The sequence below is a fragment of the Apium graveolens genome, chromosome 4, assembly GCF_009905375.1.
Source record: "Apium graveolens cultivar Ventura chromosome 4, ASM990537v1, whole genome shotgun sequence".
NCBI lineage: Eukaryota > Viridiplantae > Streptophyta > Magnoliopsida > Apiales > Apiaceae > Apium > Apium graveolens.
The window spans coordinates 236768071-236840159 of NC_133650.1; the positions used below are offsets into that span (position 1 = coordinate 236768071).

Genomic DNA, 72089 nt, shown 5'->3' on the forward strand with positions numbered 1-72089 from the left:
AGGGAAGGTATTGTTGGTTGATTTCAAGCCACACAAATTTTACCATGGTTACAAGGTAATTAACAAAACAAAAGGATATCAACCAAGCCTTTTATGCACAAAGATCAATAAAACAAAGCAAGCTTCTCTCCCCCCTTTTCATCTTCTTCATTTCGAATTTTTCACCAAAATGGTGAATTAGAAATTCAAAACACAAGCTATACTCCATGGAAAATTATAAGGTTTGTTTCTTTGGATCCTATATTTCATAACTAAGAAGAGCAAGTAGTTTGAGTGCTTGAATCAAAGGTTTTCTATCTCAAACAAATCATTTTAGTTTAGGGTGAATAGTAACTTTCAAGAAAAAATTTTTGATTCTTGATTTTATTTGCAAGGTCAAGGTAGCTTAAGCATATATTAAGGCTTCCATGGACATTCCAAGGATCTTTCTTTGATTAAAAGCTTCAAGGAAGGTATAACTCTTCATGATATTAGTATTAAGATTGTTTGATATAAATGATTATGATGATGGAATGATAGATTAAGTGTAGTAGTTGTTTCGTCATGTTGAGATCTTAGTGGTTAAGTGCTTTTGTTGATTTTGGAGTTAAAAAGTAGCACTAATTGTTCTTGATGATTCATGGTATGATTTGAGATTGGTTTAAATGGTTTAAAGTGGTTGATGAGTGATATGGTCATATGGTTGTATTGGGATTGATTGGTGATGGTTTGGTGTTGAATTGGTTGGTAAAATTTTGGGAAATCGCGTAAACATAGCCGTCGTAATGTCCGATTTACTTTAGGCTGTTTTTGTTCTTAACATTAGGACCCGTGAACTCAATGCTAGGTTTTGACCATTGCCATAATTAGATAGTTCATGTTACGAGCTTCGTTTTGATATGTAGTTCGTTTGATTCCGATGTACGGTTTAGGAGAAACGACCGTTTTAATTAACGGCGTTTCACGACCGAACCATTACCCCTCGCCTTACTTTGAAACCTTGGTTAAGGACCTTAAATGACTAATTGAGGTAAGAAACAATTATGTAAAGTGGATTAGGCAGTTGGTAAGGTACTCGCGAAAGAATCGCCTTAAAACCCTTAATGGTTAATTTATTAAAAATGGTGGAGCCGAGGGTACTCGAGCGACTTAAGTAAATCGTTAAGCGCGAAAGCGAACGTTAGGACTCTAAATGGTTAAAGTCTAGTTTCTTAAGCGACCGGGGTTTAATTCCGACTTATGTTGTTGTTCATAGGTTATCGGACCCACTCTAAGCTTAAGTCTATCCGGGAGCACTCAGGCAAGTTTTCTACCCGTTATACTGTTGTTGTGATGTAAATATATGTATATGCATTATCTTGTGATAAGTGCATGGTTGTTATTAGCAAATTTTGCGATATATTGGAGCATGCTGATATGGTATATATGCATGTCTGTTTCGTAATCTTGATATATATCTGTTGATTCAATTGCTTATAAGTTGCATAATACCTATGTTAGAGATAAGCAGTAGTTGCGTATACCCTTAGTATAGGGGACCCAAAGGTGAACATTTTCTAAAACCGGGAGTCGATGTTCCCGAGTATATTATATATATATTTTTATATATATATATATATATTGATATAGTTTTCAAAACTATTAATCGAATAAGGTTTATTCGATAACTTTTATTTTATTTAATGAATATTATTACGAATATTCATTCGAGGGCTTATGACTCCTGTTATTTTATTTAATGAATATTATTACGAATATTCATTCGAGGGCTTATGACTCCTTTTATTTTATTTAATGAATATTATTACGAATATTCATTCGAGGGCTTATGACTCCTTTTATTTTATATAATGAATATTATTACGAATATTCATTCGAGGGCTTATGACTCCTTTTATTTTATTTAATGAATATTATTACGAATATTCATTCGAGGGCTTATGACTCCTTTTATTTTATTTATTGAATATTATTTGAATATTCATTCGAGGGCTTATGACTCAGTTTATATTATTTAATGAATATTATTTGAATATTCATTTGAGGATCTATGACTCCGATTATTTGCTGAGATATATTCTTTATTTTATTAAAGAATAAGGTGTCGATAATCAAACTTATCTTGATTATTCAAATAAAGATAGTACTTTCGTATAAGTATATCTTTGGTTATTTAATACTCATTTTAAGTATAAATTTTACAACTTCTACCTCAATTATTTGTATAAAGATTATTCTTTATGGGAATATTATTTGAGTATTAATATTCAGATATTTTCTAATATATTGGGACTGATTTACTTTATTAAATCAGCATTACTCCAAACACTCTTTAAAGTAATTTCGAGTCTTTAAAATGATTTTTAAAAGTTAGAGCGGATCCCAAAACTCATTTTTATATATTTAAGATCTTCCTTTTAAAGGAGATTTAAATACTCGCTCAAAACCAGAGGGATCCGGCTCTGTGGTGTATTTTATATTCGCAACGAGGTTGCTGTTTTGATAAATGAATTGATTACTTACCCAAGGTTCGGGAAGTAAGTCCATCTATTGAGTCGGCATAAGCAACATGGGCTCAGTGGGCGTCCATGAAAGTGTAAGTGGCTCAGTGGGAGTCCATCAAATGCGTAAGTGGCTGAGTGGCAGTCCAGCATAAGGTCCTATTGCGGCCAGGGTGATGACCAGTGGGGAATTCGTCCATCTACTAGTAGAAAAGGTTACTTATTGGTATCTTTGCCTGATCAGCAAGATATCAGGTTTATGCCAAGGTTTTCTCCTTTCCAAATTCATTGGATATTGCAACTCTGTTTATAATTTTCATAACAGAGGTTTTCAAGGAGTGTATGAAATGTATATATATAGGTGTATATATATATCAGGACTTAATGAAGTATCTCGTAACTTTATTATTTATAATGATGTTCAAAGATTGAATCTATTCAAATCTTGTCTTGTAGTCTCATCTATGTAATGAACTTTTGAAACTAATTATAACTTGAACGGTGGTAGTTCAAGTAGTATTTGGAAAAGATATAAGTATATTGGAGTATCTTGTAACTTCATCTTTTAAACTTATATCTAGCAAATGATTATCTTATGCATGTCAAAGATTTCAGAAAAACGTTGAGACAAGGTTAGATATATGAGATCACCTTGCAACGATAGTTTTATACAATTATAAACTGGAACTCTGTGTATATTATGCACGGAAGAGGACTTCCAAGATTTTGAAAAGTATATATGTATATATACTGAATATTTTGCGACTTCATCGCATTAAGATATCAAACTTGGTCCATTTCTTTTGACCAAGACTTTCATGAGTACTATGAGAAGGCTCATATATAGTTAATCATTATACATATTATTTTGGTGGGCTTGCTGCTCACCCTTGCTTTCTTCTTTCATCACACAACAACAGATAGAAAAGATGAACAGGACCAAGCTTCCAATTCGCGAGCGGATAGGAAACGTTCCGCAGTTTCCTATAGGCGTTGATGTCGCTGTAGATGAGGTAAGAACTACCAATAGGCTAGGCTTTCAACTTTTGATGTACCAGACTTATGTATCTTTATCAATTGTAATAATGGCAAAGAAATGTAAATCTATTCAGAAACCCTTTTAAGGTGTAATGGCATATAATTTTGGAATAAAATAATTCGTGTTACTTTTGGATATTCATCTCTGAGACTATACTTGTGGTGTGTGTGTTTATTGTGGGGTCACAGTACAGAGTAGTTGATTGTTTATTAAGATTGGGTGTTATTAAGGGAAATGGAACTCGTGACAACCCAGATTCCCGACCCTGGATTTGGGGGTGTTACAAAGTAGACCTAAAAAACAAAAAAAATCTCCCTCTGTCCCTCCCATTTGTTTACACTTTCCTTTTTGGGATGTCCCTTCCAATTGTTTACATTTCAAAATTTTCCAAAAATAGTAAAGTTTTTATAATTTTTTTTTGACACAAGTTTTTATAATTTTTAAAATAACTACATCCACTACTTATCTTCACTATACCCACTTTATATATATAATATTAATCGGTCCCACTACTTTACTCACTTTTTTAACTTCCTTCCACTACTTAATCATTTTTCTTAAACTCTGTGCCCAACCCAAATGTAAACATTTGGGAGGGACGGAGGGAGTATTACTTTTGTTGCCTGCACGACCAACTTGTCTGTCCTGTTAGCCGTTGTAGTCCATTAACTTGCTAAGCAGTCCAGTAGTGATGTGTGATGGAGCCTAGTTAATTAACTAAAAAACATAAAAGAAAAAATTATAAAAAAACTTACGCAGGTTGTAGTACAGTTTTGTAAAATCAACTATCTGTACTAGTGACTTGTTTTCCCGTGGTTGTTAGTTCCTATTAATTGTGTTAATTTATTTTCTTTTATTTTTAGTTTTTCTTTTTCTTTTATTTCTATTTTATCTTTAATTCTTTTACGTGCAAATATTAAAGAAAAGAAAATGAAATAAAAATATTTTTGTAATTTAACTTGTTTTATTGAGAATTTTCAGGTACTTTTTTGTGGCTTAGGTTAATTTTTCGCGGAATTAATTTCTAAGAACAAGTCCAACAGTATCTTAGTTGGAAGAGGACATGAAGCAAGTTGGAAGAGCTTATCATGAGATAGTGTTAATTAATGGAGAGCCAGAAATGAATCTTTTAAAAGATAGTGAACCTATTATCAGCACTAACAGTGAAGGGGAACTAGTCTTTCAGATTAATAAAGCAAAGATTAAGATCAATGATTTCAGAACAAGCGGGTCAGAAGCAATTCATCAAGTCTTAATGGATGTCAAACTCTACACATGTAAGAAGGACACGATTGCTTTGATCCCAATCATAAGGATACTTGATGAGGTGGTGGAAGAAGAATCAATCAACGACACCAAGAGAGTACAGGGACATCCTAAAAGGATAACAGTCTTCGTAATGTCAAAGAAATCTTCAATGTTGTTTGATCTTGTTCCAAAGTGCTCCAAAGTCAGATATCTTCAGATGATGCTTAATGAGCTAAATAATCCACTCACATATATCTTCCTTATATATCTTATAAAGTAATAACTCTTAATAAATTAAGACATTGTTTTGTATTTAAACTACAACAATGATCCTTATATACATTTCTTATCATTATTATAATAATATATTTATAAAGAATTGGAAAAAAAAGAAGGAAGAGAGAGAAAAAAAGTCCAAAAAGAGGGAGAATTAAATTTTTTATCGATAAAAATAAAATAAGGGATGGTTAGGGGATCCTTATTGATAAGGTATGAGATGTTGCTCTTAACTTTTTAAATGATTACAAAGAGGCTGTTGGAGTACTATTTTTACTCAAAATCCTTATAATCTTAGTTAAGAGCTCATAAGTAATCTGTTGGACTTGCTCAAGCTAATTCGTGCACACTTTTTCTTCCCCTAGTTATTAACATAAATACAAAAATCCAAAAATATTAGTTTAAATTATTTGACAATAAAAATTATGTGCCACATCATGCATTTCATGTACACCTAGAGTACATCTTGTTTAGGATTTTTATTTTGCTTTTTGTATCTTTTTTATATAACTTGTGGTGATTGCTGGAAGACCCAAAGGTACGTGCCACACTGGTATAAGCATCTTTTGTATATATTTATTAACTCTTGGGTGTTGCATTTTCATCTAATTAATTTTAAGGGCAAAACCACAATATCAAGATAAGGTGAGGGATTTCATCACCTTTTCTTGGCCCACCAACCATTATTCCGCCATCTTGCATTCCCTTCCACTCTCTTAAAATTTAATTAGACGTTGGCCCCTAGAAATTTCGAGCTCAATTAGGAAGGTACCTATAAAAGAAAATAAATTTGGAATTATTGGAACTTTTGGTGATAAGGCAAGTGTATCCAATTTGGATTGGTGACTAGGCTAGCGGTTCTCTAATTCAGCGCCTTGTACAAGGAAGTGCCCTGGCTTACCTGACCAATCAGTTTGAATAAATCTAGATTTATGGACTTTTTGGTGGTCCAAAAGTTAGGAGCTGTCTAAACATTTTTAATCTAACCTAAAATTATATTTTTTTTTCTATTTTCAATTATATATATATATTTATGTGCTAGTAATTGTTAGTTAATTTAGGAATCTTCCAAGTGTACACTTAGGAAGGGAAATACTAGCAGTCATTTAACTTGTCCAACCGCTAGACTTTAACACACACTTTTATACACCAACATGGAAGAAGCTTCAACTCATTTTACCACTCTCCACCAAATCTTGTATCCCCAAAAACCCCAAATTGATGTAGGAGCAAACATCGACTCTCTTCGCGAAGATGAGTTAATTAATGAACAAGATACAAATGAAGAATTTAGGGACTTATTTAGGGATATGTCATCAATAGAAATGCTTGAGGGGATAAATATCATTACTGCAAAGTGGGAGACCCAATGTGAGGAGATTTATCTCAAGCCTAGGATCATTGAAAAGCCTTCCATGATAAAACCTAGTCGAATTTCACTTTTTCCTCCCATTTATAAATTTAGTTTCCTAACAGTCCATGACACCGATTTTTCCTTTATTGTTCACGGCCAAGATACACATTATAGTAATCAGTTTCAACAACATAAGAAAACACCTACTTGGTTTAGAATATCTAATAGGGGAGAATGTCTTCTTGAGGTTTACAACCTTGAATTAGACAATCAAGGTCAAGTTTTTGATGACTACTTACCTAATCTATAACACTTTTTGGTTAGGTGTAAGCATAAATTTTGGGATAGACTTCATGGCCTAGTTAGACAAGGTGTTGGATAGTAGTCAAAACTTGATATGGGGGAGACATGTATATTTTGTATAATTTGTTTTGTACAATTTTTCCCTTATTTTTAAACAGGATTGATAGTGTACTCCAATTTTTATCATCCTTCACCATGGTAAAAAAATGGTACACCTCTATCTCTTTTGTGTATCCTTTTCTTTTACATTGATGATAATGTAGATTTTTGATATGGGGGGAGTTAGTTGTAAATAGTTTTGATCATGTTATTTTGTTCAAAAAAATTGAAAATAAAAAAAAATAATGAAAAACAAAAATACAAAAGAATTAGGAAGTTAGCTAGGTTGTCTTCTCTTGACCTTAGTTACTAGTTGGTGTTAACTGCTTTTCAAAAATCTTATATCTATAGTGTCTATAGACGATTTGAATTTTATCAAGTATAGCGATCTTCACAAACTTGCGTCACACTTAGGTTTTGCCTTGAATTCCCCACATACTATTCACAAGTTCTTTGTTGGGAAGATGGGTGAGATAATTTTTGATACCCGAGAGAGAACTCACGTGTTAGAATAATGTCGAATCATGCCTTTGTTAAAATGAAAAAAGAAGAAGAAATGATTGTAAGTAGTAAATTGACTACTCTTATTTTGTGGCCTTTGTTACTCGAGTAATTAAGTCCTTAGGGGTGTCTCAACACCTAATGCCCTATGAACATCTGGTTTGAGATTCATTGATCCAAAACTCGTTACATGGGTAATATAGAAATCCTAAGAAAACGGACATTGCACGACCAATTAAAAAACAACAAAAAAAAGAAGGAAAAAAGAAAAAGACGAATTTCGCTAGACACTTGTTTTGATAGAGATTGAGTCAGTTCAATACTGGTTGAAAAAGAGAAAATGATTTATCTAATTCTAAACAACATTGACCGATTTCAAACATACCTTGAAAGTATTGGCAACGTTTAAGTGGGGCAAGTGGGCTTGTATTATGATAAGAGTCTTTGGCACATATTTTTTTTAAAAATAGCTGAGTTAACACCAGTGAATAATAAGAGATAGAGTTACGATCCAGTTAATGTAATAAAGATTTTATGGGTATATCTTCTGTAAACCCTTAGGAGACAACATTGCTCTTGTGGAGATCGTCTACGATTTTAACGGGTTGGTACACTTAAAAGTACCCGTGATTCCTACGACAGTGAGTTAGATTTTTTTTTTAATCTCGAGGACGAGCTTGGTTTTGATATGGGGGAATTTGATTGCACATTTTTATTGTATAATATTAGTGTAATATATTAATTAGTTAGTACGTTATTTTTTCTTATTATGCTTGGTTTTGCGGTGTTTCTGATTGTGCAGGTATTGAAGAAGATTTTTCGGGATTTGCCGTTAAATGGAATGAATTAAACCACAAGTCAGAATATTGTGATATGTCATCACGAGTTAGCAGGATCATGGTGAACCAAGCGAGAAATCATTTAAAGAGGGAAATATGAGCAAACACGTGATCACGAAAATCGTTGTAAATCAATTAAGAGATCTTTGTAATTAATGCTAACGTGCAGGTTTTTAGTATAAATAGACCCCCTAGCCTCATTGTAAAAACATCTTACATCTCATCTCACACATCTCTTAATTCTCTCTTGTTTTCTTTCATTTTTCTTTCTTGTATCTGAGATTTTATTATTAATCAAAGTTTCAAGTTCGTCTCGATTCTAGATATGAGTTTATTATTTTCTTATACAATGATGGTCTCTATGATGTTCAACTCAGCCCTCTCTAAAGGGTGGATATAGTTGGCTAAAGAGAACCGATATTATGGTATATGCACTTTAATTGTTACTCACTCCGTCCCCCTCAATTCTTTACATTGGGGGACGTGGCGCGACACACACTTTAATGTTCTTGTTAAATGTAGTTGCATAATTTTTTATTTTTTTTCTAAATAAAAATATAATGTTCAAATTTTTATACAAAAAAAAATTAAAAAATAAATTACGGAACTATACTTTATAGTTGCTTTAAAATACGTGTCAAGCATGTGAAAAAAATGTAAAAAAATGAGGGGACGGAGGTTGTACATGTTTGTTTACTGATTATCTCCAATATCATGTTTACGTGAGTATTTTCATATGTTCCACACAAGTAAAGTTGAGAGTTCGTATAGTTATGATTCATATGATTTTGTGAATTGATTTAATTGAGAAAATAAATGCGAAATATTTTTATAGTTTTGAATGAAACTTGATTTGGAGTCATTGGACGTCTTTATTCTAAATACCTATGAGTTTATTTGCTGTTAAAAATGCATTTTAATGCCAAGATATTTGTGTTTAGCCGATAAAATCCGTTCCTTAGATTTAGTAAAAGTGATATTTTTAAGTGCTAGTATAATTGTTTTGTTAGTTTCATAAATTAAAAACTTAATTCACGTTCTCTGTGGTTTGACCCGTACTTATCCCAGTACTCGCGTACGTCCTAGCGGTTTTTTATTAGTTTCGGAATTTTTCCTAAAAAGGTAGATGCAGAAAGGAGACAGGATAAAAATAACTTAAATGCAGGAAGGAAAAATAATATCTTATCATTAAATGGCCTATTCTGCCGGTGCAAAGGCAGGTAGTGCGAATCAAAACAGATTGTGTTTGGAAATTTTTAACGAGGCGACTAAATATTGTTATCGAACTTGACCTAAACACCGACATAACTAATGAACTAAATCTGAATCTCTTTCTTTTCCGAAAGATGGTATCTATCCTAATAATAGTAACTTACATACTACAGCATTAAAGTGATCTTTAATATAGAACTTCAGTAAGGTGAGCACTGAGCAAGTTTGAAATCATAATGATGGATTTCATGCTCTTCTCTTCTGTACCTTGTTACACAATCACAATCATGGCTAAATTTAAGCTCAAAATGCAAGTATACTATATACAAAGACATGTTGCAGAGGAAGCAACAGTGTGTTTGTGTGGTTTCATGAATTTACATACATGTACAACAGTACAAGTAAAAAAAGATGAGGATATGTATCTCCTTACAATTAGAAAAATGATTAGATGTCTGCTCTAGAACCACCAGCTTCTTGGAGAACTAATATTTTCAAGTGTTGTAGCAATTGATCAAAATCATCTTGAGTCTTGATGAGACTAAGGCGCACGTATCGACTACTAGCACCGAATCTAGTACCAACACGACCAAGTATGCCACCGTCTTCAAGGACTTTGTAACATAGTTCATCTTCTTCCCTCTCACATTTCAACCATGCATAAGCTGTTGCACCAACTTTTTTAGTAACAATAATTTTTTATCATGTAAAGCTTGTTTCATTGCAACAAATGTGAAATAGCTATAATAGAAATGATGGTAACATATCTCCTGCATATGAAGTATTAACATAGACAAGCTTAGTTAAAGAAAAGTATTAACATAAGCAACAAAGCATAATAAACATATGTTGGAAAATATGGGTATAAGTCCCATATTGGTAAGTCATATTTTTGAGCATTATGACTAAAAGATGTGTGAGATATGATGATATTCTCTTAATAATGGAAATTATTATTTTCCATTAGAATTTGGCTCAAATATTATGGCATAAATTAATTTGATTTTGTTTCAGATTAATTGATATGGTGTATGTCTTGATATATTTAATCTGATTCTGTTTCAGATTATTAATGGAATAGAGTAGCTTGCAAGTATTACACCGATTCCATAATTAATGATATTTAATTATGGAAAAGAGTAGCGCACAAGTCTATCTACACCTATATAAACACCTCTAAGGCGTTAGGGTTAGACACACCAAAAACATATTCGCCTCTAAACACAAATCTCTCTCTCTCGGTGATAGTTTCGTGCCCGTTCAAGCTCGCTGAAGGTGCTCGTTATCCGTAACGCCGCCGCTAACTCGTTTTATCCTGGGAGGCTATCGACTCGCACATACGGTGAGAGGCGAAATAGCTTTAAGGAGACAGTTCAACTAGACTCGAGGATCTCTCTTCTGTTTATATCTTTTCTTCCTCCGTTTGATTTCGTTTACTCACGCACACACTTGTTTGATTATTTGTATTAATCGCAGATTGTTTTCACAATCTTAAAGCTATTTATTTTATATACATCTGTGACTGATACATCTGTATCTGCTTGTTTTGTTGAGTAACAGATCGATGGAGAACCAAACTGTGAACGATTCGATGAACATGACGGCTGATCCCAACGCACAGATCACTGGATCTGATGGGGTTCACCAGCAGCCGATTAACCCTAACGCACGGATCGTACGATCTGATGGGGGTCAAACGCCTGTTGGACATGTGCCTTCGGGACATGTGCCTTCGGGACATGTGCCTGTGGGACACACTGTCATTGGACAGTTTAGTGTTCCTCTTGGACAGATATCGGCAGGATTCACTCCTCCGATCATACCTGCGGTGCCTACTGGTGTGCATACACCTGTAGTACAGACGCACGTACCATCTGTTCCACCCGTGGTGCCTGCTGCACCTGTTATGCCAACTGTGCCTGCTGCACATGCTGAAAAACCTGAGAAGTTCAACGGAACGAACTTCAAACGTTGGCAACAAAAGATGCACTTTTATCTGACCACATTGCATATGGATCGCTTCCTTAAGGAAGAACCACCGTTGCTCACTGCTGAGAGTAACATGCAGACTGTGTATGCTGCTGATGCTTGGAAGCACTCCGACTACATCTGTCGGAACTATGTGTTAAATTGTTTGTCTGACTCATTGTATAACGTATACAGCGCAAAGCCAACAGCTAAGGTCTTATGGGAGTCACTTGACCATAAGTATAAAACCGAGGACGCTGGGGCAAAGAAGTGGATTGTTGGCCGTTTTCTTGATTATAAGATGGCAGACTCTAAGACTGTGGTCAGTCAGGTGCAGGAACTGCAGGTGATCATTCATGACATTCATGCTGAGGGAATGGTCATAAGTGAGTCTTTCCAAGTTGCTGCTGTTATTGAAAAGCTTCCACCTGGATGGAAAGATTTCAAGAACTACCTTAAGCACAAGCGAAAGGAGATGTCTATGGAGGATCTTATTGTTAGACTTCGTATTGAAGAAGACAATAGAGAGTCCGAGAAGAAAGTTAACGTTGCCACTGAGAAGGCAAACATGGTGGAGCATGCTCAAAGCTCCAAGCCCAAGAAGGCTAATTCTGGTAAAGGGGCAAAGCTGGCACCCAAGGGAGGGATTTCGAAGTCGAAATTTCAAGGGAAGTGCTACAACTGTGATAAAGTTGGTCATAGGTCTTCTGACTGCAAGAAGCCCAAGAAGCCCAACAAGAAGAAAGAAGCAAACATGGTAGAGAATATCTCCAAGGAGATGGGTGACATAGACCTCTGTGCTACGGTCTCTGAAGTGAACCTGGTCGGTTCTAATCCACGTGAATGGTGGATTGATACTGGTGCTACTAGGCATGTTTGCTCAGACAAGGCGGTTTTCTCTAGCCTCAAAGCTTCCGATGCTGGTGAGAAGCTCTACATGGGGAATTCAGCAACTTCTACCATTGAGGGTGAAGGCACGGTGATCCTGAAGATGACCTCTGGGAAGAATCTGATTTTGAAGAATGTACTTTATGTGTCTGATATTCGCAAGAACCTTGTGTCTGGTTCTCTGTTGAATAAGCATGGCTTTCGCATTGTAATAGAGTCAGATAAAGTTATTTTGTCTAAGAGTGGTATGTTTGTAGGCAAGGGTTATTTAACTGATGGGCTTTTTAAGCTCAATGTAAAGTCCGTTAAGGACGATAATGAAATGAAGAATTCTTCTGCTTACTTGCTTGAGTCTCCTAATTTATGGCATGCTAGATTAGATAATGTAAATTATGACACTTTACGACGTTTAAGTGCAAAAGAATACATACCTAAACTTACTATCGATCCAAAACATAAGTGTGAGACTTGTGTTGAGGCAAAATTAACGAGATCATCATTTAAACATGTGGAAAGGAACACCAAAGTGCTAGACCTAATACATAGCGACATATGTCATTTAAAATTCGCTCCAACAAGAGGAGGAAACAAGTATTTTATTACATTCATTGATGATTGTACAAAATACTGCTATGTATATTTGTTGAAAAGCAAAGACGAAGCTATAGATAAATTTAAAATCTATAAGGAAGAAGTTGAGACACAACAAACTGAGAAAATCAAAACGATACGAAGTGATCGTGGAGGTGAATATGTTGAACCGTTTGGGGAATTCTGTTCACAACATGGTAGAATCCATGAGGTCACTGCACCATACTCCCCTCAGTCAAATGGTGTGGCTGAAAGGAAGAATCGCACTCTGAAAGAGATGATGAATGCGATGTTGTTAAGCTCTGGGCTCCCACAATCGATGTGGGGAGAAGCCATCTTAAGCGCAAATAATATTTTAAATATTACGATGCGCAAGAATAAGGATGTAAGTCCTTATGAAATGTGGAAGAAAAAGAAACCAAGTTATCAACACCTGAAAGTGTGGGGGTGCCTTGCAAAGGTACTGATCCCTACACCGAAGAAGGTGAAGATAGGTCCTAAGACTGTGGATTGTGTCTTCAACGGATATCCTCCACACAGCAATGCATATCGGTTTCTTGTTCATGAATCCAAGATTCCTGATATTCAAAAGAATACCATTATGGAATCAAGAAATGCCTCATTTTTTGAGACGATGTTTCCCTGTAATCCAGGAAACCAACAACCTACGACGTCTAAACGATCTCATGAGTCTGTAGATGACGATAATGAGAGTGACGAAAGTGAAGACGAAAATGTGGGGGTAGTGAGAAGGAGCAAAAGACAACGAACGGAGAAATCCTATGGGTCTGATTTTATGACCTATTTGCTCGAAGAAGGTGACCCAAAAACTTATAAGGAGGCGGTTACCTCACCTGATGGGCCTATGTGGAAAGAGGCCATCAAGAATGAAGTTGATTCAATTATGCAAAATCATAGTTGGGAATTAGTGGACTTGCCAACTGGTTGCAAACCATTAGGTAGCAAGTGGGTTTTCAAGAAGAAGTTGAAAACTGATGGCACTATTGATAAGTATAAGGCCAGACTTGTAATTAAAGGATACAAGCAACAAAAAGGCCTTGATTACTTTGATATATATTCTCCTGTAACGAGAATAACGTCCATAAGGATGATGTTTGCTATTGCTGCAATGCGTAATCTAACTGTACATCAAATGGATGTGAAAACAGCTTTCCTAAATGGAGACATAGATGAAGAAATCTATATGGAACAACCTGAAGGGTTTGTTATCCCAGGACAAGAAAGGAAAGTGTGTAGATTTGTGAAATCATTGTATGGTTTGAAACAAGCGCCTATGAAATGGCATGAAAAATTTGATGAGGTCGTGCTGGACAATGGTTTCAAAATCAATGAATGTGATAGCTGTGCCTATTACAAGGATAACGAGAACAGCTATGTCAAGGAGAATGACAATGGCTATGTCATGATGACACTATATGTAGATGATCTACTTATTGCTGGAAGCAATGATAAAGTTATCAAATCTACAAAGGACATGTTGAAATCAAGGTTCGACATGAAAGATATGGGACTAGCAAATATAATTCTGGGAATTCAAATTTCTAGAACATCAGAGGGTCTCGCATTAAGTCAACCACATTATGTTGACAAGATCCTTGAGAAGTTTCTTAAGGATGACTTTGAGAAAGCTAGGACACCTGTGGATATGACTTTGCACCTATCCAAGAACAAAGGTGTAGCTGTTTCCCAATTGGAATAATCGAGGATAATTGGTAGTCTGATGTACCTCATGAGTTGTACAAGACCAAACATTGCATACTCAATTAGCAAGTTGAGTAGGTTTACGAGTAATCCGGGAGCTGATCACTGGAAAGCGATTATAAGGGTACTAAGGTACTTGAGGGGAACTCGAGACTATGGACTGCACTATGGCAGATACCCAGCAGTATTAGAAGGATATACTGACGCAAATTGGATATCTAGCAAGAAAGCACTTAAGTCTACGAGTGGCTATGTGTTTACATTAGCTGGAGCGGCAATATCATGGAAATCCTCAAAATAAACGGTGATAACTCATTCCACGATGGAAGCTGAGTTTGTGGCACTAGATAAATGCGCCGAAGAGGCTGAATATCTACGTCAGTTTCTGGAGGATATTCCAAGATGGCCAAAGCCTGTAACTGCAATAGGGATTCACTGTGATAGTCAATCCGCTATTGGCAGAGCACAGAGCACGATGTATAATGGAAAGTCTCGTCATATACGACGACGACACAGTTCCATTAGACAATTGATCTCAACCGGAATTATCACTATTGACTATATACCGTCAAAGGATAATATCGCGGATCCACTAACCAAAGGGTTATCAAGAGAAGTGGTTGAGAAATCATCGAGAGGGATGGGCCTTAAGCCTATTGCTTAACGGCATCATGGTGGACACCCAACCATTGCTGACTGGAGATCCCAAGAACTTGGTTCAATGAGACAACTAAATCATGATGACCAAATCACTGTGGGGGTAACCCCTGGCCTGTTCCTATGATGAGGAAACAGTGAGACCCGTAAGGTACGAGGTTAAGCTTTGAGCCTTTAATGATCTTTGATGAATACATGGAGCTCAGGAGTGAACGCATGGAATTCAGTTGAGTAAACGCGGGTTACTCTATAAGATAAAGATCACCTATGTGGGAGAGAAGTGGGGCCGCTTCAAAGGAGAATTGCGAGGCACAATTCTTTAGAAACTTCTGCAGAACCAGGACGATGTTCCATGGCCAAAATGGACATACTCATGAGAGCTGAACGAGTCAGAAACGATATAGTGATAAGTATATCATCGTTTACATAAACGGTCGAACAGTTCAAGGACAAGCACGTCTACTGTCTACCAGTAAAGTCGGTATGCTTACTCGAGCGAAGGTTCAAGGAGCATTCTCTACCTATCGTATGCTATATCTGATCGAAGAAACTATCACCAAGTCAAACTCCGTGTCTGTCTGTCTGTCTGTCTGGTGTGTGCTACTAAGATCACCAATCTCACCCATGTGGGGGATTGTTGGAAAATATGGGTATAAGTCCCATATTGGTAAGTCATATTTTTGAGCATTATGACTAAAAGATGTGTGAGATATGATGATATTCTCTTAATAATGGAAATTATTATTTTCCATTAGAATTTGGCTCAAATATTATGGCATAAATTAATTTGATTTTGTTTCAGATTAATTGATATGGTGTATGTCTTGATATATTTAATCTGATTCTGTTTCAGATTATTTATGGAATAGAGTAGCTTGCAAGTATTACACCGATTCCATAATTAATGATATTTAATTATGGAAAAGAGTAGCGCACAAGTCTATCTACACCTATATAAACACCTCTAAGGCGTTAGGGTTAGACACACCAAAAACATATTCGCCTCTAAACACAAATCTCTCTCTCTCGGTGATAGTTTCGTGTCCGTTCAAACTCGCTGAAGGTGCTCGTTATCCGTAACGCCGCCGCTACCTCGTTTTATACTGGGAGGCTATCGACTCGCACATACGGTGATAGGCGAAATAGTTTTAAGGAGACAGTTTCAACTAGACTCGAGGATTTCTCTTCTGTTTATATCTTTTCTTCCTCCGTTTGATTTCGTTTACTCACGCACACACTTGTTTGATTATTTGTATTAATCGCAGATTGTTTTCACAACATATGAATCCCTTCCCACCGACACTTTAGGATTCGAGAAATTCTGGTTACTTAACATGATATAAATTGAAGTTCTTTGACAGTTTGAGTTTGAATCCTCGGAACCCAGTATTCTAATAAAAAAAATACTCATTTTCGATACAAAGTTCACTAATTAGTACCCCCAGAGACTTAAGTCCACTATTCAAATACCAAAGATGGGTTTTGGACTGAGAAACATTAATCACAAATGTTCTGCATTTTGTTTCAAGTAAACAATTAGATAAGCATAATGATTAATTACCTGGAGAAGGTCCTCTGACATTCTGAAAATAATTACAGAAGCGAGGTGCAATTTCTTGGACAGTGAAGCGTGTGGACAATGATACAGTTTGGCTCAAGCTTTCCCAACGATTTCTCATGGTTTCATGAGCATATTTGAATAAAGATCTTCCATCTCCTTCCAGAGCTACATTTAACAGCTTCAAGGCTCTTAGCTGAGTGTCCTTGGAGACCCCAAATGTATTTTCGCCTGTGTAGATTAACATTTTCTCATATACAGTCTTATCTTTAACCAATGCCCACCTGAAAATATTCAAGTATTAACAATGTTACAAACCATTTATTAGGGATTCAGCACTATAGTAAAATGTGACGATTAACAATGTTACAAACCATTTATTAACAATTTAGCGCAAGTTTCCTCCCCTGTACTCAAACTGCGTATACATGAAAAAAATGTGTCGAGTAATTCTAGAGTAGAGTGATAGATTGGTTCTTACCCAAATCGAACTCCTGCATGACCAGTGAGCTTGGAAAGTGTAAAGATCATGAGATCTTCATCTGATGGAGATGGAATCGCTGTGAAATGTGGCCAATAATAGGCATGATCATGGATTGCCTTGGCAGATGGACCTTTCAGAACAGCTCTTTTCAACTTTCCATCAGGATTGTTAGGTGAAGTTACAAACTCAATCATATCCATAGTGTCATCAGAATTGTTCTTGTAAAGTGATGTATCTCCATAAAATTCATAATCCTTAGTGGCAAAGAATTCAGTTTGTTCTTCATAAGCCTGAAAAAAAAGGGTACGTAAAACTACAGAAGAAGTTTCATAATACAGCTTTGAATTTTTTTTTTATTGAATTTCAGCCATCTGAAGGGACAGATTAATACCGGGTAGAAAGGGATTGAAACAGCGACTTTTGAAGGCACGGATGAGTTATCTTGGGAGAGGGCAAGTACTGCTGCATTGAGTAGTTGGGTAGAGCCGGTCCCAAAGACAATATATTTACCTTCTGTGACGGCATTTCCAACTATCGAATGTAGTTTACGGATGCTTTTCTCGAGTTCTTTGGAGGTAGCTGTGTGATCGCCAAACTGATAGCTCATTCGATGCCATCCTGACACCACTAGTGCACTACTAGCTGCATTTTGCATCCAAAATGGCTCCAGAAACAAGGGATCCCCGCTGCAAAAGTATTGATGATATTCAGTTTATAGTAGTATTAAGAATTTCTGTTCTTTAATACCTTTTAAGGCTAAAACTACTCTACCTTCCTATCTACAATTTAAAGATTTCAAGATGCCAATCTGATATAACAGTCCAGTTCTTGCTACAAGAGCAAAAAGTTCTATACTAATATAATAATAGAATATGTATGAGCAATTACAAAAACAAGAAAGTTCTGTTTTCAGGCATTGCAAAGATTTCAGCTCCTAAATTATCCTTCATGCCACAGTTCAGAGTTTGATTTCCTCTGTTTTCCTATATTTTGTAACTTCATATTTGGCATAAAATATTCAAATAACCAACTGTTCTTGTGAAATACAAATGAAAATTTCAAATGATGGATTTCAAATACAAATAAAATATTTGAATAGCCAACTTCATATTTGCATTTCATGATGGATTTCAAATAACAGCATTTGAGTTGTCATTTCAAATTCTCATATTTATACTAATACTTGAATGTCTTGGATTTCAAATGACAGCATTTGAGTTGGAATTTCAAATTCTCATGTTTATACTAATATTTGAATGTCTTGGATTTCAAATGAAATCCAAATCGAAAAAGTTCAAGGCGTATCTTGTTGCTAGGTTACCTTTCATGTCAGTACGTTAATTCAACATGATATAAAAGAAGAAAATGCATGTTTAGAGACAAGAATCACCTATTAACATCAGAAGGACAATTAAGGATATAGTTGGAGCAATCAGGGCCATCATAACAAGTATTGCACTCACAAACTGGTTTACCATCAACAACTACACCATCCAAGTAAGCCCTTCCGTGGCCTGAACACGAAATCGATGCAACAGCTTCTGCTTCTGCTGCTGCATTTGTGCTCCAACTCAAACTCCAATTGCTACCCACAAGAAGATTATATGACAAGAATATATTCACAAGAATAGAACACAAAAAACAAACATATGCATATTTGTTATGTTTAAGACCTTGATCAGTTTTAACACCCATGTCTACACTTGGTAAATTATGATGACAGAATTGACCCTCTTATATTTAAAGCAGATACCAGGAATTGAATGGACAATGGAATGTGTTAGGGGCTTTCATTACACAAGAGGTCACTTTCATATCTGTTTAGTTTTCTTTTTGATTTTTCTTTGGATATTATGCATTGTATACTGCATGGTGGGCTGGTCATATTTCTGGAAGTCCCTTATAAAATACTTTTGATAACATGCATCCACATTTTTTTACCTAAGGAATCAGCTTCCGCTAACTTGATGGTTATATATAAATCGACTGATTTTTTAAAAATAATAGATAAATTATTTAAAAATTGATCAAAAATATTTATCTAATTTGATCGATTTTTGATAAAGCTTGAGAAATGTACTAAAATGTTATTTTGAGTGTTAAATGATCCAAAATATCACTTGAAAATTATGACCCAAATTATCATTTCACCTAAAACTCTACACGTTAGTATTTTTTTTTTACTTTTAAAGGCAACAACATTACTTCATGTCACGTTTTGTATACTTTTATTTTTTTTCTTCTCATTTTGAACTTTTGGTGTATTGCTAGAGACCGGAAACATTTACGTTTTCGATATTTTTTATTTAATATCTTTAAAAGTTAAGACTATACCATAATTTAACAATTTTAAACATTTAGGATTCATTAATCCCCTTTTGTATTTTAAAAATATTAAAAAATAAATTAATAAATATTACAACAATTTACGATTTAGGGTTTAGGGAGTTTAGACCGTAATTTAAGCTTGGGTTTGCGCCTACAGGAAACAAAAATGTAAATTTCAAATTAATAACTTTAAATTTAAAAATATAACTTAATTTGATAAATTTTAACATTTTAGAATTCGTCAATCACTTTTTGTGTTTTATAGATAATTTAAATAATTTTTTTAGTATTTTAGAAATTAATTTCTTTTTGAGGTTAAAAATATTTTTTTTTAAAAAAAAATTATATGTCTAAAACGCTAGATAAAATAATGTTTTGGAGTCAAAACCTTACCTAATGTAGTGTTTAGTTTTAAAACTCAACTTAATGTCATGTTTTGCATATATTTTTTTTTTGAAAAAGTTGCATAATGGTACAAGGTGTAGCGTTTTGGACTTTTTGCCTAAACGCTACACAAAATAGTATTTTGAGATGACATTTTGAATAATTATTTTCAAATAATATTTTGAAACATTTTTAAACTCAAAATGATATTTATGGTCACCATAATATCCAATTTTTTAAAATCTTCCGATAAATCACAAATTAGTACTGAATAATTCTGATTTCCTAATTCTATAACTTTAAAAATAAGAAGTCAGAGGTTGGAATATCATGAAAACGTGTACGCCAGGATGAAAAAGATACGAATTCTGAAAAATAGACACATTTGAAGACTAATGATACCTTTTTTAATTATTTTCTCACGTTTTCCATGCTTTCGGGGCACCTCAATCTGCGATCGACATGAACCAAGAATACCCAAAATGCATATCTATAATAAACAAATCGAGTTTTTCCTTGTGAAACTTTGAGTTGGAGTTCTTTTTTTAAACAATTTGAGCTAAAATTTTTAAACTTTTTTCATGTTTGGAGTTGTTTCACATTTTCTAGTAGCAACCGTTTAACTCACTTTTTTTTAAATTATTCAAATATCAATTTATATTAGTTTGGCTAGCAGATAATATCATAATAATTCGGAGCAAATATGATAATATATTGGAATTATATCTGCTTAGCAAATTTATATAGTTAGAGACTCTATAATAAGGGTTGCTTTTGAAAATTTTGAATTTAAATCAATTTCGAGTTGAGTAAAAGTTTATGAATAAAGACGGTGAAGTTAATATTAAGTTCAGAGTAAGAGTTATTTAATGAGGTTATTAATATTTTAAATCTTTTTGAACTTACTTAAAACCAATTAAATTCGTCCTAAATAAAAAAATGAATGAGAGCAATTACTATTTAACTTAATAAAAATAAAATAAGGAGGTAGGTAAAGCATTATTTTGTTGTAAACAATATACTTGTTAAATTTTGTTTAAAAAAGAAAGTAAAAATCTATTTTGATAAATTTAGTGAGGTAAGCAATGACATAAGCCAACTAAGGTCCCAGAAAGTGCTTGTCAAATGAATCTCAAAAGAATATTACCAGGTGAAGGTTTTTCAAAAGCCCGGGCTTGGGCCCGATTAAAAACCCGAAAAAATCCGGTTAAAATCTGATTATTCAAATATATTTTCTTATATATTTATAAATTCACATTTATTATAAATATAAATAATACTTTAAACACATATATCATTACATATTTGTGATTAATAATATTATTTATATACTTCATTGCATAAATAATGAAAGAACATATAGTAAATACATTATATATATTTGGATAATAATGATAAAACATATTATTCTATACACATGTTTATTTTTTGCCGAACTTAGCTATTTTCAACGAAGTAATGTTTTCATAAAATATTCCATGTAAACTAATACATTTTTACGATGATCTAGTTGCTAACATATGTAGTCTTCGGAATCTCTAATAAAACTCGATCCAATTTTAATTAGAAAAAGTCTGGCTCGATCCGATCCGGCCCGAAAAAAGCCCGGTTAGGCCGCCTCAAGGGCCCAAACCGGGCTCTGATATTTTCGGAAAGTCCGGCCCGGCCCGGTCAAAATCAAAGCCCGAAAAGTCCGCTCTGGTCAAAGCCCGGGTTTTTTAAGATCCGATCAAAACCCGGCCCGATGGACCTTTTGTGCATCTCTAGGTGTTATAGGGAGAATTTCGTATAACAATGTTGTGGAGGTTAATGGGCGGAACAAAGATCAAGGACGGTGTTTGAGGGCGGAGGAAGGTTGTTTGGTGGTGGCTGAGCTTGTATGTGGACTCCTTAAGAAAGAATAGGGTTTGTTATTCTCTGTCAAGTGTCGACTCATCCCTCATACAAGTGCCTACGTACCCTATTTATAGGGATCAAGCCTCACGTAGTTCTTGGGGAACAAGTCACGTAGGCTAGGGTTAGGACTCTTCAGCCCGTGCAGCCCAAGCCCACGATAAAGTCAGGCCTTCAGCCAATTAGTCACGTAAATCTCGATCGGCTCCACACGCTTCCTACAATCTCGCGGCATCTCCGCAATCCTTCCCGTGATTGTAGGAACAACCCGTGTCGACCCCGAAATCTACGAGCAACTCAGTCATCTATGAGTCACTTTCCATGTTGCACACAAAGTCTTTCGATGCGGGCCGGCCTGGTCACCTCGGCCCGCACCGCCTTCAAACAATAAATATAATGTTACCTCTGTTTCTATAAAATGTGGGCTCATGAGCTCAGCCCGTGTGTGGGCAGCTAAGCCCACCTCGCATGAAGGCACCTGAGCCCACCTCGCGTGGGCACAACCGAGCTCAGCTCGCATATGAGAGCCCAAATGACAAATGTGAGCTCACCTTTCATGTGTGAGCCCAGCTCGCATGTCCTCATTTGAGCCCAGCTCGCGTGTGTGAGCCCAGCTCGCATGTCATCACTTGAGCCCAGCTCGCATGTTTGATTCCAGCTCTCATGTCATCACTTGAGCCCAGCTCGCATGTTTGAGCCCAGCTCGCATGTTACGGGCCCAGCCCGCATGTGCTGGCCCAAGTCATATAAATCCATGGTTCTAGCCCACACACGAGAGTCCAGCTATTTAGTACACCCACAGGGACCTGTTTAGGGCCCATGGCCGAAAGCGGGCATAACAACTACCCCCCAAAATTCCTGGTCGCATCTTGAGGCCAGGTATTTTCTAATCCTTTTATGGCCTCGCAAGTGTGAGCCCACCAGGCCGCACCAAACCGCCTCGCGTGTCTCGCCTCGCATGCCTTTCATCTTTGCATTCATTTTGACAGCCGTTGGACAGCTGGCGTGGGGATTCGTGTCATCTTATGAGATGACGACACGTGTCGCCTCCTCCTTTCTCTCTCCTATCTCCTATAAATATGTGGGATTTCAATTCATTTCTCACATTTCCAAAAACACTTCCTGAATTGCTGCTCAATTTGCTCAAGGATCTACCACGACGAAGATTATCATTTCAACAAGAACCGTCTACCGGCGGCGATATTCTCCGGGACCAGATTCATCAGGATCTTCATACACCTCTCCCACAGGTACTCTTCGATTCGAGCCCATTCTTTATTCATGCTTTATTCACGCACACCATGCGAGCACACACCACATGTTCGATACGAGTTCACACACAACCACAACGCGCGATGCGAGCCCTTTCGCTCGTTTAGATACTTAGGTGCGATCCCGTGTGAGATGTGAGGACACTTAGGTGCGACCCCATACTTGTTTTTTTTTTTTGTTTTCTTTTTTAGGGCCACACACTAATTTTCACCATCTTTTACAGATGTCGAGTGCGTCTTCAGCCCGCTCCTATGGATCATCTCGCTCTTCCTCGAGTCCGGCTCGCACCTCTGCTAGCCCGGCTTGCTCTTCAGCTACTCCATCTCCATTAAACCAATACCCTCTGAGCAGCGAGGCTCCAAGGACTTTCAACGCGAGCTGACCTCTCTTTCTGGTCGTCTTAGCCAACCTATCTCTCCCGGCTCAGCTATCACCCCTCAAGGGGCTCTGAACATCGCCAGAGTTGAGAACTCGATGCGAGCAGCTGGATCCGGCTCGCTTGATATTCACCTCGACCCGAACCCTGAGGATTTTACCAGGGAGAAGAATATATATAATTGGAGAAATAGGCCCGTGGACCTCTCTCATATTCCATCCTCCCTTGGGGTAGAAGAGCTGCTAAACCGCGAGCCTGCTCCCTTGGATAAAGACCGAGCCGAGGAGATTTTAAGAGAAATGGCTGAAGAGAGGGCTGCCCGTCTGAGGCAAGCAGCAGCTAACCACCTCGACCCCATTCACCTTGACTCAGAATCAACTGACAGCGACCTGGGGAGTGCATACTATGACACCAGGAAGAAAGGAAAAGAGCCTGTAGCTGCTGAATATCCCATCCTGGGACTCGAGGGTGAAGAGGACGGCTCGCATTGGTCCTATGACTCTCCTCAGAGCGAGGAGGTGGCAGATGTTACAAGTCAGTACAAGATTTGTAACTATAATTATGCCCCCGCAGCCTCTCCCGAGCCTTATGTGCCTCCTGCCCAGCCTGAGCTCGAGGGTGAGATTGTTTTCAGAAGGCAGATCATTCCTGATGGGGAGGAGAGCTCAACTGCAAACGAGGAGGTTAAGGTGCTCGCTTGCCGCGACCTGCCTACCTCGCTGACTCAGAAACATCTGGCCGAGCACATTGAGCAGTTTCAGCTCGAGGGTCATATTGTCTTGCCCCTACCTCATATGAGATGCTATAGATTCAATCACTCGGAGAATGGAGGCAGGGTGCCTCGCATGGTCTTGTCCACCTTCCTATTAAGGCTGGGAATTTCATCTCCTCTTCATCCCTTCATCAAAGATGTTTGCGAGTACTTCCAGCTCGCACCTCTTCAGATCAATCCAAACGGATACCGGGCCGCCCTCGCATTGTACATCATGTACCACAAATGCGGGTACCCTTCTCTAACCGCGAGGCAGCTGGGTTACTTCCTCCATTTGAAGCATTCTCCTAACGACTTTGGGTATTTCTACTTCTCTGTCTGGCCGTGCTTCAACAAGAAGAACCTCATCCACAACGGGCCGAGCAACTCAGGGAAGTGGAAGAGCCCTTACTTCTATATCCACGAGGTGCCTCGAGTCCAGACTCATTTTTATTATAATCCATGTAAGTTTTCTCCTGCCCGCTCTCGTTTCTTCTACCATAGCTCTTTCCTTTTAACAAGAATTTCTTTTATCTCCAGCCACCCCGCCTCGCACTGTCCTTGTGGGACAGGAAAAGATAAACGCGGACAGTCTTCTAAACCTTCCTAAGGCGGACCGGGACATCCGAAAACTCATAACGACCACCAATCTGGTCGCATGTGGGTTTTTGAAGGAAGGAGTGAGGCTGACTCCTCAGAAGAAATCTAGGAAGAGATCCAGAAAGGGTAAGAATATCGGGCCCGCACGTCCGGGCCTGGCTGCTCGCATGCGCGAGCTTGTGTGCTCGCGTTTATTTTCCTGCATGCATCTCGTTTCACATCGCACTTTAATTCTCCGTATTTTTCACCTGCTCGCATTACTTCTTTCCTTTGCATCTTGCTGTGACTAATCTATTGCTTTGTTGTTTTCTTTTTCAGAAATGGCCATCTCTCCTATCCCCTTCATGGAAGAGGCTGAGCAGGCTGCGGCCTCGGGCCCAGCTCAGCCCGCAGCTGCGAGCATAAGGGCTCGCTCTCAGGCCAATCCTCCGGCCCGCATGACTACTCTCTCCGAGCACCTCAAGGATTCAGGGCCCTCTCCTCGACTAAAGAGGCACAGAGGTAAAGAAGGAAAAACTGGCGAGCCTGAGCCAAAGAAAGCTGCTCCCTCTGATGCTCCTCTTCCCTCTTCTTCTTCTGCCAATATGGTTGCGACCACATTCGGCCGGCTCGCCCAAGGTCACATCAGCGAGCAGGATTTAAAGGATTGATCTTCTTCTGCTCTCGAGGTTAACCAGGATGCACTCTCCCGAGCCGCGGCCGAAGTATACTATCGTCAGTTATCTAAGGCTCGAGAGATGCGAGCCCTCAGCCAGACCAACACAAAGCTTGAGGCTAAGGTCAAGTCCCTTCAGAGTAAGGTCGCTGAGCACGGGCAAGAGAAAGTTACGCTGGTGAACAACTATAATCAGAAGATAGTTAACCTGAACGCTGCTCACGACAAGGCCCTAAGGGAGCAGAAGGAGGCTCATGACCTGGCTGCTGAGGCATGTAAGAAGGAGAAGGATGCCCTCGAGGAGAGGGTGCTCGAGCTGGAGGGATCAGTCTCTGCCCTGACCGAGGGCCATGAGGCCGCCCTCGCTGATGCTAGGAACCTGGGGGCCAGGAATTTCATGAAAGTCTTTATGAAGAAGGTTCCTGACTTCGATTGGGCGGCTCTGGGTGCGAGCACAGCGAGGCATGCTGACAAGTTGAAGCTGGAGATGGAGAGGGATGCCCAAATTGCTGAGGAGGCTCGGCTCGCGGCCGAGAAGGCCCAGGTCGCTGGTGAAAATCGTGAGGGAGCAGAGGCTGATAACCCTTAATGTAATTTTGATTAGAACTAGACTTTTGACTGGGTAAGCGGGCACCCCTCTCGCCTCGCGTTTGTATTTGAAATATTCTGCCTCGGGGCATAACTTATTTAACTTTTGTTTGTATAAAATGTCTAAGTTTTTTGTGCCCGCGTATGTCTTTACAGTGCTAGCTGGTTTTTTTTTTATCTTTAAATCAAACAACCATTGAAAGAGAATGCCAAGTGGAACAAGCCCGCATCGACTCGCAGGTGTTGTAGGTGTGCTCGCACTAGGAGCTCGCATGTGTCTTCTCCTCGCATCATGCGATTTTGAGTATGTTTGATGGAGGGCTGGGCCCCCTGGGTCGCATTTATGGTTTTGGGGGCCAGGGTATGAGCTCGCATCGCGGGCCTATATCTCTATCCACATCTTTTATCTACTATGTGTTCGTATTTGTCTAAGCGGGCCGTGGCCCGGCTCGTTTCATGTTCTTGGCATCAAGCGGGTCGGGGCCCAGCTTGATTTAACATGTTAATAAAACAACTGTTCTATCCTCGCATGGGTTCCCAAGGATGGGGTCCCCTGCTGGGTATTTAATCTATTAACAGAAGTTAAAATATCAAGTGCACAAATAGAGATCAATCATTTATTCATAGATAATGGGAAGTGAAAGGAATACATGCTTGTGGTCTCAGGGAGGCACCTATATGGCACTACCCCCCGAGACTTAGGAATATTTGAAGATAATACTAAGTCTGAAAAGAATAATATTACTGATAATACTTGCGAAGGTGTTCCGCGTTCCAGGCTCTTGGGATCAACTTGTCTTGCATATCATTGAGGTGGTAGGTTCCCTCCCAGAGCACCGATTTTATCTTGTAAGGGCCTTCCCAATTTGCTCCCAAGACTCCGTGACTCACCACCTTGGTATTTGGCATGACCCGGCGCAGAACTAAATCTCCCACCTTGAAAGATCGGGCTCGAACCTTACTGTTGTAATGCCTAGCTGTCCTCTGCTGATATGCCGCAATCCTGATCTGAGCCTCTTCTCGAGTTTCTTCGATCATATCCAAATAGAGCCGATGATTGACCTCGTTTGCCTCTGAGTCATAGTTGTCCCTTCGAAAAGATCCTGCTCCCACTTCAACGGGCACCATAGCTTCACACCCATACACCAGAGAGAAAGGGGTCTCTCCAGTTGTGGTTCGGGGTGTAGTGTTATAAGACCATAGGACCTGGGCGAGTTCTTCTAGCCATGCTCCTTTCTTCTCTTCAAGCTTTGCCTTTAAGGTATGCTTAATGATTTTATTAACAGCCTCTGTCTGCCCGTTACTCTGGGGGTGGCAGACTGCGCTAAAGCTCTTCTGAATCCCCAGCTGCTCACAAAACTCTCGCATCTCCTTGCTATCAAATTGTTTCCCATTGTCAGATATCAGCTTGTAAGGGATGCCATAGCGACATACAATAGCCCTGTATACAAACTCCCGGAGCTTTCTCGCTGTGATAGTGGCTAGGGGCTCGGCCTCTGCCCACTTAGTGAAATAGTCTACCGCAACTACCGCATACTTGACGCCTCCCCTGGCCTTCGGGAGTTCCCCAATCAGATCAATTCCCCACATGGAGAAAGGCCAGGGGCTCATGAGGGATGTGAGAGAGGCCACGGGGTTGTTGTAATAATTGGCATATCGCTGACACTTATCACAAGCTCGGGAGAATTCAAAGGCGTCTTTTTTCAGCGTTGGCCAGTAGTAGCCTTGACGGAGGATTTTCTGAGCTAGAGAGCTACCCCCCGAGTGATTGCCACAAATACCCTCGTGTACTTCCCTTAGGATGTAGTTGCATTCCTCCCCATGTATGCATTTCAGAAGAGGAACACTGAACCCCCTTCTGTATAGAATCTCGTCGTATATCACATAGCGGGCTGCTTTGTATTTTATTCTCCTTGCCTCGTTCTTTTCATCCGGAAGTGAACCTTCTCTTATGTATGCTAGAATAGATGTCATCCACGTGGGGCCGAGCTCATTATTGAGGCTGCCCACCTCGTGCTCGGGCACACTAGGTTGCCTCTGTATATCAAGGGGCACGGTCCCTAGCAAAGTGCTCTCGCGGCGTGAACCGAGCTTAGCTAGCTCGTCCGCGCCTTCATTCTGCCCACGCGGGATTAGTTCCAGCCTCACCTCGTTGAATCTTGCGATTATCCTCTGTGCGCACTTCAGGTAAAGCTCTGTTCTCGGCCCCTTAGCTTGATACCCCCCATTTACCTGATAGACCACAATCATGGAGTCACTAAACACATTCAAATTCTCGACCTTCATTTCCAAAGCTAGCTTGAGACCGTTGATCAGGGCCTCATACTCGGCATCATTGTTGGTTGCATGAAAGGCCAGATGGGTCGCATGTCTGATTTTGTGAGCCTCTGGGCTGATTAGCTCGATTCCAGCTCCTGCTCCATCACCGTTAGAGGCACCATCCACATATAGGCTCCACCATGGGGCACTATTTTGTCTCTCCAGTCCAACTTCTTCTGTGCTAGGTATAACAACAAGGGCTCCCGGCTCCACTTCTTGATGTGGGGGAAATTCTAGCACAAAATCGGCCAGGGCTTGGCCTTTGATCGCAGTCCTTGGCTTATAATCCACCTCGAATTGGCCGAGCTCAACCGTCCACTTCAACATTCGACCAGAAGATTCTGGTCTATGCATCACTTGTCTGAGGGGGTAGGAGGTTCGCACTTCTATCTTATGTGCCTGAAAATAGGGCCTGAGTTTTCGGGAGGCCAGAATCAGAGCATACGCTAGCTTTTCGAGGCTTGTGTATCGAGTCTCGGCATCGGCTAGCCTTTTACTCACATAATATACCGGGAGCTGGACATCATCCTCCTCTCGGACTAATACTGCACTTATTGCAAAGTCGGAGACGGCCAAGTATAGGATCAAAGTTTCTCCTGCTTTTGGGTTGGTTAACATGGGAGGGCTACTGAGATGCTTCTTTATGTTCTGAAAGGCTTCCTCACATTCTTCGGTCCACTTAAAGTTCCTCCCCACTCCTTTGATTGCTTTGAAGAACTCTTGGCATTTATCGGAGGATTTTGAGACGAAGCGGTTTAAGGCAGCCACTCGTCCTGTTAAGCTTTGAACATCCTTCACCTCGTCGAGGGGATCTCATCTCGAGTAGTGCTTGTATCTTGGCTGGGTTGGCCTCAATGCCTCTATGGTTGACAATAAATCCCAAAAACTTCCCCGATTCAACCCCAAACACGCATTTCTGGGGGTTGAGTTTCATTCTGTACTCCCTTAGGATCTGGAACATTTCTGCCAGGTGGCGGACATGATCCCTCGCTTCTTTCGATTTCACCAGCATGTCGTCTACATAGGCCTCCATAGTCTTCCCCAATTGATGTTTGAACATCTTATTCACCAGCCTCTGATAGGTTGCCCCCGCATTAAGGAGCCCGAAGGGCATCCCGATGTAACAGTAAAGGCCCCGATCAGTAATAAAGGAGGTGTGCTCCTGATCTGGCCCATACATGGGGATTTGGTTATATCCCGAATAAGCATCCATAAAACTAAGCAGCACGTGCCCAGCCGTGGAATCAACCAGCTGGTCGATTCGGGGTAGAGGAAAGCTGTCCTTCGGGCAAGCTTTGTTCAGGTCGGTGAAGTCTACACATGTCCTCCACTTGCCATTGGGCTTCTTGACAAGCACAGGGTTGGCCAGCCACACGGGGTAGAAGGCTTCTCTCACAAGTCCTGCCTCCATTAATCTATCCACTTCTTCTCTGAGGGCCTCTGCCCTCTCTCCACTAATCGGCCGTCTCTTTTGCCTAACCCCCTTCTTTTTCGGGTCCAAGTTGAGCCGGTGGCATATGTCATTTGGGTTTATTCCCTATCATATCGGAGTGTGACCATGCAAAGACATCCAAATTCTCCCTTAGGAAGCGGGCTAGATCCTCTCTCAAGTCAGGACTTAGGTTAGAGCCTATTCTGAGTACCTTGGAGGGATCATTTGGGTCTACCAAGATCGGGATTGTGTCCTCTGCGGCCCCGGCCCTCTCGACCATTGAGGGCATTCTCGGGTCTAGATCTGCTCGAGCTTCGCTAGTTTTTTCCATTTCCGTGATTGCCAAACCTTCCGCATCCTTGAGCTCGGTTTGGTGAGCTTGGGTCGGGTTTATCAAGCGTTCAGAGGTCGCAGTTACAGTTCGAGTGATTCCGTCGGATGGGTCCATAGTGATTGTTGTTTCTTTGCGTGCCCACTTCCCTCTCCTAAGTGTTGCAGTGATTTGTTCTGGGCTCTCTTCTTCATCACTTGCTTCCTCTACAATCCCCTCTTGTATCAACATGATGGGCTGAGATGCTTCATTAGTAAGGCCCCTGGGCGTGGTTCCACATGAATTCCCATGTGCTCGAAGTAGTTCTCGGGCAACTCCTCAATTGAAATCAAATTACAAGTCTCGTGGTCCTCAGGACGTATTCTTTTCCTGCCCTTTGCCTCTTCCATGGGGATGTCGCACTCACCTGCTTCAGCTACCTCCCTTGAGGCATTTCTTGACTCGGCCGCTTTGAGTGCCTGGTTGTAGCAGACCCTGGATTCGTATTGACAGCTCTTCAAGATGCCTACCCCCGTGGGGGTTGGGAATTTTATCGTCATATGATGGATCGAGGTCACCATCCTCATTGCCCTCATAAGGGGTCTGCCCTACTATAACATTGTAGGCACAAGGCTGGTCTACGACTGTAAACATAGCGATCTGGGTGGCCACATGAGGCTCCTCTCCTATGGTCACCGGGAGCCGAATTGTCCCTTTCACTCCGATCGAGTCTCCCGTGAACCCGTACAGGTGCCCACATGTTGAGGTTAATTCTCTATCCAATAATCCCAGTTTTTTGTAGGCATCATAAGTCAAAACATCAGCCGAGCTCCCGGTGTCCACCATTGCTCGGTGAACATTCACCGTCCCAATCTTCATTTTTATGACTAGGGCATCGGTATGAGGGTAATGCACCCATTTTGCATCATTCTCTTTAAATACGATATCATCGACCTCCCTTTCAAAGAGCTCCGGGGGCCTTTGGCTTAGATGATTGACGTTGGTGAGCGGCTTGTCCTTTGCTTCCCGGGCATATCTGTCCATCGCCTTCCGGCTGTCTCCACCAATGTGAGACCCGCCTAGAATAATATGAATACTACCAGCCCGAGGGACCCTTTCTTTGTCTTCTGGGGGTGGAGGAGGGACGGTATGATAATCCGTCCTGTGTCTTCGAACCTCCTTGACAACCCACTCCGTAAGCTTCCCTTGTCTAATCAAAGTCTCGATCTCATCCTTTAGTTGTCTACAATCAGCTGTATCGTGTCCGGTGGCCTCATGGTATGCACAATACTTCGAAGTGTCTCTTTTATTGTAGTCTGTGAGAGGAGTTGCCTTCCTGAATACCCCCTTCCCCACATATGTAGCATATATGTGGTCGATAGAGGCTACCAGAGGGGTGTGTGTCTGCCATTTGCTTGTATAAGGCCTCCCCGAATCTTTTGTGGTCTCTTTGCCACGGGCAGACTTTTTCGGGCTCGAACTACGCCGATATGTCTTCCTCCTTTCGTCAGGGCTTGAGGATCGGTCCCTCTTGTCTCGATAGCTTTCGCTGATTTTCAGCTCTCTCATCGATTTCTCTACCCTCTTGAAGGGTTCGGCTTGCTCATAGAACTCGGCCAAGGTCCTCGGCTCACTCGCTTGGAGGCTCTTCCAAAATTTCGATCCTTCTTTCAGCCCTGCTATCAAGAAATTTTTGATGGTCTCCTCACTGGCTCCTCTCACCTTGGGGACCTCGGCGTTGAACCGACGAAAGTATTCTGCCAAGGGCTCCCCCTCCCTTTGCTTGATGTTGGCTAACGTGGCCACAGGAGGCGAATAGTGGAGGGTCGACTGAAATTGTCTGACGAATAAGTCCTCCAATTGCCTCCACGTTCTTATGCTAGCCGGTCCCAACTTGGAGAACCATTGTTGGGCACTACCTCTGAGTAATGCCGCGAAGAGTCTGCAACGGGTCATCTCCGACACCTGATAGACTTCCATCTCAGTGTTAAATTGAATAAGGTACTCCGCCGGGTCGGCTTCGCCGTTGAATAGAAGGTCGGGGTTGTGCCTAAACACCCGAGGTAGGGGGATGATCGGATAGCAGCCGTAAACGGAGAGGGGGCAGCCGAAGCAGGGGGCCCTCTCTTCTCTTGCTCCATCTCATCTAAGATCCTTCTCAGGTCCCTTACTCTAACAACTTCTCCTTCTCTGTCACCTCCCGCATTACTCGAATGATGTGAGCCCTGAGGTCGTTCGCGGCGTTCCCCTCCTCCAGCTCGGTCCTGCGACTCCTCTTCACGATTGTATCTGCGTCTTTGTCGCTCCTCCCTTCTGGGTGAGGTGCGTTGACGTCTTTCCGGAGGGGTCGTTGCCCGTTCCCTTTTCGAGCCTCTTTTATCCACGGGCTCTTTCTCTTCTCTCTCCTTCTTACTATCCTCCAATTTGAGCCTGAGGTCATGTTCGCTTAGTTTTCTACCCACTCGGTCTAGCACGCTAGTTGACCTTGCCTCAGATGAAGCTGGCTTCGGCCCCGATCTCGTAGAGATCTGGCTGCCCTGCTCATCATGGCCTCGGGGTATATCTTCCTTTTCGCGTGATGTTTCTTTCTTCTGTTTGGTCTCGGTTGCCACGTCATCAAAATCGTGGATCAGCTTCTTCTGAGGGCCTTTGCCCTTCCAGCTACGCTGTGAGACCTTGAGGCGGCGTGCCTTACGCTTGGCGTTCCGGACCGAGCTTCTTTCTACCTTTGACATTCGGGCGTTGATCTGATTCATCTGATCGGCCAGCCCTTCGAGATACGTCATCACAGCCTGCCCGTCCACGGTTGCAATTGGTGGAGGTGGCGCCTGATTCTCTGGGGGCGTGTGTTCGAAAGTAGGGTCCTTCTTGCCTCCGCTCCCTGGTGTCGTTGCTTGCTTGCTTTCTTTGGTCATCTTTCTCCCTAAGATGAACGTCCCCCTCCTTCTAGCGCCAAATGTTATAGGGAGAATTTCGTATAACAATGTTGTGGAGGTTAATGGGCGGAACAAAGATCAAGGACGGTGTTTGAGGGCGGAGGAAGGTTGTTTGGTGGTGGCTGAGCTTGTATGTGGACTCCTTAAGAAAGAATAGGGTTTGTTATTCTCTGTCAAGTGTCGACTCATCCCTCATACAAGTGCCTACGTACCCTATTTATAGGGATCAAGCCTCACGTAGTTCTTGGGGAACAAGTCACGTAGGCTAGGGTTAGGACTCTTCAGCCCGTGCAGCCCAAGCCCACGATAAAGTCAGGCCTTCAACCAATTAGTCACGTAAATCTCGATCGGCTCCACACGCTTCCTACAATCTCGCGGCATCTCCGCAATCCTTCCCGTGATTGTAGGAACAACCCGTGTCGACCCCGAAATCTACGAGCAACTCAGTCATCTATGAGTCACTTTCCATGTTGCACACAAAGTCTTTCGATGCGGGCCGGCCTGGTCACCTCGGCCCGCACCGCGTTCAAACAATAAATATAATGTTACCTCTGTTTCTATAAAATGTGGGCTCATGAGCTCAGCCCGTGTGTGGGCAGCTAAGCCCACCTCGCATGAAGGCACCTGAGCCCACCTCGCGTGGGCACAACCGAGCTCAGCTCGCATATGAGAGCCCAAATGACAAATGTGAGCTCACCTTTCATGTGTGAGCCCAGCTCGCATGTCCTCATTTGAGCCCAGCTCGCGTGTTTGAGCCCATCTCTCATGTCATCACTTGAGCCCAGCTCGCATGTTTGATTCCAGCTCTCATGTCATCACTTGAGCCCAGCTCGCATGAAGGCACCTGAGCCCACCTCGCGTGGGCACAACCGAGCTCAGCTCGCATATGAATCCATGGTTCTAGCCCACACACGAGAGTCCAGCTATTTAGTACACCCACAGGGACCTGTTTAGGGCCCATGGCCGAAAGCGGGCATAACAACTATCAATGCTCATGCTTTTTAAAAAAAATTATATTCATAGAATTTAGTATTCATTTTGTACAGATATCAAAACTAAGCCAATAGTTGATGGATTAGTTTTAGTTGATTCGTTATCTTGTCAAATACATAGTCCCAATTTAAGATATTCCAGTCAAGCTGACATGTTTCTAATATTCCAACATATCTCTTATAAAATAAAACAGGATAATCATGATTTATGGAGTACAATTATAAATTTCTTGTTAATGTTGTGGGCTTCATATGAAATGTATTATAATGAACCGGTAGAAACACTTTTGCCCTTGTGTTTTACTCTCTAGTCTCTACTTGTTTCAGTCGGAAGTAAAGAGACACAGCAGCAGCAGGTTACAGTGATTTTGATCATGCGGATACTGGGTGGATTTCTAATCTCTTAACTATACATTTTTATGTGTTCACTAATCATTTTTCTGCTTTTACAATTTTACTATGGATTGATTCCTATGTATAATTGTTGAAACATCTGATTGTTATTCTTTTTTTGATAGTTAACTAGCTGCCTATTATGCTTTACATTATGTCTCAAGTTAAAAGTATAAATGGAGTATCCATCCTTTCTGAATCTTTTTCTTTCTCTCTTTCATTCTTTTCCAAATTTACTATCTGTCCGGATATTCATGCAAACGCATGTAACATGTTTATCTCATTAGTTTAGGCCTCAGTATGCTTTTTGTAAAACAGTCCCAAATCTTGTTTTGTGTTTGTTTATTCCTTTCTGCAGTCTGACCACTATAGTACCACTGCAGATTCCACTTGCCCAGTCAGGTGTCCTACATTACAAATAATCAAGCCCCAGGAAGAGACAGTTTTGAGGTCTCTTGGGGCCACTTTGATGGACTTAAAACCCCCTAGTCCTACACTACCTGCTCATCTCACTCAAAGCTGTCAAATCTACTTGTATAAAACTTGCTTAAAAGCCGTTTTCCTTCTTCCTCGAAAGCTTTGTTTTTCCTAATGCTACACATGTTTTGGGAAATGTTGGTACATTATACAGTCATAACTTTTTCACTATGGACCTCAGATGAAATGGTTCTGTTGCAATGTGTTATGAAAAACTTCTCCACGGTTGTATTCCAATAACAGTCAACTAATAATTCAAAAGGCCATTTCCTGTTTTACCAATATTGTAACTTTTCGACAAACTGTTACAATTGTCTATAAAAAAACTTGATTACTAATTAGGTTCTATCCAAAAAGATTCACACAAAATTTTAATCCAACTGGGACCGAAGGGGATGTAAATGTGGCATATATTTGCAATGAAACACAACATAGTCTTCAGTTTCACACTCTCAGCAGTAAGAGAACATCCATTTGAAATACAGAGGTTAAATTGTTCTAACGAAAATCAAATTACAAACTGGAAAGTTGAAATATACCATTATTTGGTTGGGGAAATCAGATGCAGTGTTGACTAGTTGCAATGCTTGGGATCCTAAGGCCTAATTGGATGGATATACAAGACCTATACATATGATCAGAAACGATTAAGTGGTAAAAGGCCTATACGTATGACCTTAAGCAACGGTAAAAGGATGTTGAGTCGGTGGTTTAAGTTGTCGCCAATCTCTGTTCATACCTGTGCTACAAGAGTACTATATATGCAGCAGATGGAATCCCCTTTCTAGAATATTGAGCATATATCTTTGAAAAAAAGACTATGTAATAAGCAACATGCTATTACTATCCTGTGTTATATTAGACAAATGTAAACACATATACATTGCAGGTGCACAAATGTTATCCTGTACTTCAAAGAAACTAATAATTCAAAACAAGAACCCACGGCACAGAAAGGAGGTTGAATACAAGCATGGTTTCAGTTTCATATCAATGAGACATATTAACATGTACAAATTTTTAAGGATGGTTATTAATATACCTAAACGATACTAGGATAGTTAATGTGTAGAGGAACATACTATATTTTAGGAACATTCAAGTGTCACAAGATTTCGGTCAATTAGCTGGACAAGATACATATTCTGACTTGGCCCAATGGCCCTTTTTAACATTTTTTCAAATATCCATCACCCTCGCTGACTATACTTGACTATTTTACTATCATTAACGAAAAAAAAATGCACAATTCCCGTTAAAGCTTCCAAGAGAATGCTCTTAATGAATTCAAAATCTTGTTTTCATCCGCAACGAATGCAAACTTTTATTAAACCAACAGATTTTCTGTTCTTGTTAAACTGGCCCCTTTTGCAACATTAATAGCGTAGATTTTGTCCTAATTTCTTCTACCGAATATATAGGACTTATATCAATCTTATAACTGTTAAAATTAGGCAATCCACATCAGCATTATATCAGTAACTCTATCAACATAGACACTATTTAATTATAATATATGCTAATGGTTCAATAAATTCAACAGATGTACACACTCAAAACTCGACATTCAATTGAGTAAGTAAAATGCACAGACACCAATGTGCATAGGTAGCATATATCTGTATAGCAATTACCTTATGGAACGATCTTCGGTTGAGTTTTGAATATTGTGAATTCGAACTTTTTGCAGCTCTAAATTGTGTTGAAAATGGAGAGGTGTGTGTGCTGATTCAGATGACCAAGCTGTGTTTGACAAATGGCAAAAGTTTTGTCGTCCATCTGAGAAAATCAAGGAAGTAGCGGAAGCTCCACCATGTTGAAGGAAAAGAAACTGACACGCCCATGCTCAACATTAAAAAATTTCAAAGGAATACCATTGCACCGTCTCTCAAGGTTGCTTATCTCTTGTTTGGATGGTGGAAGGTTGCTGCATAAGTTTAGAAGGAAAATTTTGACATCAAATTCACTGCATATGAGTTATAACAACTAGTACAAAAAAGAAGGAAGGTTTCAATCATCAACAGCATTTAATATGAAATAGAAGGAAAGAGAAAAGATACAACTAGATCATAGGTTTATGCTTACCCGGTTAAGCAGAGCACGGAACTTGGAACACCGGGAGAAGATTTTTTGAACTTGCTATTCGGAAAATAGACATCAAAGACTGGTCTTGCTTTATCAGTGTACGTATCTTTAAACATTTCTATGATGGTACTTTTGTCTGCATATTCTCTGTTACTCTTTACGTTAATTTCTTCTTTGGCTTCAATCGATTTAGATTCATCTGTAATTAAACGCCTCAGGGTCCATGGAACACCATGCCGACCAACGATGTAACCCAAAGATTTTAGGTGCCTGTAAACCTCAAAGGACTCCCAGCAACATCCAAATTTTCCTTGTGACACCATCTTATATATTATTTCTAGTGAAAGACAGATAACATCCCGCACTAAATGTAATGCCCCTGCCTCAGCCATAAACCTTCAAGAAAAGAAACTGCAAATCTTTTAACATATATCACATACATGTTTTAGCTCTTTCATTTATGTATTTTTCATGTATTATACTAGTGCATATGGTGTTTTACTGAAGGATTTACAACCAAAAAAAGATTGGACCAAGTTCACTTCTTTAATTTCAAAATATGACTATCGAATATGAGGTTTTAACCCAGATAAATATGTTATACATGATAAATTAAGTTTTCATTTTTCTTAAAGCAGAAAGGAAAGCACATAAATCTGCTCGATTGTACGCTCAAGACAATAATCTTCTTTTCTGATTGATGTCCGACCATGCTGTACCCCAAACTACACTTTAATTATAGGGAAAGATTTATGTAAGAAATAACATGTTGAGAGCAATTAAATATTCATGAAGATTAAACTGGATTATGCATCCCATATTAAACTGGAGCTTAAACTAAGAACATAACTAGTAGTACAAGAATTTTGTTATCACTTCAATTGTAAACTCGGGGACTTGCAAGGCGACAAGGTAGGCACTTATTATCATCAATTAGAATTAATGAAAAACCAAAACCAGGGGGAAAGCACTCAAAGGCCTACACCAAAGATTTATCACTCACTATATCTCTTTTATAATTTAATTTTCACTGATATTACCTCCAAGTAGTAAAACTCAATAATTAACAAGGGACTAAAGCACTAACTCAAAGGAAAGCACTCCTAGACTCATATCAAGGGAAGAAATTACACGAGTTGACAACTCTACTCCAACTTTCTATAGATACAGCCAAAAAAAGTGCACATAAAACGCAATTTCCCAGGGTAAAATGTGATATATTTATTATGACGAAATTAAGCAATCTTATATACTAAGTGTTTGGACCATGCTTAAATAAATGCAGATTGCATTTCATATTCAACTTCTTTTCACGTCAAGTAAATACAGAAGCCGGTGAGTATACATAAAGCAAAATTTGAGAGCACATACAAAATCTCTTCGATTGAGTAACAAGTCTTTCCATTACGCACTATCCCAGTACTTGTCCAGAGGCGGCCTTTATAAGAAACAATCTCAGCCATTCCCAACTCATCCTTCCAAATAGCCTTAGTGGTTTCCTTCCTAAGAAGCATAATAAAAATTAAAAAACTGATTAGTGAACAGAAACATGTGGAGAACTTATTATCCAGCTTATGGAGAACTTATTATCCAGCTTATGCTACGTATAAGTTCATACCTGGATTGTAAGTTTGCCAAGTCTCCAGATTAATCGCAAAGTTGTTCATCTTCGGAATCAGTCGTTCCTCCATAAGAACTTGCATAATCCTCAGCTTCCATTCGGACAAATTATGAATCAACTGAATAAATAATATATGTCTTTATTAGGAAAATCGGATTCCAGGAACCATCTACAATATCTCTTGTAATGACGTGAAACTTAACCAAAAGCAACCAATGAAATACCATAGGTGCTACATTTGGACTTGGACTTGGAATGATCAAGAATTTGAGACGTTCTAAAACAAATGATTTTGGTTTGGCAATACATCAAATACCTTGCATTCAAGCTTACAAATAACAAATTCAATTATCTCATTGGGAAGGCTGTTTTATATATGAAATTTTTTTATATCATACTAGTAAATTTTATTCATACGAAATTGGTATCAGTTTATTCAACCTTATATTGCAAAGAGTGAATAAGATATAACAAGACTTTGATGTGTGTATATTAATATTTTACCTCTGCTCGTGATCAATAATTCAAGTCTTGTTATATCTTATTAATATGTATATGTGTATATATGTATATACAATTTTCATTTTCATTGTTCCATTCTTTTGACACCTGAAAACACTTTAATGCTGTTTCATCTTGGATAATGATTTTCTGGTATAAAACTTGGGGCAACATCCAGTATATATTTGATTTTAGGTTTTAAGTGTGCTGATTGTAAATTTGAGTGCAGTACAAGTGTTATATTTGTTCAATGAGAATTCTTCAGATGAACATATCATCATGCTTATAACTCAAGAGCTTTGGTTCTGCAGCAAGCATAGGAATTTGATCTATTGAGCCCTTCACCACCAAAGCGTGTCCACTGTCCTTGTTATGGGAAATGAACTAATTCAGAAGATTATTTACAGGTCAAGGATAACATGTATGTACATATCGTCAAGTTGAAGTGTTGAGCATAAAAAAGCTTGACATTATATCCTTAACAAGCAAAAGCACAATTGTCAGAAAAGGAGCTAATAAGTCCACCGGCTCCAAATTACTTGAATAAACAGTTAGGGTCGTGATTCGTGAGGTGGGGTGGGGGTTTACAATGTTCCACATTAAGTGTGACTAGTTTCCTGATTTAGGATTGTTGGAATCACCACAGAATAGAGAAGTAAAACTATATGATGAAATCACACTCTTCGACTCAGCTGATGTTGCTACAGAACCAGTTGATGTGAGTGTGATCCTTGATTCAGTCGATCCTGAAATCAAACCATTTGAACAAAATGTAGTTCCTGACTGAGCTGATCTTGACACAAAAGAGGATGATGAAAGTGCAGTAATTGAGCCACTTGACCCTGAGACTCCCTGAGGAATAGTTGAAGCCTCAGTTTGAGAAAACTGATTGAAACCAATGGCTTCACCATGAAGGCTAGACACTTGTGCTTTTGGCATCATATAGCGAGGCAAAGCAGGGAAGCTGGAAGATGGGGTGCCAGTTGTTTTCCTTCTCACTGCCAATCTGTGACCATCAATTTGGTACCCGTTCATGTGAACTATAGCCAAGTCGGCGGCAGAGGGGCTATCAAATCTCACAAAACCATAACCTTTACTGTAACCAGTTACCATATCTAATATAACTCTTGACTGAGTGACTGTTCCAAATGGAGAAAAAAGCTCCCGCAAACAACCATCATCTATGGTTCTGGGAAGGAATCCTACAAAAATATTTGTTAAGTCAGCCATGTTTAGCGAAGATGGATAACCAAAGCCTTCACAATTAAGGATGGGCACTAGTGCTTCTGGTATCACACAGTCAGACAAAGCGGAGCCACTGGTAGATACTGTAGCTAAAGATGCGCTACTTGAATCAACTGACACTGATACAGAAACAGCTGATGAGAATACGGCAATTGATTCAGTGGACCCTGAAGCCGAACCAGATGTTAACTCAGATTTTGACTCAGTTAAGCTCGACACAAAATCAGTTGATGAAATTGCAGTAGTCGGCCCAGTTGACCATGACAACAATTCCTGAGGAATAACTGGAGCTTCAGTTTGAGAAAATTGATTGCCTGACTCTATGCTGAATGATGACGGGAAACCTATGCCGGAACCATAAAGGGCAGGTGCTTGTGCTTTTCGCATCATGTCGTAAGGCGAGGAGGGGTAGCTCGTAGCTAATGCCGTCGGTCCAGGATTAGGACAAACATGAAGAAGGTTTGTGGCTGGTTGTCCTCTGACAGGTGGAGTCTCAGCTATTTTCACTGTCAGTCTGTGACCATCAATTTCGTACCCGTGCATGTGCATTATGGCTGAGCTCGCAGCACTGTGTGTATCAAATCTCACAAAGCCATAGCCTTTGCTATAACCAGTTCTATCTAATGCAACTTTTAATCGAGTGATTGTTCCAAATGGAGAAAAAAGCTCCCACAAACGATTATCATCCACGGATTGGGGAAGGAATCCAATATAGAGATTTGTTAAGTATTCCGTATCCATTGATGAAGGATAACTTAAGCCTTCACCGTTAAGGCTGAACAATTGTGTTTCTGGCATCACAAAGTAAGGTGAGGTGGGGTAATTGGTAGCTGCAGCAAGTGCAGGTGCAGGATTAGAATAAACAGGGTGGAGGCTTATGGCTTGTTGTCCTGTGACTGGTGGAGTTCCAGCTATTCTCACTATGAGTCTATGACCATCAATTTGGTACCCGTTCATGTGCATTATGGCTAAGCTTGCAGCAGCAGGAGTATCAAATCTGACCAATCCGTAGCCTTTACTATAACCGGTTGTCATATCTAATCTAACTTTTAACTGAGTGATTGTTCCAAATGGAGAAAAAAGCTCCGACAAACGACTATCATCAATGGTTTGGGGAAGACATCCAACATAAAGATTTGCAGCATCTATTTCTCTGGAGGATATAATTTTCATGTTCGAAGGGGTAACTGGACAACCAGAAGTGGGATGACTAAAGCTTCCACACGTTTCAAAAGCAGCCTTTAATGTAGTTTCCTTCTGAGGACAGGCTAATTGATTGTGTCCTGTCCCCTTGCACGCACTGCATGAGTTATTTATAGCTTCTGCGTTGAGACTACTAAGTTCCTGTGGTTGGGCTTGCCTCACATCATTCACCCCTTCTTCTGCTGGGATTAGCAGTTTCTCAACCATACATACAGCAGCATCAAGAGATTTCTGGCCAATTGCCTCTATGTAGACATTCAATTCTTCATCCTCAGACGAGTCAGCTTCTTGTGCTGATTTTGAGGAATCTTTACCTCTCAGCCGAATTCTAGCCCCACTTTTTAACTCCATCCTCTTTTGCGTGTTTCCTTTTGGTCCAAGTATAAGGCTAATGAAGTTATACGTCGGATATTCCTTGACAGGTACATACAGTTCTCTAGAAATAATAGCATTCCTCTTCGCCAACTCCGAAAAAATCTTTTCTCGTTCTTTGATTAGCTTTTCAGGTGCATGTACTCCTATTTTAAGTTTGCCATCTACTAATGCATCAAGTATGCTGCTGATTTCTGAAAATCTTTTTTTCAATGACTGAACCTCTAAATCTAGTAAAGGTCCACTCAAATTACTGCGTAAATCAATCAGATGAAGAGGCTCTTGTAGTGTAGAGTTAGAATCAACAGCATCGCCCATTGTTTTACCTTTTTTGCGTTTTCTATCTTCAATAACTGCTTTTTGGTTATCTTCAGGGTCTTGGTCCCATTTACCACACCTTTTTTTCCCAGGATTAGCCTCTTTTACAGAATTTTCATTACGAACAACAGCCCCCTCAAGCTCTCCTGGGACACAATGTTGATCTACAGCAGCATAATTGTTCTTAAATTCTTGTTTAGAAGCTTCATCATGCTCGCAATTCTTTTCCAGACAAAAGTTTTGTGGTAGAGAAGGTCTGACTGCTGCGCTAACTACTATCCTCTGTTTACCATCTGACAAATTCTGATTAACTTTATCCACATCACTCTTCAGATCTGGCCCAAACACACACTCAGCCGAAGGATCCTCGTCAGGCTCCTCCTCGGGAACCTCCTCTGGATCCTCCTCCTCGGGATCCTCTTCAGGCTCCTCCTCTGGATCCATTTCAGGTTCATCCTCTGAATCCATTTCAGGTTCCTCGTTGTCACTATCAACATGCTTCTGAAAAGATTGAGGATAATATAATGAAGTAGGCTTCTGATTTGCTGCTTCCTCTAATTTTATACCCTGTACCTCTAAAGGGTTTTGTTTGAGAATACCCATCACACCTGCATTATAATAGACTTGCTATTACTTGCCTACTTATAATAATTAGACTCGTAATTTACTAGCAAAACCAAAGATTGGCAACATATAAAGCATTCAGTACAACACAGCTCGTTAATTAAATTCAATTTTAGAAGGGGCATTATAGAACCACAGCAGAGAGTGAGTCATAAACAAATACAAGTATCCCCATTCGTCAATCACAAAATAAATGGCATAACCGTAACTCTTAATTCTTATATAATTAACTACCCGTGTCACACACTCGGACACTAGTATCAACACCCATGATCCAACACTACCTAGGCCAAAAACATGCAATAATTTGTCAACACTATTAAATCCATAGACTCGAATGATGGACATTTCCAATCGAGTCCGAGTAACAATAGAAGGAAGGGTTTGTCAAAACCCTATCCATCTTCAAAGAAAATTACATCACAAATACATCCAAAAAACATAAAAATACCCTGAAATAATGATTAATGAAGTTAATCTCATCCCAAAAAATCAGAAAATAAAACTTACAAGACAAATAAAAATGATCTGACAAAAAGGGCCCAAGTTAAATAAAACCAAAATGTAAACTGTATATACACATGCATAAACAAAAATATAGATGTACATACTCATACCAGTGTGAGAGATGTCTCGTTGTTGTTGTTGGTGCTGGTGCTGCTGCTGCTTAGTGGTAAATAAAACTAAGGGGTAAACATGTTTATCTAAATGTAAAATAATGTTGTGAGTATATATGGTAAAGATGCTGAAGCTGTGGTGCTTTGCTTGTGCTGCTGCTGATGCTGCTAAAGGCTTAAAATGTATGGTATGTCTATTAAATGACCCACTCAATCACTTAACTATTTTCAGTAAATATTCTTTGCTAGCTGTTAACGATTATTTTATAGCTTAATTAAATACTGTATAACTTAAATCTTGAAATATAATTTAATATACACATACACTAGCGTCGTGGCACTAACAAGTATGAAGTAACAATGGTGCAGACTTTATGAAATGTCATATTTTCAGAATATTTTTTTTTTCTCCAAGGTCTTAAGTTAATTTTTTCTTCAACACATTAACCTCCCTCCTATATCACATGATATGTATCTATAAATTTTATTTTGTGAGATAACCCTCACACAATACCTAACATTTAACGCTTAAAAAGTGTTTATTGAAGTAACGGTAAAAATATACGACCTTTTTTTTTTGAAAATTTACGTGTACACGTCATTATACTTCAAGGTTCAAGTTGTAAATAATCCATATTTTATTTATACCAAATTAGGAAATTGTTTTTTCACCCTACTTTTAGTTTCTAGAGTAATTTCAATAATATTATTTTTTTTTTTTTTTTTGGGTATATTAACTTGTAGTTTTTCAAGAATTTTTCTTTTTCTTTTAATCCGTAATGGTTGGATGTGCTTGGTGCAATTGATGAACAAATATTCAAAATTCTCTCTTATTTTGTCATTTCCGATTACTCCACTTTTATTAAGCAGTGCTAAATTAACTCCCAATGTTAGACTTGATAATTTCAAATATTTTTATAGACAAAATTTATGTGAATGAAATGATTTATTTTTATTATTTGATTTATAGCCAATCAGATCATAATATGTGATATTTGTGATTTATTTCAAAATATCAATTAGAAACCTCTAAAGTTATTCTTAAGTTTTTGTATGCCTCGATAATTTAAATCTATTGAAACGACAAATCTTTACCGCAAGACTATCGCATGATGCATCATGCTCAATTACAAGTTGTAAATAAGTTCAATGATATGAGTTAACAATTGAAATCGTTCAGAAAAAAGAGTTAACAATAGGAAAGAAAAAAAATATTTGAACTTCCCTCTAATGACCTCTCTGCTTAACCCAAAAGATGTTATGTACTACCAAAACTTACCTGTATGAGAATTATATATATTAATTTTTATATTAACTCCAACTAGAATATCAAACTAAGTATACTGAACCAACACATTTTTTTTATTTTTCTAAATTTAAATAATAAGTCAGCTCGAAGTAATAAGTTCTTTTCCCGGAAGCTCTTGACGAAAAATGAATTCTTATCCGGGACCGGGAAACAGGTATACAGGCACTTGATGCAAACAAGAGGGACTTTACAGGCTACAGTCCTTGGACAAACACGGGTAAGAATAATCCCTTTAGGCCTCGTTTGGTTGGTGGTTAGGAGCGGAGGAGTTAGGTTGGGTTGGATTAGGTTAGTTTGGGTTGGGTTAAATTGAACCCCTACCTTATTTGGATCCAAGGGTTGGGAAATGAGGGGTTCAACCCTCACCTTATTTGAATGAAGGGTTGTTATGAAATGATTGAGTACAAAATATGAAATTAAATAAATTTTTATCAAAAAAATGTAAAAAAATTAAATTTTAAATTAAAGTTTAAGCTAGAATTAGAGGATAAAATTTTAAAATTAAGGAATTATTAAAAATAGATTATAATAAATTTTAAAGTCATAGAGCATAAAAAAAATTTAATTTTTGCAATCTTCTTTTCATGGAAATGGTTTCTAGAATAAATTATAGTCAAAAGATTTCTAGAATGATAAGAATAAAATTCACAATATCTATTGTCATGGGCTGCTTTTGAACAGTTCTTTTATTCATAACTATATTATCTGCCTTGAGCTCTCAGATGAGAAAACCTCCTCCAAATTAAACTACACAAAACATGAACAAACTACTCATCATTCTAGCTAACATCATCACCAATTACAATAAAATTTGTGTCAATAATTGTTTAGCCAAAATAAATTATAATTCAAACAAGATACACATCATAATTTAACAACATTCCACATTAAACAACTTCAACAAATCAATACTCCACATTAAAAGTAGCTTCAATAATCTTGTAACTGATAATATCTGGTTCCTTGTCGGGATTCCTCAGCTCGGCCAAGCGATTAATCTTGTTTACATTAAAAAAAAGTCAGATACATTGTATATAGAATATACATTCATGCCATATAAATGTTTTAAGATATTAACCGGAGGCAGTAAGCATCAGATAGAAATAAAACAAGATTCTCGGTGACAACTATGCGGGGGTACAAAACCAGGTGCAATACAATTAATGTAAAACAAGATTCTCGGTGGTTTCACATTTTGAATAACCAATATTTCAATTATATTGAAATGTTAAATAAAATAATTAAAGTTTGAACATAACAAAATTAAAGACTGCAGTACATAACCAGGCCTTCTTGACATGGCCGAGACAGGTCCTCTTGTGCAAGATTATTTACTAGTACATTATAACATACTTCACAAGACCTTAGTATAGAACATAAATCAGATTTTTAGATAATTAATGTAGGGGATTACAAGAGTCCATACCTCCGATATTTGAGTCTAACATAGCAAATCCAATTTAGCGCAATGAGATATGAAACTACATCATCTCCTGAGTCGCATAACAAACTATTACATCGTAGTTTCTTGTTTATACTAGAAGATAGACCTCTTACTGATTTGACATTTCAAGCAAAATATTTTCATGTATCCCTTCAGTAAATAGCTTTATACAAGCATTTTCCAGGAAATAGTGAGGTTGCAACTTAATTAGCTATGTTGAATCAACCAAACAAGTTCAGAGGGTTTCTAAGTCATGAAACTCTATTAATACAAATATTTCTCCTACTGAGTTCATAGCATGTAAAATTCATATACCTATTAATATTGTAATATAAATTTGTAAAGTATAATGTTCATACAATTTAATTTAAGTATATCTAATAATTCATTTTGTCCATATTATCTGCATCATAGTCCACAAATTTTAGAAGCAGGTTATTTAACTACTAAATTTCATTGGTTATTACCGGTAATGCATAATTATAACATTTTAACAATTTATACCCTAATTCTCCAAACAACAAGATGATACAAACACACCAGAAATATACACACATTACAAAGAATGTTAAACAATAAACACAATAAAAACTTACCAGCTATAAAGAGTAATTCGCCCACATTTGGGCTGCTATAGAGTCCCTAATATCCTCTCCTCTTTGAGTATCTTCGTCTTCATCTCTATGTCGCAGTTGTTCATTCGCACCATCATTTTCAATTTCTCGATCAACCTCAGCAAGTATCATATGATCGGGATCTTTCTTAATTAGATAATTGTGCAGAATAAAATAAGACAAGATAATTAGATTTTGTGTCTTCACCCTATAGTTTGGTTCAGTTCCACGTGCTATGATTGGAAACCTCTTTATTAGGACACCAAATGCACGCTCTATTGCGTTACGCAAAGAAGAATGTTAGGTCACATACACACTGTAGAGGGGGTGAATACAGTGCAAAGTACAATCAAATTGAACTTTAATAACTCAAGTAACAGAAAATAAACTTTATTGAAATAATAAACTCTGTTACAGTATGGAACTGTTTTACAGTGAATAATCTTCTCGAATATGATAACACTTATAGTGTAAACCCTATGTCTGTGTTTATATACTACACAGTTACAAGATAATCGCTAATTGATATGGAATATAATTCTGCTTCCTAAAATATATCAATCAGATATCTTTTCTTCCAAATATTCTATTCTTCATAGAATTCCTTCTTCATGTATATCTCTTCTTATGTTTATCTCGATCTTCTTTTCTTTAATCAGCTGTTGTCCTTATCTAAACGTCCTTCAGTACTTAAGTTCTGATATCCATCTTCTCATCATTATCTCCTGATAATATAAGTACTGATATCCTTAAGTCCTGACTTCCAGTAAGTACTGATTTATCCTGTTTAAGTAAGATCTGAAAACTAAACATAAATCATATTAGCCATGACATTATCAAATATATCTAACAATCTCCCCCAACTTGTAAATTAGCATAATATACAAGTTTAACAGATATTTGATGATGTCAAAAACATTAAGTACAAATGCATGAGAATTAGACTAGATAACTACAACTTACAGTCCTTAAAGCTTTACCAATCTTTAACTTCTGATAACAGCTTCAGTCTGTACAAATATCAGAATTTAATCAGTTGTAGATCTTGACTTGGCTTCATCTTCTGATCTCTCTGATGTCAGGAGTTGTTCTGAGATAGTTCTTCAACAAACATTTTTCAGCATATCTAAGTTCATCAATCATCCTCCTTTTAGCATCTTTAAGCTCTGCAGTATCTTCACCAATTTGAAAGATTGCAGCCCTGAGATCATTAATCTTAGCTTTTCTTATATCCTGATCCAGTCTGATCAAATATGCCTTATCAGACTCAAGATTGAATTCCACAGCCCTGTAACCCAGAAAGGTAGTTATAATCTTAGCAGTGTTGGGCTTCATTTCAACTATATCACCCTTGTGATCTCTGTACTTTGGAAATTATGTGCTGTCAGACTTAACAGAATAAAGCCTTTTCTGTCTCTGAATCTAATCCTTCAAATAGTTTGCAGCACTTTCTGTTAATTTGTCATTCACTTGAAGTAAGAATAGTACATGCTCCAGTTCTTCAAAATACTTCAATGGAATGACATTTTGCCTTATATGATAAACCCTACCATCTGTCATGAAGTACAACAAGATGTGTTCTTTCAAGTAGGTATGGTAAACCATTTGTACAGATTTCAGTTGATTCAATCTCTCAGGAGTTGCTCCAATACCTGGTTCACTCAAGGAAGTTGGATCATTGGTAGTGTTTTGTATTCTTCTTTCATCAGCACTTCCCAATCCAATTTTATCTCTTGCTTCCTTTCCAGTAACTACTCTTGCTTCAAAACCACTTGCAGCAGTCTTCAAAGGTTGAGTCTGTTTTGCTTTAGTGAATCCTGGTAGGAGTGTCTTTGACTTATCTTCTGATATCAAGTTAACTTGAGCTATGTCAGAGGTTACTTGTTTCTTCGAAATATCAGAACTTACTGTCTCTTGACTCTGAACAACTTGAGTCATGTCAGAGGTTGTCTTAAAAACTTTTCTTGAAGTCAGAGCAAGATCATCCTTTTCATCAGTGATTTCTTCATTCTCAGGAGACTGATAAGTGGCATTTTATACCACTTAGAACATCTTAAAATGGCTTAAATTGGTGCCTTGAAATCAAGTATTTTGTGTATTTGATACATTTTTCTAGTGTTTATGCATTTCAGGGTATTAGTTGCATTTCGGAGGAGTAATCATCAAGAATAAGTCTTGGCATGTGTTAACCATTGCGAGAGGAAAGAAAGGGGCAGATTACGGCGAAGAAACGGAGCAAACTCAGGAAAATCCAGTAGGGTCCTGAGCGCCCGTTCAGCTATGCTGAGCGGCCGCGCAGGGTCGGGAAATTAAATAATTATTTTTAGACTTCTACTTCTGTTTGGCTTCCAACTTCTATGTAATCTGAGTTTTATAGGACTATTATATAAGTAGATTTGGAGACGTTTTCACGAAGGGGGATCGTGGTATTAAGCAAGGAGCGAAGGAGATAAGGAAGAAGACCGTTTTAGCACACAACAACGAAGAGGAAGCATATTTTCTTGTGATTCTTATTTCGTTGTAACGTTGGATGCTAGTTTTCTTACTTTGAACCTATTTACTCTTATGACGTACTCTGGTTTAATATAATTAGTTTAGTTATTATTTTCTTGTGTTTGTTTATCATGATTTCATATGAGCCCATGATGACGATAAGTGCTATTATGGGCTAATCGTGATCATGGGGTCGCAACGGATTTACTATGGAATACTTTAGTTAATTGTTTAATACTTTAGTGTGTGATGATTGTATGATATCTAGTATTGGTTGTGCGTATTCGTCTTATGTGCGTCGCGAACATATAAGATAGGGTGTTAATCTCTTGTGAAGCGACGGTGATTCTTGAGATTTAGAACTTGCCATGCTAGCATAGGTTCATGTACGATGTGCATGATTAGTGGGTAACTCTAACAGTTTTATTCGCCATGTGTAATCAAAAGGAATAACTTGCGCTTAAATCGTTGTGTTGTCAATTTCTGTAGACATATAGGAACTCAACATAATTGATGCATATTCAACTTCTATCTTAATTGTGGATGCTTGGTAGAATGGTATGAGTACAATGAAGGTTGGCTTTTATAAGTTTCTTGTTATTCGATTAATATCATCACTGTCACATGCTAAAGGTAATAACAATAACTATTGAAAGAAGTAGTAATGAAGTTGTGATCTCATGAGTGTTTTAATATTGTTAATTTGAAGTGTTATTTAAGTGATTAATTAAGTAGTTAATTGTAGTTAATATTTAGTCAACAATTCTAAGTGTTAGTGTCTTAACATTGAGAAGTAATCATACATTGGTGCGTGAGTTTAATTAAACAATAATTAGTCTGAGTCTCTGTGGGAACGAACTAGAAAGTATTCTATATTACTTGCGAACGCGTATACTTGCGTGAATATTAGCGCGTGTTTTCGCCCTAACAAGTTTTTGGCGCCGCTGCCGGGGACTCGGCGTATTTGTTTAGTTTATGTACTTACCATCATTGGTCATTAGGACTCAGTGATTAGGACGTAGTTGTTACTTATTATTTCTGGTTGTGTTTCAGGTACTTAAGCGAGCATTTATGCAAACTCGTTCTCCTACTCGCAAGAGGACTTTAGATACAGCTGAGGAGACAGACGAAGTTCTTGATATTCCGGAGAAGATAGATTTTGAAGATTCGGATTCAGGAACTGAGCAGAAAGAACCAGTAAACATGGGTGATCGTATTGTTCAGGCTGATCCAGCTCTTATGGACTTTTCTCGGCCTAAAATTGATGACATTCAGTCAAGCATTCTTCATCCGGCTATTCAAGCTAACACCTTTGAAATCAAGCCGGGCACTATTCAGATAGAATTCTGTTTCTTTTGGAGGAGCTGCAACTGAAGACCCCAACATGCACATAAGGAATTTTTTCGAGATCTCCAGCACTTTTAAATATAATGGCGTGACTGATGAGGCTATCAAGCTTAGGCTTTTCCCATTCTCACTGAGGGACAAAGCTAAGGACTGGTTACATTCTAAACCAGCTGGGTCCATCACTACTTGGCAAGATCTTGCGCAAAAGTTTCTGGTGAAGTTTTATCTGATGGCAAAGACTGCTGCTATGAGGAGTGCTCTTACTCAGTTTGCGCAGCAACCTACAGAATCTATGTGCGAAGCTTGGGAACGCTACAAGGAAATGTTGAGGAAGTGTCCACATTATGGAATGCCCGATTGGATGGTGATCACTGGTTTCTATAATGGTTTGGGGCCCAATCTCGGCCCATGCTCGATGCAGCAGCTGGAGGCGCCTTATGGGCTAAAAACTATACTGAGGCTTATAATCTTATCGAGACTATGGCTGCAAATGAGCATCAAAACCCAACTCAGAGGATGATGCCTGGGAAGGTAGCAGGTATTCTGGAAGTCGATGCAGCCACCGCTATTGCAGCGCTGCTCCAAGCGCTGTCAATGAAGGTTGATTCTCTGGCTACATATGGAGTCAATCAAATAGCTATGATTTGTGAGCTTTGTGCAGGTTCTCATGCTACGGATCAGTATTCTCTTGTCAACGAATCTGTTCAGTATGTGAATAATTATCAGCGACAACAGCAGCCTGTGCCAGCTACTTATCATCCTAACAACAGAAATCATCCAAATTTCAGTTGGGGTAATAATCAGAATGCTATTCAGCCACCATATCAGCAAGGTGTGAGTAAACAGTTTAATCCACCTGGATTCCAGCAACCACAGCAGTATGTTCAAAGGAAATCATACCCTCAACAGGGAAGTGCAGCTGCACCTACTAGTGTTGATTTTGAGGAACTTAAGTTGTTATGCAAGAGTCAGGCGGTTTCTATCAAGACCTTGGAAAATCAAATCGGTCAAATAGCCAACGCAATGCTCAATCGTCAACCTGGAACACTCCCTAGTGACACGGAAGTACCAGGCAGGAAGGAAGCTAAAGAGCAAGTCAAGGCTATTACCTTAAGGTCTGGGAAAGTTGCTGATGCTGAAAAGCCAAAAGAAGGAGAAGCTGAAATTAGAGATGAAGAAGCTAAGCAAAAGGAGAAAGCGGCGGAACCAAGGAAGACTACTGTTGAACACACTCTGCCTGAGGGTAATACAGGAGAGAAACAGCTCTATCCTCCACCACCTTTTCCTAAGAGATTGCAGCAACAAAAGTTGGATAGACAGTTCGGTAAGTTTCTGGAGGTGTTCAAGAAACTTCACATCAATATACATTTCGCTGAGACTCTGGAGCAAATGCCTAGTTAAGCGAAGTTTATGAAGAGTATTCTTTCAAGGAAGGTGAAACTGGATGACCTTGAGACCGTTGCTCTCACGGAAGAATGCAACGCTGTTCTGCAGCAAAATTACCTCCAAAGCTTAAAGATCCAGGTAGCTTCACCATTCCTTGCACCATTGGCAAGTTGACTTTTGACAAGTGCCTTTGTGATTTGGGAGCAAGCATCAATCTGATGCCGTTGTCGATCTTTAAAAAGTTAGATTTGCCTGATCCAAAACCCACATACATGTCTCTACAATTGGCTGATCGTTCTATTACTTACCCAAGGGGCATAGTGGAGGATGTACTAGTCAAGGTGGATAAGCTCTTCTTTCCTGCAGATTTTGTTATTCTGGATTTTGAAGAAGATAAGAAGATTCCCATAATCTTGGGAAGACCTTTCATGGCTACTGGCCGTACCTTGATAGATGTGTAGAAAGGTGAACTTACTATGCGGGTACAAGATCAGGATGTGACCTTCAACGTGTTCAAGGCAATAAAATTCCCTACAGAAGATGAGGAGTGCTTAAAAGTGGATGTGATTGATTCTGTGGTTACTTCAGAACTCGATCGCATGCTAATGTCTGATGCTTTGGAAAAGGCCTTAGTGGGGGATTTTGACAGTGATGATGAAGATGGCAATGAGCAATTACAATATCTGAATGCTTCTCCCTGGAAGCGAAAGCTGGACATGCCGTTTGAATCTCTTGGTACTTCTGACCTCAAGAATGCTGAAGGAAAGCTCAAACCATCAATAGAGGAAGCACCTACCTTGGAGCTCAAGCCACTACCTGAACACTTGAGGTATGCTTTTTTAGGTGATGCATCTACTTTACCTGTTATTATTGCATCTGACATTCAGGTAGTGAGGAAGACAAGCTCTTAAGGATTTTGAGAGAATTCAAATCAGCTATTGGATGGACCATAGCAGACATCAAGGGGATCAGCCCTTCATATTATATGCATAAAATTCTGCTAGAGGAAGGTAGTAAGCCGACTGTTGAACAGGAGCACAGACTTAATCCTATCATGAAGGAGGTGGTGAAGAAAGAAATTCTGAAATGGCTAGATGCAGGCATCATTTATCCTATTTCTGACAGTTCTTGGGTGAGCCCCGTACAATGTGTGCCTAAGAAAGGAGGTATCACTGTGGTAGCAAATGAGAAGAATGAGCTCATCCCCACTCGAACAGTTACAGGATGGAGAGTATGCATGGATTATCGAAAGTTGAACAAAGCCACGAGGAAGGATCACTTCCCTCTTCCTTTCATTGATCAGATGCTTGACAGGTTGGCTGGTCATGAGTATTATTGTCTTCTGGATGGCTATTCAGGGTATAATCAGATTTGTATTGCACCAGAGGATCAGGAAAAGACTACCTTCACTTGTCCATTTGGCACGTTTGCTTTTTGCAGAGTTTCGTTTGGATTATGTGGCGCCCCGGCCACTTTTCAGAGATGTATGATGACTATATTCTCTGACATGATTGGAAATAATGTCGAGGTGTTCATGGACGACTTCTCCGTATTTGGACATTCGTATGATGAATGTTTGAATAATCTTCATGTCGTACTCAAAAGGTCCGTGGAAACTAATTTGGTGCTCAATTGGGAGAAATGTCATTTTATGGTGCGTGAAGGCATTATTCTTGGGCATAAGGTCTCTAGCAAGGGTCTGGAGGTGGACAAGGCCAAGGTGGGAGTCATTGAAAATCTTCCACCACCTATTTCTGTGAAAGAAATCCGTAGTTTTCTTGGTCATGCAGGTTTTTATCGGTGATTCATCAAGGACTTTTCGAAGATATCTAAGCCGTTGTGCAATTTACTTGAGAAAGATGTGCCTTTCAAATTTGATGATGAATGTTTGGCGGCATTCGAGACTCTCAAGAAGAGTTTGATAACTGCACCAGTTATTACAGCACCAGATTGGACAGAGCCGTTTGAGATGATGTGTGATGCGAGTGATTATGCGGTAGGTGCAGTTCTGGGGCAGCGCAAGAATAATCTCTTTCATGTGGTCTACTATGCGAGTAAGACCTTAAATGGGGCCCAAATGAACTACACCACTACGGAAAAGGAGCTCTTGGCTATAGTCTTTGGTTTCGAGAAATTTCGATCTTATCTGCTTGGGACTAAAGTGACGGTATTCACTGATCATGCGACCATTCGCTATTTGGTTTCCAAGAAGGATTCGAAGCCGAGACTCATTCGTTGGGTGCTCTTACTTCAGGAATTTGAGTTAGAGATCAAGGATCGAAAAGGTACTGAGAATCAAGTAGCTGACCATCTCTCTAGGTTGGAGAATCCCGAGTCTACTTCACAAGATAGGACATTAATCAATAAATCTTTTCCGGATGAGCAGTTGTTCGCAGTTCAGAAGGAAGAGCCATGGTTTGCAGATATTGTAAACTATCTTGTTAGCAATATAATGCCTCCTAATTTGACCTCAGCTCAAAAGAAGAAGTTTCTGTATGAGGTCAAGTGGTATATGTGGGATGAACCATATTTGTTTAGACAGGGAGCTGACCAGATCATCAGGAGATGTATCCCATTCTGTGAGACGGAGGGGATATTACGAGACTGCCACTCCACAGTTTATGGTGGACACTATGGTGGTGAGAAGACGGCAGCTCGTATTCTGTAAGCAGGTTTTTTCTGGCCTACTTTGTTTAAGGATGCTCATCAGTTTGTTTTAAGGTGTGATCGTTGCCAAAGAGTGGGAAATTTGACGAGAAAGGATGAGATGCCATTAAATGTGATGCTTGAAGTCGAGGTCTTTGATGTTTGGGGAATCGATTTCATGGGGCCTTTTGTCTCATCCTGCAATAATCAGTACATCTTGCTGGCAGTCGATTATGTCTCAAAATGGGTAGAAGTCAAAGCTCTACCGACAAATGATGCAAAGGCAGTGCTGAATTTTCTTCATAAGCAGATTTTCACAAGGTTTGGAACACCTCGGGTAATCATAAGTGATGAAGGGTCGCATTTCTGCAACCGTAAGTTCACTTCTATGATGCAGCGTTATAATGTGAATCATCGAGTTGCTATTGCCTATCATCTGCAAATAAATGGTCAAGCGGAAGTGTCTAACAGAGAGATCAAGCGTATTCTAGAGAAGGTTGTTTGTCCGTCAAGGAAGGATTGGTCCTTAAAGCTCGATGAAGCTGTTTGGGCTTACAGAACAGCATACAAAACTCCACTTGGTATGTCCCCATTTCAGTTGGTGTACGGTAAGGGATGTCATTTACCTGCGGAGCTTGAGCATAAGGCCTACTGGGCGTTAAAAAAGTTGAACCTAGATTTAGATGCAGCTGGTAAGAATAGAATGCTTCAGCTTAATGAACTTGATGAATTCCGACTTTAAGCGTACGAGAATAACAAAATATACAAGGAAAAGGTGAAGAGGTCGCACGATAGGAAGCTACACCCTAAGTTATTCGTGTCGGGGCAAGAAGTTCTCTTATTCAACTCTCGTCTCCGACTTTTTCCAGGGAAGTTGAAATCAAGGTGGTCTGGACCTTTTATTGTTAAAACTGTGTTTCCACATGGAGCGGTGGAAATTTTTGAGAATGATCCGGACCAAGCATTCAAGGTTAATGGTCAGCGGTTGAAGCACTACTATGGGGACATGGCAAACCGAGAAGTGGTTAGTGCCATTTTATTGACTACTTGAGAAAGGTACGCAACGTCAAGCTAATGACGAAAAACAAGCGCTGCGTGGGAGGCAACCCATGATTTGTTATTACAGGAACCCTTAGAAGTTAATAACCTATTCAAAAACGCAAAAAAATCAGAAAAACGGGACTGAAATTTTTTTTTCCAGTGACCCCCTGAGCGCCCGCTCAGCTTTGCTGAGCGACCGCTCAGGGGTCGACTGCCAGAAAAATTTTTAAGTTCAGAAAAAAAATCAAATCAGAAAAATAAAAAAAAACCAATTTTAGGCCATAAACCCACGATTTGTTCCTACTACCCCATCATTTTATCCCTCAACCCCACTCATAATCTAGTTTTAACCTAATTCACATCCTATATATACATACACCTATCCTACATATCTCCCACAAACTTTCTACACTCAAACTATCTCCCACACACAAAAACTCAGTTCTTAAACACTTTTATTCAAGATTCAATGGCACCCAAGAGAGCACGAACTATTGATAGCAGCAGCACAGTCCCTACTGCTGATTCATCGAGGGGTACTGCTGCAAGGCCTCGGTTGAATGACAGAGCTGCAGAGTAGGAGTACACGAGGATTTTGGGGAAGTCGATTATGAAGTAGAGAGGGTTTTTACCATCGGGGAGGGATGATGAGTTGCTACCCATGATTGCAGAGAAGGGGTGGATAGCTTTTTGTGAGTCACCCGAAGCAATACCGATGAGCGTGGTTCGCGAGTTCTATGCGAACGTGAAGGCCGAGAAGAATGGGTTTTCTGTGGTCCGAGGGTTAACGGTTGATTATCACCCAGCGGCGATTCACCGTGTGATTGGACAGCGAGAGAGGAAGCCCGAGGAGGAGAACTGGAATGAGAAGACTGCTGAGGATTTCGACTTGGATTTGATTTGTGCTACTCTCTGTAGGCCGGGCACAGTTTGGACCTTCAAGACCGGAACTAATGAGTATCGTCACTTCCCGGCGATCGCTATGAACAGGTATGCCCGTGCATGGAATGCATTTATTTGTGCTAATATTTTGCCTTCGTCGCATGCACACGAGGTCACAGTTGAGAGAGCACAGTTGTTGTGGGGAATTCTTAATGAGGAGTACTATGTGGACCTTGGTGAGTTTATCTACCGAGGAATTCTGAAGTTTTTGAGGGGAGCTAAACATATGAACATCCCTTATGCATCCACGGTCACGAAGCTTTGCCGAGCAGTGGGAGTGAACTGGTCGGCTCATGAGCAGTTGTAGTTGCCGGCCGCTCTGATTGATTCTGGGACTCTAAATGGGATGCAGGAGTGGACCGGTGGTGAGCCCGAGGAGCATGGGCTGGGTTATCGTCTTCCAGGAGGGCGTCCAGAACGAGGTGCTACTATGGCTAGGCCTAGGCGTGATGAGGCTGGTTCTTCGAGAGCTCAGGAGGGTGCTGGGATGGCTGATACCCAGTATAGGAGGCTTTCACGGCGGATGGATGCCATGTACGAGACGCAGAGCAGGTTTGCTCAGGAGCTCACCCTTGCGTTAGGGACTGCTTTTTGGGGCCTTGAAGCTGATATCCAGTGGCCAGTTTTTGGAGAGGACTCTGCATACCCGCCGCCTGATACTCCACCCACTGAGGGTGATGTTGATGATGACTCCGAGTAGGTATACCCTATGTTCCTTTCTACTACCTTCACTGGGGACAGTGAAGATTTTAAGTTTGGGGGTGGTAGTTAAGGAATATTTTGTGTGTGTCATATAGCTGCATTTTCATGATAGTTAGTTCATATAGTTGCATAATTTTTGTCATATAGTTTTTTTATTTATTTATAGCTTTATTTGTTTATCATGTCATGTAGCTCATGCATATGCCATGATCCCTTTTGCGATGATTTATCGATTGAATTGTGATGTTGATGCGAGTGTAGTGATAGCATTAAAGTGATATTGAGTCGTGTAGGTTGATATGCATGCTAGAAGCACTTGTATTTTTACTAAGTCTTAGAGAATGCTTAAGGGCTAGATTGTTGTTATGATCTGATTATTTTTGAGGTTAATCTATTTATTATGCTTAGAATTCGATAATAGGTTCTTAGTGATAAAGGCATGAAAAAGGAAAAAAATGGAGTAAAAATGGAATTTGTTGCTAGTTGTGGCTAGGCGTCAAATGGCTAGTAGCCGGCCCGCATGTTATGCGAGTAGTCTAGGGTTGAGCAAGATAGAGCGAAACGCACTTGCTCAGAAATTTAGAAAAAAAAAAAAGAAAAGAAAAAAGAAAAGAAAAAAATTGTGGTGTTTATGCATAATTGATCACGAGTGGACTCTTTGGTATTCGAGTTATTAAGTTCTTAGGGGACTTTGTGCCTAGTGACCTAAGGCTTTTAGAGTCTGGGATCCGCTAACCTAACGCTCGCTACATGGATACTATTGTATAAGTCTTTTGTGGACCTCACTCATTGCACGGTCAAATAAGCATTGTTGTCGTGAATAAAAAGCATGATTCCGTAATAAGCTCCAGAATTCTTGTAGTGTTATATGTCACTTTGTGCCTAAAATTTTTATTCTTTGTATAATCATGTGATTGCCTTGATGATAGTTGAGTCATAATAACTGGTCTAGTTCCGAAGCATATCTGTTAAGCATCTGCACACACCACGTTTCTGGTTGTATGTTCGTTTGCATGAGTTTATTGAACTTTAGTCGCCTAACTGCATTTGTTGAGATGTTGCAATTTGGTTGATTTGTTTGTAGTAAGGGGGATCGCTGCATTTTCATATAGATTGCATTCATTCATGTTTTTTATTTGTTTTTGAGTCTGTGACGCTTGAGGACAAGCATCGATTTAAGTTTGGGGGTGTGATAAGAGGCATTTTATACCACTTAGAACATCTTAAAATGGCTTAAATTGGTGCCTTGAAATCAAGTATTTTGTGTATTTGATGCATTTTTCTAGTGTTTATGCATTTTGGGGTATTAGTTGCATTTCAGAGGAGTAATCATCAAGAATAAGCCTTGGCATGTGTTCACCATTACAAGAGGAAAGAAAGGGGCAGATTACGGCGAAGAAACGGAGCAACCTCAGGAAAATCCAGTAGGGTCCTGAGCGCCCGCTCAGCTATGCTGAGCGGCCGCGCAGGGTCGGGAAATTAAATAATTATTTTTAGACTTCTACTTCGGTTTGGCTTCCAAATTCTATGTAATCTGAGTTTTATCGGACTATTATATAAGTAGATTTTGAGACGTTTTCATGAGGGGGGGATCGTGGTATTAAGCAAGGAGCGAAGGAGATAAGGAAGAAGACCGTTTTAGCACACAGCAACGAAGAGGAAGCATATTTTCTTGTGATTCTTATTTTGTTGTAACGTTGGATGCTAGTTTTCTTACTTTGAACCTATTTACTCTTGTGACGTACTCTGGTTTAATATAATTAGTTTAGTTATTATTTTCTTGTGTTTGTTTATCATGATTTCATATGAACCCATGATGACGATAAGTGCTATTATGGGCTAATCGTGATCATGGGGTCGCAACGGATTTACTATGGAATACTTTAGTTAATTGTTTAATACTTTAGTGTGTGATGATTGTATGATATCTAGTATTGGTTGTGCGTATTCGTCTTATGTGCGTCGCAAACATATAAGATAGGTTGTTAATCTCTTGTGAAGTGACGGTGGATCTTGAGATTTAGAACTTGCCATGCTAGCATAGGTTCATGTACGATGTGCATGATTAGTGGGTAACTCTAACAGTTTTATTCGCCATGTGTAATCAAAAGGAATAACTTGTGCTTAAATCGTTGTGTTGTCAATTTCTGTAGACATATAGGAACTCAACATAATTGATGTCTATTCAACTTCTATCTTAATTGTGGATGCTTGGTAGAATGGTATGAGTACAATGAAGGTTGGCTTTTATCAGTTTCATGTTATTCGATTAATATCATCACTGTCACATGCTAAAGGTAATAACAATAACTATTGAAAGAAGTAGTAATGAAGTTGTGATCTCATGAGTGTTTTAATATTGTTAATTTGAAGTGTTATTTAAGTGATTAATTTAGTAGTTAATTGTAGTTAATATTTAGTCAATAATTCTAAGTGTTAGTGTCTTAACATTGAGAAGTAATCATACGTTGGTGCGTGAGTTTAATTAAACAATAATTAGTCTGAGTCTCTGTGGGAACGAATTAGAAAGTATTCTATATTACTTGCGAACGCGTATACTTGCGTGAATATTAGCGCGTGTTTTTGCCCTAACAGAGACACATAAACCTTGATAGGTTCACCAACTTTTTCTTTACCCTTGGATCTTGGATTTATCCGCGGTTGTGATTTAGCCAATGTTGCTTCAGTATTTGTCCTTTCTTTTATCACAATGCCTTTGAGTTTTGGAATTGTCTTTTTACCAGAAGCTTCAGATTTAGATGTGACTTTCTCTGATTTAAGTCTGGCTTCTTCTTCCATTAAACTCTCCAAGTCCATTCCTGGATTTTCCTGAAAAAATAACTGTCATGACATTTTTTCATCAAGATCTAAAGGTTCATCAGAACTTATCCTTTTACCAGTAGCAGAACTAATTCTTTTTCCAGTATCAGAACTTGTCCTGTGACTTGTGATTTCAGCTTTTCTTGATGAGAAACCTCTACCTTGACTATGACCTCTACCCATTCCAGAGTTTCCTTGGTCATCCTTTTCATCATCCTTCCCCTTCAGTGTCTTATCAGTTTTGCATTTGGACTTAATTACTTTCCACCCCTTTTTGGCATCAGCGGGTAAGAGAAGAGAGACAAGCAATTCCACTGAGGCTTGGATTTCATTAAGTTGAGATTGCTGAGAAGCTTGATTTTTCATAATATCATCAATTTGAGCTTGTTGTTTCTCTTGAGTCTTCTCAATATAAGCAACTCTGTCAAAGGTAGGTTGGAAGAATTTTTTTCTTGTCAATTTTCTGAACTTGCTCTTGCTTAATGAATTCTTCCTGAATCTTATGTAACTCTGCATGAGTAGTTGAATGAAGACCTTGTAGATGTTTAGTACTCAATACAGTGACTCTAAGATGTGTTTTGAAATCATCAGTAATTAACATCTCATCAGCTTTAGTCAAGTGCTCAGAAAGATGCTTTGCATTTGGAACACAGGAAACTGAGTTCCATTCCTTAGTCCACTCCTGTCCTGCAGGAGTTTCACTCCAAGGCATTGGTGCTTCTCTTGTAACAAACTTTTTAACAAGTTCAGATTTAATAACAGTTTGTTGAGGAGCATGTCCTGAAGGACCTGCTTCATCAGCATCTTCATTTGGAGCAGCATCACCAGTATCTCCAACATTTGCAGCATCAGAACTTACAGAATCAGTATCTTCTGATAAAACAACAGTATGAGTAGCAATGGAGGCTTCACGATCATCCTCTAATTGTTGATCTGGTTCCAAGTTCTGATCAACAGCCATATCCTGATGTTCACCTATATTCTGAACATCAGCATCTAGATGCAGAGAAGGTATAGTAGATAACTCTGGAGTTTGAGCAGCATCAGTAACAGATGTTGTTGATGGATTAGTTGATGTTGGAGCTTCTAAGTAAAGTACTTCAGGCACAACCAAGTGCTGGATATCAATATCAGCACTTGTGCCTGAATTAACAGGAGATACAGTCTTAGGAGACACAGATGGTGTGTTGGCCTTTTCAGTAAAAGCTTCCTTAGTTGAAGTTAATGGAGAAGCAGGGGCCTTAGCAGAAACTGGTTCTTGTGAGATCAGAGATTCCTGATCTCCTTCCTTAGCTGCTGCTTCCTCATCATCTGAAACCGGCCTTTTTGCCCTCTGTTTCTTGTATCTCTTTGAAGATATGAATTCCTTGGGAGTTTCATCAACAGTCATTCTTCTAAGCCTTTTGAGAAGCCTAGATCCCCCAATTGCAGAATCCTTCTGAGAAGGAACTTTCTCAGCTTCTTTGACAACAGGTTCTGATGTAGAAACCTATTCCTCACTGTCAGATTCATCTCTCAAAACAATCCTCCTTCTCTTCTGAGGTGTTTGGGGAACTGTCTTTATCCTCTTAGCCTTGGAAGATGAAGGCTTCACAGGAGGTGCTGAGGATGAAGGTTGAACTGTCTGTGAAGTGGAGAGATATGATTTGAGATATTGTCTGAGGGTAGGTTGAGTAGTATGAGTGGTATGTGCTGATGATTGTTGTGGTATTTGAGATGTGGTGGTTGGTTGGACATCAGGATAAACAGATCTGTAGGTATCAGGATCAGCATTTACTAAGATCTGTTTTACAGAGCGAGGAATCTGTAAGGATCTAACCACCTTCTTCTTAACATCAGCATTTACCAAATCATTAAAGGCTCGTTTTGCAATTTTGAAAGATGGAGTTAAGTCAGTGGTAGGTTGGGGGTTATCAGCACAATAATGGTTAAAAATAAGCTGACAAAATCTAGCAAAGTAGACAACGTTCCTATCTTCTGTCATCCTATCCCCAATAAAACCTATCACATCAGTTGCAAAATCAAAATGAGTTTGGTTAATGATAGCATACCCGATGTGCTGACTCATTATGGGAATAGCATCAAAGTTTGAACATTTATTCCCAAAATCTTTGGTGATGCAGTCAAAGAAGAAGCTCCATTCCTTTCTGATATGAGCCCGTTTTAACTGCCCAAGCTTTGCCAAACTCTGCTCATACCCCAAACTAGCCATTAACTCTTTAAGAGCTAATTCCTCCGGGTTTGAAAAAGTACATCCTTCTGGTAGATGTAGGGCCTTGCGAATTGTACCAGGAGTTACCCCATATGTAGAATCACCCACTTCGAAACAATACTAGGAGTACCATTTTGACCACCATTATCAAAGTTTCCAGTCCTCCATAATGTCAGAACTTGTTGGCTCAAAAAGGTTGAAGGTTGGGTCAATGCATACCCGATTTTACTGTGTGCAAGAAGATCTTGCACAAAATGCAACTCAGACGGAGCTTCAGCATGATCAAGAATTGCAGCATAGTTATTTGGAAAAATTTAGCTCCATCAATGATTAAATCCTTAGGTGCCATGAAAATAATCGAGATTTAAGAGTGCCTGTTAGGTATTTGATAAAATGTCTAAATGAAAAACCGACGTCAGGAGAAGAAAGAGAGTAAAAGCAAATAGAGAGATAAAGTATAAAAGTGAATAAAAGATTAAAAAATCCTCTCTCTGTCTTACTTATACTTTGAAAAAAAATCTAACTGTTGGACACCTGTCAGACATGCAGTAATAATGCATAGTTAATGGGCACGGGAAAACAGTAATCATTACTTACCCACTTGCAGTTTTTCAAGGAAAAATCGTTCCACTTACCCAGTAATTCCATTAATCAAGGTAAATCAGTTTTAATTCAAAATTGAAACTGTTTCCACTTATTTAATTATTTTTCACTGCAACACCAATATTCTGAAAAAAAATTCGAGTGAGAATGACCAAAATAAATCAAGGGAACAAGTACTGATAATATAAAATCAGAACTTAATTTAAATTTAAATTGAAATGGTCATCGGAATATGAATATTTATCAGGATTTATCAATGCATTACAAAACATCTCAGAGACAAGAACTTGCAAAAAAAAAAGAAATTTCATTAATATATTAAGAGAATACATTCATGAAATGTAAATTACATCAGAACTTTTACAAGATTGTCCTAAGCTGCTAAACCTAACATCAACAGCCTTAGTCCTAGCTCAAGAAGCAGGGTAAGACTGACGATGAAGAAAAATAGGAAGAAGAAAATAAATCATTTCTTCTTCCTATTCTCGACAAACAAAATAGCGAGTTGTATGATTCGCTCTTGCCGGCGGAGAGCTTCCAGCCTTTCCTCCTCCAATTGCTCCAGATGGCGATGGTAATCCATGTAGAAGAACAGGAGGTGAGTGAGTACCTCCTGGGGAACTGAGTCCCATATCTCATCAGGAATGGCAGTGACGTGCCATTCCTGCTGCCAGGCTTCACAGCTCAGCTCCATGTTGAATGTTTCATAGTTCAAAAACATATTGTAATTGACCATGATGTTTTTGATATGAAGAAAATGGAGATAAGTCTTGTGATAATAGAGTTGATGTTAAGGCTGATGTGAAGTGGTTGTTTATATATAGGCAAAAGAATGCCAGGAGACGCAAGGAAATTCAATGCTGACAGGTAGAATTAATTCTACCTCGTCTCCCTAGACTGGGAAGACGAAAAACAGTCATTGGAAGTGTAAGTCAGGGTTTAATGCGCACAAGTAACAAGTAAACATTGTTGTACATGTACATCAACCACTTTCCCTAATTATTTTGACTGTTAATATTCTACCCAAACATAGTCTGATTTAAAATGAAACTGTTTTTAGATTTTATCCACAAATAAGTCAAGTAAAGAATCAGAATTTAATATCAGAACTTAGACTTATATCAGAACTTAACAGTTATCAGAACATAATTTCTTAACTCGAAAAATGAATGCCTATCTTAGTAAGTCCTCACACAAATTCTGATATAGATTCTTCAGAACTTAATCCTCGGAACATGCAATCAGAACTTGTCCTCAGAATTTGTGCAATGTGACACAGAAATTGTTCATCTAAAATAACATAGATCACCACAGTTATTTTCATCATTCATATGGAGTGTTTAGTGTGTGCATTAAGCTAAATATCAGACAAAGAGTAAAGTCTGATTCACTTCAGTATATCTTAGAAATAAGGCATAACTAAAACTTTACCAAAAACCTGTCATAATTCTGAAACCTACTATTGAATGAGTTCATGCTTGAGTCCACCTCAACTATTTTGTGCATCTTTTTAAATTCCATTTTACAGTGGCTTCTTAGTGTAAGTGAGTCACGACTGCTTATCAGAATTTATGCTATTATCAGAGTATTTCTCCAGTAATCATAGAGTGTGAAAAGTCACCAAGAAAATATTTTTCTTTTCTGATGCATATTTACTTAATACCAGCAATGCACTTGGGTCGTTCCTTCCACATTTGTACATTATTCTGAAAATCTAAATTCAACTACTCATGCAGAGTTACATAAGATTCATGAAGAATTCATTAAGCAAGAACAAGTTTAGAAGATTGACAAGAAAAAATTCTTCCAACCTACCTTTGACAGAGTTGCTTATATTGAGAAGACTCAAGATAAACAACAAGCTCAAATTGATGATATTCTTAAAAATTAAGCTTCTCAGCAATCTCAACTTAATGCAATCCAAGCCTCAGTAGAATTGCTTGTCTCTCTTCTCTTACCTGCTGATGCCAAAAAGGGGGAGAAAGTAATTAAGTCCAAATGCAAAACTGATAAGACACTGAAGGGGAAGGATGATGAAAAGGATGACCAAGGAAACTCTGGAATGGGTAGAGGTCATAGTCAAGGTAGAGGTTTCTCATCAAGAAAAGCTGAAATCACAAGTCACAGGACAAGTTCTGATACTGGAAAAAGAATTAGTTCTGCTACTGGTAAAAGGATAAGTTCTGATGAACTTTTAGATCTTGATGAAGAAATGTCAAGACAGTTATTTCTTCAGGAAAATCCAGGAATGGACTTGGAGAGTTTAATGGAAGAAGAAGCCAGACTTAAATCAGAGAAAGTCACATCTAAATCTGAAGCTTCTGGTAAAAAGACACTTCCAAAACTCAAAGGCATTGTGATAAAAGAAAGGACAAATATTGAAGCAACATTGGCTAAATCACAACCGCAGATAGATCCAAGATCCAAGGGTAAAGAAAAAGTTGGTGAACCTATCAAGGTTTATGTGCCTCCTGAGAATGAAGAAATCACTGATGAAAAGGATGATCTTGCTCTGACTTCAAGAAAAGTTTTTAAGACAATCTCTGACATGGCTCAAGTTGTTCAGAGTCAAGAGACAGTAAGTTCTGATATATCAAAGAAGCAAGTAACCTCTGACATAGCTCAAGTTAACTTGATATCAGAAGATAAATCAAAGACACTCCTACCAGGATTCACTAAAGCAAAACAAACTCAAACTTTGAAGACTGCTGCAAGTGGTTTTGAAGCAAGAGTAGTTACTGGAAAGGAAGCAAAAGATAAAACTGGATTGGGAAGTGCCGATGAAAGAAGAATAGAAAACACTACCAATGATCCAACTTCCTTGAGTGAACCAGGTATTGGAGCAACTCCTGAGAGATTGAATCAACTGGAATCTGTACAAATGGTTTACCATACCTACTTGAAAGAACACATCTTGTTGTACTTCATGACAGATAGTAGAGTTTATCATATAAGGCAAAATGCCATTCCATTGAAGTATTTTGAAGAACTGGAGCATGTACTATTCTTACTTCAAGTGAATGACAGATTAACAGAAAGTGCTGCAAACTATTTGAAGGATCAGATTCAGAGACAGAAAAGGCTTTATTATGTTAAGTCTGACAGCACATATCTTCCAAAGTACAGAGATCACAAGGGTGATATAGTTGAAATGAAGCCCAACACTGCTAAGATTATAACTACCTTTCTGGGTTACAGGGCTGTGGAATTCAATCTTGAGTCTGATAAAGCATATTTGATCAGACTGGATCAGGATATAAGAAAAGCTAAGATTAATGATCTCAGGGCTGCAATCTTTCAAATTGGTGAAGATACTGCAGAGCTTAAAGATGCTAAAAGGAGGATGATTGATGAACTCATATATGCTGAGAGATGTTTGTTGAAGAACTATCTCAGAACAACTCCTGACATCAGAGAGATCAGAATATGAAGCCAAGTCAAGATCTACAACTGATTAAATTCTGATATTTGTACAGACTGAAGCTGTTATCAGAAGTTAAAGATTGGTAAAGCTTTAAGGACTGTAAGTTGTAGTTATCTAGTCTAATTCTCATGCATTTGTACTTAATGTTTTTGACATCAGTAAATATCTATTAAACTTGTATATTATGCTAATTTACAAGTTGGGGGAGATTGTTAGATATATTTGATAATGTCATGGCTAATATGATTTATGTTTAGTTTTCAGATCTTACTTAAACAGGATAAATCAGTACTTACTGGAAGTCAGAACTTAAGGATATCAGTACTTATATTATCAGGAGATAATTATCAGAAGATGGATATCAGAACTTAAGTACTGAAGGACGATCAGATAAGAACAACAGCTGATTAAAGGAAAGAAGATCGAGACAAACATAAGAAGAGATATGCATGAAGAAGGAATTCTATGGAGAATAGAATACTTGGAAGAAAAGATATCTGATTGATATATTTTAGGAAGCAGAATTATATTCCATATCAATTAGCGATTATCTTGTAACTGTGTAGTATATAAACACAGACATAGGGTTTACACTAAAAGTGTTATCATATTCGAGAAGATTATTCATTGTAACCCTAGCAGCTCTCGTAATATTTGTTCATCACTGAGAGGTAACAGTTCCATACTGTAACAGAGTTTATTGTTTCAATAAAGTTTGTTTTCTGTTACTTGAGTTATTAAAGTTCGATTTAAGAACATTTTGTTGAGGAGCATGTCCTGAAGGACCTGCTTCATCAGCATCTGCAGTTAGAGCAGCATCACCAGTATCTCCAGCATTTGCAGCATCAGAACTTACAGAATCAGTATCTTCTGATAAAACATCAGTATGAGTAGCAATGGAGGCTTCAGGATCATCCTCTAATTGCTGATTTGGTTCCAAGTTCTGATCAACAGCCATATCCTGATGCTCACCTATATTTTGATCATCAGCATCTAGATGCAGAGAAGGTGTAGGAGATAATTCTGGAGTTCGAACAGCATCAGTAACAGGTGTAGTTGATGGATTAGTTGATGTTGGAGCTTCTAAGTAAAGTACTTCAGGCACAACCAAGTTTTGGATATCAATATCAGTACTTGTGCCTGAATTAACAGGAGATACAGTCTTAGGAGACACAGATGGTGTGTTGTCCTTTTCAGTAGCAGCTTCCTTAGTTGGAGATAATGGAGAAGCAGTGGCTTTAGCAAATTCTGGTTCTTGTGAGATCAGAGATTCCTGATCTCCTTCCTTAGCTGCTGCTTCCTCGTCATCTGAAAGTGGCCTTTTTTCCCTCTGTTTCTTGTATCTCTTTGAAGATATGGATTCGTTGGGAGTTTCATCAACAGTCATTCTTCTCAGCCTTTTGAGAAGCCTAGATCCCCCAATTGCAGAATCCTTCTGAGAAGGAACTTTCCCAGCTTCTTTGACAACAGGTTCTGATGTAGAAACATGTTCCTCACTGTTAGATTCATCTCTCAAAACAATCCTCCTTCTCTTCTGAGGTGTTTGGGGAACTGTCTTTGTCTTCTTAGCCTTGGAAGATGAAGGCTTCACAGGAGATGCTGAGGATGAAGGTTGAAATGTCTGTGAAGTGGAGAGATATGATTTGAGATATTGTCTGAGGGTAGGTTGAGTAGTATGAGTGGTATGTGCTAATGATTGTTGTGGTGTTTGAGATGTGGTGGTTGGTTGGACATCAGGATAAACAGATCTGTAGGTATTAGGATCAGCATTTACTAAGATCTGTTGTACAGATCGAGGAATCTGTAAGGATCTAACCACCTTCTTCTTAACATCAGCATTTACCAAATCATTAAAGGCTCGATTTGTAATTTTGAAAGATGGAGTTAAGTCAGTGGTAGGTTGGGGGTTATCAGCACAACAATGATTAAAAATAAGCTGACAAAATCTAGCAAAGTAGACAACCTTCCTATCTTCTGTCATCCTATCCCCAATAAAACCTATCACAGCAGTTGCAAAATCAAAATGAGTTTGGTTAATGATAGCATACCCGATGTGCTGACTCATTATAGGAATAGGACCTTAAAATATGGATAAAATCTAGCCTCAGTTAATATCTCCGAAGGAACTTGAGATCCATCTGGTTGAATGAGAAACTTCTCCTCCAACTCGATAATTGCATTCAGTACATTATGGAAATGACGACTCACTGTCTCACCGGAATGACGAAAAAATAGTGAAAGCTCACAGACAGTAACATTATCCCCTAGTAAGTAAATAGACTTGACAACTTGTTCCTCAACGGTTGCCCTAGTTGTTGGTCGAAGATTACCTTCTACAATTAACATCTTACACAAATCTAGAAATGCTCCGGGACTCATTCGTATTATACTTCAACAATAATGTGCATTTGAAAATAAATGAGCCAAAATCTCATTTCTAACCTTTTCTTTTCAAGACTCAAAGAACGACTAATAATTTTATGCCTTCGCCGATTGGCAATTGAGCACGCCACAAGTATTGATGCATATATTCTCATTTTCTTATACTTTTTTCTTCTACTTTGTTCGCCCATCTACATTACCAACAAATAAATAAATAAAAATCAAAGAATGTTTCATGTAGGTGCCACAAAATAGATGAGAGCAATAGCAAATCAATTCGATTGAGACAAGGTTTCTCTTACTCGAAAATACTAAGTTATTATTGGTCTAAGTTACTCACGTTACAATTTATTCTACTCAAGGAAACAAGAAAAAATATTAGCAAAAAAAAAGCATATACACCAAAAAAAACATATACAACTTATATAATTTATTCTACTCAAGGAAATCATTTGTATCAAGTGGTATAAAAAATGACAGTGCTGGCTATCTGTATATATATGGTATACCACACAATTTTCTAATTCTTTTACAACGCATACAAAAAGTTCTTGCATCAGAGAAGTTTGTTATGTAATGCATTACAAAGTATTAAATTATATAAGCCCTGACATCTAATTTCGCCTCAAGCGAATAAACACTAAACGCTTCATTTTTGGTTAAAACACATTTCAACACATTAAACTAATCATCGGGCTAATCTCTGCATATATACAGAGTTATTCAGAAATCATTCAGAAATATCATTAGATTCTCAGCTCAGGTAATACATAATATAATTAAACTATACTAGATCAGCTCAAACAAACACAACCTAGTAAAACATAATTGAACAAGCAATTGAAATTGCGATAACTAATCAAACATTCAGCAAAACTATTCTAAATATGAATTCAAAGCTCACAAATACAGGCAATTACTGGTACAGAAGAGGGAGAGAGAGAGAGAGAGAGAGAGAGAGCGAGGGGGGAGGGAGAGAGAGAGAGTACCTTTGAGATTTCCATGCCCGAGATGTTGATGGAGGAGCGGATCCGAGCGGAAGCAGAAAGAGAGGAGGCGAATGTGTAATAAAATTGAGTAAAAGAAACAAGTGAATCTAACACCCCAATTTGGGGTGTTGAAAATTCTGGGCTTTGTTATAAGTTATGAACCTCCTTAACCCTCCAATAAATCCCTCTCAACCCAACCCTCGTAATAAAAATATTTCCCAAACATGGGTTGTTAAAACCCATTCCAACCCAGCCCAGCCCAACCCCCCTTAACCCTCAATCCAAACAGGCCCTTAATATATAAAGCCTGAAGGCTTATTACACAGCTTATTACTTTAATATCCTCCTAACACCTCTGTAATAACAATTTTAACTCAGCCTTATCACCTTACTTCTCCTTACTAACCTATATTTCTTTGAAAAGCATACACTACCCTTTACCAAAATACAAAACCTGTGCTTCTGGTTACCACACTTCAATTATCCTCTTCTTTCCTCCACTCCCGGTTCTTTGTTCTTGGTTGATAACACTACCCGGTTTCTCTACTGTTTGTCCCAGTCATTGAAGGCCTTAGGAGTGTTTTCTGTAGCTTTATTCAAATCTGAAGTTCAAATTTGAAATCAAAATCAATATCAATACTTCAATACTTACTTTTAGTTTTTACCCGCCTTTCGTACCCTTCCTCTTCTGCTTCTAAGCTTTTCCGGCGATTTCCTAGGGTATGAGTTTTCCCCTTCAATTTTCCTTTGTTAATTTAATTCTCAGATCTGCTGCTGTGTTAATTTGACTCTCAAATCTTCTGGTATTGTTTAATGTTTCAATGATTTAACAATCAAGTTCGTGTTTAATGTTTCAATGATTGAACATACAAGTTATATAATGTTAGGTTGCATAATAAATATACCTCCTCCGTTATTGAATGCCCAGAACATCATAAATGCCCGATAATAAATTAGGAAAGTTTTAATTTTACATATTTTTTTAGTCTTTAAAATTTACCTTCTTCGTCTTTTAATTTGTATTTTTTTTTGTTTGTAATTTCTGATCTTACCCGATTTACTGAGTTTTGACTAAAGTATAATTAATATTATGAATTGTAAGCAGATTTGATGTCCTTTTGCTTGAAAGAATGGAACAATTTCGTAATAAGAGACTTGAACATGAGAATATTGTTCAAGCAAGAGGTTAGTTTTTGCTTTTTACTTTGCATACCGTTAATGTGTAAATGTGTGTTTCAAAGATGATCTTACTATATGATGCTAAACTATAGCTACTTACTTGCTTCTTACTAAATAATATGATTAAGGTGGTTTTACGACAAATGCAACTTCTCAATCTGCCAATGAAGTGTCCAAGAAAGCACGAACAAATCACGGGTTTTCTCTTTCCCCAAGCCAGGGAAGCTATTTTGGAAACTATCAGTCTCAAAACCATATTCCCATTACACCAAATGGTAATTTTAGATTTTTAAGTAGATGATACGATAAAGTTTGCCCTTCTAATAACATTATTATAACTTGATTCATTGACAGTTAGAGGCTGTGTAAACAATGTGGAGTCCGTTACCCCATTGTCGCCTTTATCATCAAATTTGAGGTTTTTACAGAATACCACATTTCCTGAGAAGTCTGATCTTCGGATGGACATAACTGTATTCTTATCACCACATTTTTTACGCAAGCATGTAACGACCGAGGAATTACGCTTGTATTATATTATAATAATGATAAATTATGTGTATTATTATGTGATTAAATGTGTTAAGTCGTTAAACCCTAACTGCTATGTGTTATGTGTTGGTTGTTTTGATACCAACGTGTTTTGGATATTTATTGAGCGTTTTATCGTCAGTTATATATGTTATATTAAAACCTGTACAGCTCAAAACTATGTTTTAAAAGCCCATATTTCAAACAAAATCATTGGCTCTATTTTATTAAAAATGCCTTATACCATATCGCTATTCTGAACCCCTAGACGTTTTACAAACTGACCTTTTTCGCGAAAAAATGACTTTTCCAGACCCCTTCGGATACCAAAAACCCCACAAAAATTATATTTTTATTTTTATATGATCATGAAATTATCATATATCATTTTTCTTTATATTTTTGTAATATTCACAATTTTTGGGAATTTTTAGCATTTATTTTGTATTTATTGGATATTTAAAAATTCAATATTAATACCCAAAAATTATAAAAATTGGGGCCAAATATTTTT

At 38.6% G+C, this 72089-nt stretch overlaps 3 protein-coding genes across 4 annotated transcripts; all 3 read right to left on the reverse strand.

The window, feature by feature from the left end:
• Positions 1-9647: 9647 nt before the first annotated feature.
• On the reverse strand, positions 9648-18964 carry LOC141720700 (tryptophan aminotransferase-related protein 3-like). 2 transcript variants are annotated; one of them, XM_074523271.1, is made up of 5 exons: positions 18610-18964; positions 17611-17905; positions 17217-17509; positions 16739-17019; positions 9648-10016 (listed from the first exon to the last, which is right to left on the reverse strand). In XM_074523271.1, exons 1-5 carry the CDS (start codon positions 18912-18914, stop codon positions 9799-9801), a joined length of 1392 nt encoding a protein of 463 aa, XP_074379372.1. In that variant the 5' UTR covers positions 18915-18964; the 3' UTR covers positions 9648-9798. The 2 variants fall into 2 exon arrangements, with proteins under 2 accessions (XP_074379372.1, XP_074379374.1); XM_074523273.1 differs by having other exon boundaries at positions 9985-10121; positions 18610-18963.
• A 17749-nt stretch (positions 18965-36713) lies between these two features.
• On the reverse strand, positions 36714-37333 carry LOC141719430 (uncharacterized). Its single transcript, XM_074521807.1, has 2 exons — positions 37011-37333; positions 36714-36891 (listed from the first exon to the last, which is right to left on the reverse strand). The coding sequence occupies exons 1-2, from the start codon at positions 37331-37333 to the stop codon at positions 36714-36716; spliced, it is 501 nt and encodes a 166-aa protein (XP_074377908.1).
• On the reverse strand, positions 37329-43679 carry LOC141720701 (uncharacterized). Its single transcript, XM_074523274.1, has 5 exons — positions 43512-43679; positions 39241-42878; positions 38629-38749; positions 38382-38513; positions 37329-37421 (listed from the first exon to the last, which is right to left on the reverse strand). Exon 2 carries the CDS (start codon positions 42871-42873, stop codon positions 39742-39744), a length of 3132 nt encoding a protein of 1043 aa, XP_074379375.1. The 5' UTR covers positions 42874-42878; positions 43512-43679; the 3' UTR covers positions 37329-37421; positions 38382-38513; positions 38629-38749; positions 39241-39741.
• Between the last annotated feature and the right edge of the window lie 28410 nt (positions 43680-72089).

What these genes read in the sequence shown, in the direction of transcription:
- LOC141720700 (XM_074523271.1), bottom strand. Translation starts at nt 18,914, where the DNA reads ATGGGTGTTAAAACTGATCAAGGTCTTAAACATAACAAATATGCATAT. An exon ending in TGTCCTTCTGATGTTAATAG is followed by an intron (nt 17,906 to 18,609) that starts GTGATTCTTGTC and finishes ATACTTTTGCAG; the next exon opens with CGGGGATCCCTTGTTTCTGG. An exon ending in CATGCAGGAGTTCGATTTGG is followed by an intron (nt 17,020 to 17,216) that starts GTAAGAACCAAT and finishes GAATATTTTCAG; the next exon opens with GTGGGCATTGGTTAAAGATA.
- LOC141719430 (XM_074521807.1), bottom strand. Translation starts at nt 37,333, where the DNA reads ATGGTGTCACAAGGAAAATTTGGATGTTGCTGGGAGTCCTTTGAGGTT. An exon ending in TCCGTGCTCTGCTTAACCGG is followed by an intron (nt 36,892 to 37,010) that starts GTAAGCATAAAC and finishes ACTCATATGCAG; the next exon opens with TGAATTTGATGTCAAAATTT.
- LOC141720701 (XM_074523274.1), bottom strand. Translation starts at nt 42,873, where the DNA reads ATGGGTATTCTCAAACAAAACCCTTTAGAGGTACAGGGTATAAAATTA.